The sequence below is a fragment of the Hordeum vulgare genome, chromosome 7H (genome assembly GCF_904849725.1).
Source record: "Hordeum vulgare subsp. vulgare chromosome 7H, MorexV3_pseudomolecules_assembly, whole genome shotgun sequence".
In the NCBI taxonomy this organism is placed as follows: domain Eukaryota; kingdom Viridiplantae; phylum Streptophyta; class Magnoliopsida; order Poales; family Poaceae; genus Hordeum; species Hordeum vulgare.
Window position 1 is genome coordinate 473,132,211 of NC_058524.1, and position 72,089 is coordinate 473,204,299.

General features: G+C 46.1%; 4 protein-coding genes and 3 non-coding genes across 7 annotated transcripts; 6 read left to right on the top strand and 1 right to left on the bottom strand.

Moving 5' to 3' along the window:
- Positions 1-26,495: 26,495 nt before the first annotated feature.
- Positions 26,496-27,579, top strand: LOC123413396 (non-specific lipid transfer protein GPI-anchored 11-like). Its single transcript, XM_045106323.1, has 2 exons — positions 26,496-27,099; positions 27,212-27,579. The coding sequence occupies exons 1-2, from the start codon at positions 26,697-26,699 to the stop codon at positions 27,499-27,501; spliced, it is 693 nt and encodes a 230-aa protein (XP_044962258.1). The 5' UTR covers positions 26,496-26,696; the 3' UTR covers positions 27,502-27,579.
- A 604-nt stretch (positions 27,580-28,183) lies between these two features.
- LOC123413397 (exocyst complex component EXO70E2-like) lies at positions 28,184-30,104 on the top strand. The gene has a single exon (XM_045106325.1). It carries the CDS (start codon positions 28,451-28,453, stop codon positions 29,795-29,797), a length of 1,347 nt encoding a protein of 448 aa, XP_044962260.1. The 5' UTR covers positions 28,184-28,450; the 3' UTR covers positions 29,798-30,104.
- Positions 30,105-30,849: 745 nt separating this feature from the next.
- LOC123414330 lies at positions 30,850-31,046 on the top strand. The gene has a single exon (XR_006614327.1). It is a non-coding gene; the product is annotated as a U2 spliceosomal RNA (small nuclear RNA).
- A 940-nt stretch (positions 31,047-31,986) lies between these two features.
- On the top strand, positions 31,987-33,540 carry LOC123413398 (exocyst complex component EXO70E2-like). Its single transcript, XM_045106326.1, has one exon. The coding sequence runs from the start codon at positions 31,987-31,989 to the stop codon at positions 33,538-33,540; it is 1,554 nt and encodes a 517-aa protein (XP_044962261.1).
- Positions 33,541-34,602: 1,062 nt separating this feature from the next.
- Positions 34,603-34,799, top strand: LOC123414313. Its single transcript, XR_006614312.1, has one exon. It is a non-coding gene; the product is annotated as a U2 spliceosomal RNA (small nuclear RNA).
- Positions 34,800-36,860: 2,061 nt separating this feature from the next.
- Positions 36,861-37,055, top strand: LOC123414323. Its single transcript, XR_006614321.1, has one exon. It is a non-coding gene; the product is annotated as a U2 spliceosomal RNA (small nuclear RNA).
- Positions 37,056-38,674: 1,619 nt separating this feature from the next.
- Positions 38,675-48,265, bottom strand: LOC123409109. Its single transcript, XM_045102092.1, has 3 exons — positions 45,590-48,265; positions 39,209-39,426; positions 38,675-39,098 (listed from the first exon to the last, which is right to left on the bottom strand). Exons 1-3 carry the CDS (start codon positions 48,263-48,265, stop codon positions 39,023-39,025), a joined length of 2,970 nt encoding a protein of 989 aa, XP_044958027.1. The 3' UTR covers positions 38,675-39,022.
- Positions 48,266-72,089: the final 23,824 nt, after the last annotated feature.

Sequence of the window (72,089 nt, forward strand, 5' to 3'; positions counted from 1 at the left end):
AAAAAAAAGAGGCCAAAGTTACCCACAAATATATATATATATATATATATATATATATATGGAAAGAGGCCAAAGAGCCCAAACAAAAAAAAGAAGAGAGAAAAAGAGAGAAGGGACAATGCTACTATATTTTTCCACAGTTGTGCTTCATAATAGCACCATGTTCTTCATGATTGAGAGTCTCTCGATTTGTCACCACCATATGCTAGTGGGAGTTTTCGTTATAAAACTTGGCTTGTATATTCCAATGATGGGCTTCCTCAAAATTGCCCTAGGTCTTCGTGAGCAAGCAAGTTGGATGCACACCCACTAGTTCTTCTTTTGATCTTTCACGTACTTATAGCTCTAGGTGCATCCATTGCATGGTAATCCCTACTCTTTCACATTGATATCTATTAATGGGCATCTCCATAGCCCTTTGATACGCCGAGTCGATGTGACCATCTCCTCCTTTTTGTCTCACAACCTCCACCACACTCTATTTCACCTATAGTGCTATATCCATGGCTCACACTCATGTATTGCGTGAAAGTTGAAAAAAGTTTGAGAAAGTAAGAGTGTGAATACAATTACTTGGCCAATACCGGGGTTGTGCATGATTTAAATTAGTTGTGTGGCGATGATGGAGCATAGCCAGACTATATGATTTTGTAGGGATAACTTTCTTTGGCCTTGTTATTTCGAAAGTTCATGATTACCTTGCTAGTTTGCTTGAAGTATTATTGTTTTCATGTCAATAGAAAACTATTGTTTTGAATCTTATGGATCTGAAAATTCATGTCACATGAAAGAAGTTACAAAGGACAAACATGCTAGGTAGCATTCCACATCAAAAATTCAGTCTTTATCACTTCCCTACTCGAGGACGAGCAGGAGTTAAGCTTGGGGATGCTTGATACGTCTCCAACGTATCTATAATTTTTGATGGTTCCATGCTATTATTTTGTCAAACTTTGGATGTTTTGTATGTCTTTTATATCTTTTTTGGGACTAACTTATTAACTCAGTACCAAGTGCAAGTTCCTGTTTTTTCTGTGTTTTTGAACCTTTTCAGAGGAGAATATTAAACGGAGTCCAAACAGAATAAAACTTCCGAAAAGATTTTTTCCGGAACAGAAGAAGATCGGGAAGCTTGAGAACCAAGGCAGGGGGTCACGAGGGACCCCACAAGCCCCCTAGTCGCGGCCAGGGGCCCGTGCCTCCCAGGCTTGTGGGCTCCCTGGGCCACCTCTGCCCTAGGTCTTCTGCCTATATATTCCCTAAAATACCAAAAAAAATCAGGAGACCGTCGAAAGTACTTTTCCGTCGCGGCAAGCTTGTGTCTCCGCAAGATCCCATTTGGGGCACGTTCTGGTGCCTTGCCGGAGGGGGGATTCGGATACGGAGGGCTTCTTCATCAACACCATGACCTCTCCGATGATGCGTGAGTAGTTCACCATAGACCTACGGGTCCATAGCTAGTAGCTAGATGGCTTCTTCTCTCTCTTGGATCTTCAATACAAAGTTCTCCATGATCTTCATTGAGATCTATCCGATGTAATCTTGTTTTGCAGTGTGTTTGTCGAGATCCGATGAATTGTGGATTTATGATCAGATTATCTATGAATCTTATTTGAGTTTCTTCTGATCTCTCTTATGCATGATTTCATATCCTTGTAAATCTATTCGAGTTGTGGGTTTTGTTTGGCCAACTAGATCTATGATTCTTGCAATGGGAGAAGTGCTTGGTTTTGGGTTCAAACCGTTCGGTGACCTCACCCAGTGACAGAAGGGGTAGCGAGGAACGCATCATGTTGTTGCCATCAAGGGTAAAAAGATGGGGTTTTCATCATTGGTTTGAGTTTATCCCTCTACATCATGTCATCTTGCTTAAGGCGTTACTCTGTTCTTCATGAACTCAATACACTAGATGCATGCTGGATAGCGGTCGATGTGTGGAGTAATAGTAGTAGATGCAGAAAGTATCGGTCTACTTGTCTCGGACGTGATGCCTATATGTATGATCATTTCCTTAGATATCGTCATGACTTTGCGCGGTTCTATCAATTGCTCGACAGTAATTTGTTCACCCACCGTAATATTTGCTATTTTGAGAGAAGCCTCTAGTGAACACTATGTTGGAATTATGCCCTAGAGGCAATAATAAATATAGTTATTATTATAATTCCTGTATCAAGATAATCATTTATTATCCATGCTATAATTGTATTGAATGAAGACTTATATACATGTGTGGATACATAGACAAAATACTGTCCCTAGCAAGCCTCTAGTTGGCTAGCCAGTTGATCAAAGATAGTCAGTGTCTTCTGATTTTGAACAAGGTGTTGTTGCTTGATAACTGGATCACGTCATTAGGAGAATCACGTGATGGACTAGACCCAAACTAATAGACGTAGCATGTTGATCGTGTCATTTTGTTGCTACTGTTTTCTGCGTGTCAAGTATTTGTTCCTATGACCATGAGATCATATAACTCACTGGCACCGGAGGAATACTTTGTGTGTATCAAACATCGCAACGTAACTGGGTGACTATAAAGATGCTCTACAGGTATCTCCAAAGGTGTTCGTTGAGTTAGTATGGATCAAGACTGGGATTTGTCACTCCGTGTGACAAAGAGGTATCTCGGGGCCCACTCGGTAATACAACATCACACACAAGCCTTGAAAGCAATGTGACTTAGTGTAAGTTGCGGGATCTTGTATTACGGAATGAGTAAAGAGACTTGCCGGTAAACGAGATTGAAATAGGTATACGGATACTGACGATCGAATCTCGGGCAAGTAACATACCGAAGGACAAAGGGAATGACATACGGGATTATATGAATTCTTGGCACTAAGGTTCAGATGATAAGATCTTCGTAGAATATGTAGGATCCAATATGGGCATCGAGGTCCCGCTATTGGATATTGACCGAGGAGTCTCTCGGGTCATGTCTATATAGTTCTCGAACCCGCAGGGTGTGCACACTTAAGGTTCGACGTTGTTTTATGCGTATTTGAGTTATATGGTTGGTTACCGAATGTTGTTCGGAGTCCCGGATGAGATCACGGACGTCATGAGGGTTTCCGGAATGGTCTGGAAACGAAGATTGATATATAGGATGACCTCATTCGATTACCGGAAGGTTTTCGGAGTTACCGGGAATGTACCGGGAATGACGAATGGGTTCTGGGAGTTCACCGGGGGGGCAACCCACCCCGGGGAATCCCATAGGCATTGGGGGTGGAGCACCAGCCCTTAGTGGGCTGGTGGGACAGCCCAAGAAATCCCTATGCACCATAGGAAGAAAAATCAAAGAGAAAAGAAAAAAAAAGAGGAGGTGGGAAAAGGGGGAAGGACTCCTCCTTCCAAACCTAGTTGGACTCGGTTTGGAAGGGGAGGGTTGCCCCCCTAGGCTCGGCCGACCCCCTTGGGAGTCCTTGGACCCCAAGGCAAGGCTCCCCCTCCTCCCCCTATATATACGGAGGTTTTAGGGCTGATTTGAGACAACTTTGCCACGGCAGCCCGACCACATATCTCCACGGTTTTACCTCTAGATCGCGTTTCTGCGGAGCTCGGGCGGAGCCCTGCCGAGACAAGATCATCACCAACCTCCGGAGCACCATCACGCTGCCGGAGAACTCTTCTACCTCTCTGTCTCTCTTGCTGGATCAAGAAGGCCGAGATCATCGTCGAGCTGTACGTGTGCTGAACGCAGAGGTGCCGTCTGTTCGGCACTAGATCGTGGGACTGATCGCGGGACGGTTCGCGGGGCGGATCGAGGGACGTGAGGACGTTCCACTACATCAACCGCATTCACTAACGCTTCTGCTGTACGGTCTACAAGGGTACGTAGATCAACCATCCCCTCTCGTAGATGGACATCACCATGATAGGTCTTCGTGCGCGTAGGAAAATTTTTGTTTCCCATGAGACGTTCCCCAACAGTGGCATCATGAGCTAGGTTCATGCGTAGATGTCTTCTCGAGTAGAACACAAAAGTTTTTGTGGGCGGTGATGTGAGTTTTGCTGCCCTCCTTAGTCTTTTCTTGATTCCGCGGTATTGTTGGATCGAAGCGGCTCGGACCGACATTACTCGTACGCTTACGAGAGACTGGTTTCATCGCTACGAGTAACTCCGTTGCTCAAAGATGACTGGCGGGTGTCAGTTTCTCCAACTTTAGTTGAATCGGATTTGACCGAGGAGGTCCTTGGATGAGGTTAAATAGAAACTCATATATCTCCGTTGTGGTGTTTGCGTAAGTAAGATGCGATCCTACTAGATACCCATGGTCACCACGTAAAACATGCAACAACAAAATTAGAGGACGTCTAACTTGTTTTTGCAGGGTATGCTTGTGATGTGATATGGCCAACGATGTGATGTGATATATTGGATGTATGAGATGATCATGTTGTAATAGATTATATCGACTTGCACGTCGATGGTATGGCAACCGACAGGAGCCATAGGGTTGTCTTTATACTAACGTTTGTGCTTGCAGATGCGTTTACTATTTTGCTAGGATGTAGCTTTTGTAGTAATAGCATGAGTAGCACGACAACCCCGATGGCGATGCATTGATGGAGATCATGGTGTGGCGCCGGTGACAAGAAGATCGTGCCGGTGCTTTGGTGATGGAGATCAAGGAGCACGTGATGATGGCCATATCATGTCACTTATGAATTGCATGTGATGTTAATCCTTTTATGCACCTTATTTTGCTTAGAACGACGGTAGCATTATGAGGTGATCTCTCACTAAAATTTCAAGACGAAATTGTGTTCTCCCCGACTGTGCACCGTTGCTACAGTTCGTCGTTTCGAGACAGCACATGATGATCGGGTGTGATAGACTCAACGTTCACATACAACGGGTGCAAAACAGTTGCGCACGCGGAACACTCGGGTTAAGCTTGACGAGCCTAGCATGTGCAGACATGGCCTCGGAACACATGAGACCGAAAGGTCGATCATGAATCATATAGATGATATGATTAGCATGGGGATGCTTACCACTGAAACTATACTCAACTCACGTGATAATCGGACTTGAGCTAGTGTAAGTGGATCATGAACCACTCAAATGACTAGAGAGATGTACTTTTTGAGTGGGAGTTTAGCGAATAATTTGATTAAGTTAAACTCTAATTATCTTGAACATAGTCTAAGTCCACTTTGAATATATTTGTGTTGTAGATCATGGCTCACGCGACAGTCACCCTGAATTTTAATACGTTCCTAGAGAAAGCTAAGTTGAAAGATGATGGAAACAACTTTGTAGATTGGGCTCGTAATCTTAAGCTAATCTTACAAGCTGGGAAGAAGGATTATGTCCTTAATGCTGCGCTAGGAGATGAACCACCCGCTACGGCTGATCAGGATGTTAAGATCGCTTGGTTAGCACATAAGGAGGACTACCCAGTAGTTCAATGTGCAGTCTTGTATAGCTTAGAACCGGGACTTCAACGTTGCTTTGAGCGTCATGGAGCATTTGACATGTTCCAGGAGTTGAAGTTTATCTTTCAGAAGAACGCCCAGCTCGAGAGGTATGAGACCTCTGATAAATTCTATGCTTGTAAGATGGAGGAGAACTCGTCTGTCAGTGAACATGTGCTCAAAATGTCTGGGTACTCAAACCGTCTAGCTGAGCTGGGGATTGAACTCCCGCAAGAAGCTATCACTGACAGAATCCTTTTCAATCACTGCCTCCAAGCTATAAAGGCTTTGTGTTGAACTACAACATGCAGGGGATGAACAAGTCTCCCGGCGAGTTGTTTGCGATGCTGAAAGTCGCAGAGTCTGAACTCCGTAAAGAGCATCAAGTGTTGATGGTGAATAAGACCACTAGTTTCAAGAGAAACGGCAAAGGCAAGAAGGGTAATTCAAAGAAGAGCGGAAAGCCTGTTGCCAATCCGACGAAGAAACCCAAAGCTGGACCTAAGCCTAAAACAGAGTGTTACTATTGCAAGGGTATGGGTCACTGGAAGCGCAATTGCCCCAAGTATCTGGCTGATAAGAAGGCGGCCAAAGAAAAATCAGGTATATTTGATATACATGTTATTGATGTGTACTTAACCGGCTCTCGTAGTAGTGCGTGGGTATTCGATACTGGTTCTGTTGCTCATATTTGCAACTCGAAACAGGAACTGTGGAATAGACGAAGGCTGGCGAAAGATGAAGTGACGATGCGCGTAGGAAATGGTTCCAAGGTTGATGCAATCGTCGTCGGCACAATTTCACTTCAATTACCATCAGGATTAGTTATGAACTTGAATCATTGTTATATAGTGCCTGCGTTGAGCATGAACATTATATCTGGATCTTGTTTATTGCGAGACGGTTACTCTTTTAAGTCAGAGAATAATGGTTGTTCTATTTCTATGAGTAACATCTTTTATGGTCATGCACCCAATGTGAGAGGATTGTTCATATTGAATCTTGATAGTGATACACATATACATAACATTGAGACCAAAAGAGTTAGAGTTAACAATGATAGCGCCATATTTTTGTGGCACTGCCGCTTAGGTCATATTGGTGTAAAGCGCATGAAGAAACTCCATGTCGATGGACTTTTGGAGTCACTTGACTTTGATTCACTTGACACGTGCGAACAATGCCTCATGGGCAAGATGACTAAAACTCCGTTCTCCGGAACAATGGAGCGTGCAAGTGACTTGTTGGAAATCATACATACCGATGTGTGTGGTCCGATGAGCGTAGAGGCACGCGGCGGATATCGTTATTTTCTCACCTTCACTGACGATTTGAGTAGATATGGTTATGTCTACTTAATGAAGCACAAGTCTGAAACATTTGAAAAGTTCAAGCAATTTCAGAGTGAAGTTGAAAATCATCGTAACAAAAAGATCAAGTTCCTATGGTCTGATCGTGGGGGTGAATATCTGAGTTTCGAGTTTGGTGCTCACTTAAGACAATGTGGAATTGTTTCACAGTTAACACCGCCTGGAACACCACAGCGTAATGGTGTGTCCGAACGTCGTAATCATACTTTATTAGAGATGGTGCGATCTATGATGTCTCTTACCGATTTGCCGTTATCATTTTGGGGTTATGCATTAGAAACAGCTGCATTCACTTTAAATAGGGCACCATCAAAATCCGTTGAGACGACACCATACGAACTGTGGTATGGCAAAAGGCCAAAGTTGTCGTTTCTTAAAGTTTGGGGATGTGATGCTTATGTCAAAAAGCTTCAGCCTGAAAAGCTGGAACCCAAAGCGAGAAAGTGCATCTTCATAGGTTACCCAAAAGAGACAGTTGGGTACACCTTCTATCTCAAATCCGAGGGCAAAGTGTTTGTTGCTAAAAATGGACCTTTTCTCGAGAAGGAGTTTCTCTCGAGAGAATTGAGTGGGAGGAAGATAGAACTTGATGAGGTTGTCGAACCTCTCATCCCTCTATATGGTGGCGCAGGGCAAGGGGAAACCTTTGTCGTTGCGATGCCGGTTGAGGAGGAAGTTAATGATGATGATCATGAAACTCCGGTTCAAGTTTTCGTCGAACCACGTAGGTCGACGAGATCACGTGCTGCTCCAGAGTGGTACGGTAATCCCGTCTTGTCAATCATGTTGTTAGACAACAATGAACCTGCAAATTATGAAGAAGCGATGGTGGGCCCAGATTCCAACAAATGGCTAGAAGCCATGAAGTCCGAGATAGGATCCATGTATGAGAACAAAGTGTGGACTTTGGAAGTACTACCTAAGGGCCGCAAGGCTATTCAGAACAAATGGATCTTTAAGAGGAAGACGGACGCTGACGGCAATGTGACCGTTTATAGAGCTTGACTTGTGGCAAAGGGTTTTTCACAAGTTCAAGGAGTTGACTACGATGAGACATTCTCACCCGTAACGATGCTTAAGTCCGTCAGAATCATGTTAGCAATAGCTGCATTTTTCGATTATGAAATCTGGCAGATGGATGTCAAAACGGCGTTCCTTAACGGTTTCCTTAAGGAAGAGTTGTGTACGATGCAACCCGAAGGTTTTGTCGATCCTAAGAATGCTAACAAGGTGTGCAAGCTCCAGCGATCCGTTTATGGACTGGTGCAAGCATCTCGGAGTTGGAACAAACGCTTTGATGAGGTGATCAAAGCATTTGGGTTTATACAAGTGGTTGGAGAATCTTGTATTTACAAGAAAGTGAGTGGGAGCTCTATGGCGTTTCTAATATTATATGTGGATGACATATTGCTGATTGGAAACAACGTAGAGTTTTTGGAGAGCATAAAGGATTACTTGAATAAAAGTTTCTCTATGAAGGACCTAGGAGAAGCTGCTTACATTCTAGGCATTAAGATCTACAGGGATAGATCAAAACGCATGATAGGACTTTCACAAAGCACATACCTTGATAAATTTTTGAAGAGGTTCAAAATGGAACAGTCCAAGAAAGGGTTCTTGCCAGTTTTACAAGGTACGAGATTGATTAAGACTCAGTGCCCAGCAACTGATGAGGATAGAGAGCATATGAGCACCATCCCCTATGCTTCAGCCATAGGTTCTATCATGTATGCAATATTGTGCACTAGACCGGACGTTAGCCTGGCCATAAGTATGGCAGGTAGGTTCCAGAGTAATCTAGGAGTGGATCACTCGACGGCGGTCAAGAATATCCCGAAGTACCTGAAAAGGACTAAGGAGATGTTTCTCGTGTATGGAGGTGACGAAGAGCTCGCCGTAAAAGGTTACGTCGATGCAAGCTTTGACACAGATCCGGACGACTCTAAGTCGCAAACCGGATACGTATTTATTCTTAATGGGGGTGCGGTAAGCTGGTGCAGTTCCAAGCAGAGCGTCGTAGCAGATTCTACATGTGAAGCGGAGTACATGGCTGCCTCGGAGGCGGCTAAGGAGGGTGTCTGGATGAAGCAGTTCATGACGGATCTTGGAGTGGTGCCAAGCGCACTGAATCCAATAACCTTGTTCTGTGACAACACGGGTGCCATTGCCCTAGCAAAGGAACCACGGTTTCACAAGAAGTCCAGACACATCAAATGACGCTTCAACCTCATCCGCGACTACGAATCAAACGAATATATGCAAAGTGCACACGGATCTGAATGTAGCAGACCCGCTGACTAAACCTCTTCCATGGGCAAAGCATGATCAACACCAGAACTGTATGGGTGTTAGATTTATTACAATGTAATTTGCATGACGATGTGAGGGCTAGATTATTGACTCTAGTGCAAGTGGGAGACTGTTGGAATTATGCCCTAGAGGCAATAATAAATATAGTTATTATTATAATTCCTGTATCAAGATAATCGTTTATTATCCATGTTATAATTGTATTGAATGAAGGCTTATATACATGTGTGGATACATAGACAAAACACTGTCCCTAGCAAGCCTCTAGTTGGCTAGCCAGTTGATCAAAGATAGTCAGTGTCTTCTGATTATGAACAAGGTGTTGTTGCTTGATAACTGGATCACGTCATTAGGAGAATCACGTGATGGACTAGACCCAAACTAATAGACGTAGCCTGTTGATCGTGTCATTTTGTTGCTACTGTTTTCTGCGTGTCAAGTATTTGTTCCTATGACCATGAGGTCATATAACTCACTGGCACCGGAGGAATACTTTGTGTGTATCAAATGTCGTAACGTAACTGGGTGACTATAAAGATGCTCTACAGGTATCTCCGAAGGTGTTCGTTGAGTTAGTATGGATCAAGACTGGGATTTGTCACTCCGTGTGATGGAGAGGTATCTCGGGGCCCACTCGGTAATACAACATCACACACAAGCCTTGCAAGCAACGTGACTTAGTGTAAGTTGCGGGATCTTGTATTATGGAACGAGTAAAGAGACTTGCCGGTAAATGAGATTGAAATAGGTATACGGATACTGACGATCGAATCTCGGGCAAGTAACATACCGAAGGACAAAGGGAATGACATACGGGATTATATGAATCCTTGGCACTTAGGTCCAAACGATAAGATCTTCGTAGAATATGTAGGATCCAATATGGGCATCCAGGTCCCGCTATTGGATATTGACCGAGGAGTCTCTGAGGTCATGTCTACATAGTTCTCGAACCCGCAGGGTCTGCACACTTAAGGTTCGACGTTGTTTTATGCGTATTTGAGTTATATGGTTGGTTACCGAATGTTGTTCGGATTCCCGGATGAGATCACGGACGTCACGAGGGTTTCCGGAATGGTCCAGAAACGAAGATTGATATATAGGATGACCTCATTTGATTACCGGAAGGTTTTCGGAGTTACCGGGAATGACGAATGGGCTCCGGGAGTTCACCGGGGGGGGCAACCCACCCCGGGGAAGCCCATAGGCATTTGGGGTGGCGCACCAGCCCTTAGTGGGCTGGTGGGACAGCCCAAGAAATCCCTATGCGCCATAGGAAGAAAAATCAAATAGAAAAAAAAAGAGGAGGTGGGAAAAGGGGGAAGGACTCCTCCTTCCAAACCTAGTTGGACTTGGTTTGGAAGGGGAGGGTTGCCCCCATAGGCTCAGCCGACCCCCTTGGGAGTCCTTGGACCCCAAGGCAAGGCTCCCCCTCCTCCCCCTATATATATGGAGGTTTTAGGGCTGATTTGAGACAACTTTGCCACGGCAGCCCGACCACATATCTCCATGGTTTTACCTCTAGATCGCGTTTCTGCGGAGCTCGGGCGGAGCCGTGCCGAGACAAGATCATCACCAACCTCCGGAGCGCCGTCACGCTGCCGGAGAACTCTTCTACCTCTCCGTCTCTCTTGCTCGATCAAGAAGGCCGAGATCATCGTCGAGCTGTACGTGTGCTGAACGCGGAGGTGCCGTCCGTTCGGCACTAGATCGTGGGACTGATCGCGGGACGGTTCGCAGGGCGGATCGAGGGACGTGAGGACGTTCCACTACATCAACCGCGTTCACTAACGCTTCTGCTGTACGGTCTACAAGGGTACGTAGATCAACCAACCCCCCTCGTAAATGGACATCACCATGATAGGCTTCGTGCGCGTAGGAAATTTTTTGTTTCCCATGCGACGTTCCCCAACACACTATGGCCCTGGGTCTACTTCACACCATATTTTCAGCCTTACACTTTTTCTTCATTGCACTTTCTACCTTGAGATCTCACTTTGCAATCAATCTTGAAGGGATTGACAACCCCTTTATAGCGTTGGGTGCAAGATCTTTTGTGTTTGTGAAGGTACTTTGGACTTGACGAGATTCTCCTACTGGATTGATACCTTGGTTCTCAAACTGAGGGAAATACTTACTGCTCCTGTGCTGCATCGCCCTTTCCTCTTCAAGGGAAAAACCAACGCAAGCTCAAGAGACGACAGAAGATTTCTGTCGCCATAGCATTGGGTAAACAAATTATAGTTGAGCAATTGACAGAATTATAAATGGACCGCAATGCTAATCATGCCACTAGAAAGTTAGAGGCTCAAAACTAATGGACAGTACGCCAAGAGAAGTAGATACTTTATTCATCAGCATCTACTTACTAATCATCCACCTTGAGATATCTATCCGAAACATCTCGCTGGTATTAAGTTGCGAGCCCCACCCTATCGGATTTCAGGCTCCGCAAAACCCTAAGGATTCGAACACAGGGGTGTGTGCGTAGGATCCTCCCTGCTTCGCGTTGCCTAGTCACTACTCGATGGGAACGGCAAAAACTCACTCGAAGGTGAGGAGAACTCAGAACACATCAGTTTACCCAGGTTCGGGCCACTGCGAAGCATAAAACCCTACTCCTGCTTTGGTGGATTGCCTCTCACGGAGGTTGATGGCGAGATAGTACAGTGCTTTCGTGCCTACGGAGGCCAAGTGGCTAAGTGTGTTGTTCTAGGGTTCCGATATCCCTCCCCTCTCTAAGGTATCCTCCCCTCTCTATTTATAGTGGAGGCCCGGGTCCTCTTCCCTTATCGTCGGTCGGAAGGGATCCCACAATGGCCAATTTTGAAGGGGAACGTGGGAACATGCTCCCCTGCCCAAAGGTGGTCTTTACCTGCAAAGTAACTGCCCGCGCCACAGAGACGGGCTCGTGGATGACGTTTGCTCTACTGGTGGTAGACTATGGCTTTGTTGCACCGGAAGGGAAACCTTTGGCAGATGCCTTTGGGAAACCTATACGCCCCCGTCTCCTTTGCCCCAAAGGGGAAACTGTCCAGTCCTGCCATCTTTTGCTCACCTGTCCTTTCCTGGCGTCACCCTTGACTCCTGAGGCCTATCCCTCCCTCGAAATATCCTCCACTACGGATTGTATTATGGAACGAGTAAAGAGACTTTCGAGTAACGAGATTGAACTAGGTATAGAGATACCGACGATCAAATCTCGGGCAAGTAACATACCGAAGGACAAAGGGAATAGTATACGGGATTATATGAATCCTTGACATAGAGGTTCAACCGATAAAGATCTTTGTAGAATATGTAGGATCCAATATGGACATCCAGGTCCCGCTATTGGATATTGACCTGGGAGTGTCTCAGGTCATGTCTACATAGTTCTCGAACCCACAGGGTCTGCATACTTAAGGTTCGGTGATGTTTTAGTATAGTTGAGTTATATGTGTTGGTGACCGAAGAATGTTCGGAGTCCCGGATGAGATCACGGACGTCACGAGGAGTTCCGGAATGGTCCAGAAACGAAGGTTGATATATAGGAAGTTGGTATTTGGATTCCGGAAGGTTTTTGGACATTGTCGGCAGTGTACCGGGAGTGAAGAATGGGTTCCGGGGGCCCACTGGGTGGGCCCACCACGCCTCAAGGGGTCCATGTGGGTTTATTGAATGTGCAATAAGGTATAATGGGCTGAAAAATTCATCCAAGGAAAGCCCATGAGGAAAAAGTGGAAAACCCAAAAGAGGTGGGAAAATAAGGATGGAGTTCTAATCCAAGTGGGATTGGAGGAGGACTCCTCCCTTCCCCAGTTCGGCCGGCCCAAGGAGGTCTTCCTTGTTCGCCAAGGCTGCCCCTCCCCTCCTCCTATATATAGTAGAGATTTAGGGCTTTTGAGACACAACTTTGCCACGTGCTGTCCTCTCCTCTAGATCGTAGTTCTTCCTCTAGATTGGTTTTCTGCGGTGCTCGGGCGGAGCCCTGCAGGAATAGATCATCACCATCACCGACGCGTCGTCACACTTCTGGAGAACTCATCTACTTCCCCGTATCTCTTTCTGGATCAAGAAGGCAGAGATCATCATCAAGTTGTACGTGTGCGGAATGCGGAGGTGTCGTCCGTTCGGCACTTGATCGGGACGGATCGTGAAACGGTTCGTGGGACGGATCGTGGGACGGTTCGTGGGACGGATCGTGAAGACGTACCACTACATCAACCGTGTTTATTAACGCTTCCTCTTAGCGTTCTACAAGGGTATGTGGATCCGATCTCCCTCTCGTAGATGATCATCACCATGATAGGTCTTCGTGTGCGTAGGAAATTTTTTGTTTCCCATGCAACGTTCCCCAATAGTGGCATCATGAGCTAGGTTCATGCGTTGATGTAATCTCGAGTAGTACACAAAATGTTTTGTGGGTGTTGATGTTCGATTTGCTTCCCTCCTTAGTCTTTTCTCGATTCGGTGGTATTGTTGGATTGAAGTGGCCCGGACGGACATTACTCGAACGCTTACGAGAGACTGATTTCATCGACCAACATGCAACTCGTTGCATAAAGATGACTGGCGGGTGTCGGTTTCTTCAACTTTAGTTGAATTGGATTTGACCGAGGCGGTCCTTGGAGAGAGGATAAATAGCAATTTGCACATCTCCGTTGTGGTTTTTGCATAAGTAAGATGCGATCATACTAGATGCCCATATCAGCCACGTAAAACATGCAACAACAAATTAGAGAACGTCTAACTTGTTTTTGGAGGGTATGCTTGTGATGTGATATGGCCAAAGACATGATGTGATATATTGGATGTATGAGATGATCATGTTGTAATAGTTTAATATCGACTTGCACGTCGATGCTACGACAACCGACAGGAGCCATAGGGTTGTCTTTCAACTAACGTATGTGCTTGCAGATGCGTTTACTATGTAGCTAGGTTGTAGCTTTAGTAGTAATAGCATAGATAGCACGACAACCTCGATGGCGGCACGATGATGGGGATCATGATGATGGACATCATGGTGTGGCGCCGGTGACGATGTAGATCATGACGGTGCTTTGGTGATGGAGATCAAGAAGCACAAGATCATGGCCATATCATGTCACTTATGAATTGCATGTGATGTTAATCCTTTTTATGCACCTTATTTTTCTTAGAACGACGGTAGCATTATAAGGTGATCCCTCACTAAAATTTCAAGAGAAAATTGTGTTCTCCCCGACTGTGCACCGTTGCGACAGTTCGTCGTTTCGAGACACCACGTGATGATCGGGTGTGATAGACTCAACATTCACATACAATGGGTGCAAAAAAGTTGCACACACGGAACACTCGGGTTAAACTTGACGAGCCTAGCATGTGCAAACATGGCCTCGGAACACGAGACCGAAAGGTCGAGCATGAATTGTATACTTGATATGATTAGCATAGAGATGTTTACCATTGAAACTACTCTCAACTCACGTGATGATCGGATTTGAGTTAGTGGATTTGGATCATGCGCCACTCGAATGACTAGAGGGATGTCTATTTGAATGGGAATTCTTAAGTAATATGATTAATTGAACTAATTATCATGAACATAGTCAAAAGGTCTTCACGAATTACGTTGTAGCTTGCGATGTAGCTCTACTGTGTTTATATGTTCCTAGAGAAAATTTAGTTGAAAGATGATAGTAGCAATTTTGCGGACTAAGTCCATAAACTGTGGATTGTCCTCATTGCTGCGCAGAAGGCTTATGTCCTTAATGCACCACTCGGTGTGCTGCACCTCGAGCATCGCTTGTGGATGTTGCGAACATCTCACATACACATTTTTGATGACTACGAGATAGTTCAGTACGTGATACTTAACGACTTAGAAGCAAGGCGTCAAAGACATTTTGAACGTCACGGAACATACGAGATGTTCCTAGAGATGAAATTGGGATTTCATGCTCATGCCCTTGTTAAGAGGTATGAGACCTCCGGCAAGATTCTTTGTCTACAAAGTAAAGGAGAAAAGCTCAATCGTTGAGCATGTGCTCAGATTATCTGAGTGCAACATTCGCTCGAATCAAGTGGGAGTTAATCTTCCAGATGAGATAGTGATGGTTATCCAAAGTCACTGCCACAAAGCTACTGGAGCTTCGTGATGAACTATACATATCAAGGATAGATATGATAATCCTTGAACGATTCGCAATGTTTGACACCGCGAAAGTAGAAATCAATAAGGAGCATCAATTGTTGATGGTTAGTAAAACCACTAGTTTCAAGAAGGGCAAGGGCTAGAAGGGATACTTCGTGAAACGGCAAACCAGTTGTTGATCTAATGAAGAAACCCAAGGTTGAACCCAAACCCGAGACTAAGTGCTTCTGTTATGAGGGGAACGGTCACTGAGGCGAAACTACCCCAGATACTTGATAGATAAGAAGGCTGGCGAAGTCGATAGAAGTATATTTGATATACATGATATTGATGTGTACTTTACTAGTACTCCTAGTAGCACGAAGGTATTAGATACCGGTTCGGTTGCTAAGTGATTAGGAACTCGAAATATAAGGTACGGAATAAACGGAGACTGGCTAAAGGCGAGGTGACGATATGTGTTGGAAGTGTTTCCAAGATTGATGTGATCAAACATCGCACACTCCCTCTACCATCGGGATTAGTGTTAAATCGAAATAATTGTTATTTGGTGTTTGCGTTGAGCATAAACATGATTAGAACGTGTATATTGCAATACGATTATTCATTTAAAGAGAATAATGGTTATTCTATTTGCTTGAATAAATACCTTCAATGGTTTATTGAATCTCGATTGTAGTGATACACATATTCATAATATTGATGCCAAAAGGATACAAAGTAGTAATGATAGTACCACTTACTTGTGGCACTGTCACTTGAGTCATGTTGGTGTAAAATGCATGAAGAAGCTCCATGCTGATGGATCTTTTGTACTCACTCATTTTTGAAACGTTTGAGGCATGCAAACCATACCTATTGGTATAAACGCATGAAGAAACTCCATGCAGATGGATCGTTTGGACTCACTTGATTTTGAATCACTTGAGACATGCAAATCATACCACATGGGTAAGATGACTGAAGGCCTCGTTTTCCAGTGAGATGGAACAAGAAAGTAACTTGTTGGAAATAAAAAAACAAATTATGTGTGCAGTCCAATGAGTGTTGAGGCACGCAGTGGATATCGTTATGTTCTAACTTCACTGACGATTTGAGTAGATACAAGCGTATTTACTTGATGAATCACAAGTCTCAAATGTTGAAAAGTTCAAAGCTATTTTAGAGTGAAGATCGTCGTGACAAGAGGATAAACTTTCTACGATATGATCATAGAGATGAATATCTGAGTTGCGAGTTTTGGTACACAGTTAAGAAAATGTGGAAATTGTTTCGCAATTCATGCCACCTAGGACACCATATTGTGATGGTGTTTCCGAACGTCATAGCCGCGCCCTATTTGATATGGTGCATACTATGATGTCTCTTATCGAATTTTCACTATCGTTTATGGGTTATGCATTAGAGACAAAAGCATTCACTTTAAATAGGGAACCGCGTATTTCCGTTGAGATGACACAGTGTGAACTATGGTTTGGAGAAACCTGAGCTGTCGTTTCTTGAAAGTTTGGGGCTACGACGCTTATGTGAAAAAGTTTCAGTCTGATAAGCTCGAACCGAAAGTGGATAAATGCATCTTCATAGGATATCCAAAACAGTTGGGTACATCTCCTATCTCAGATCCGGAAGCAAAGTGTTTGTTTCTATAAACGGGTCATTTCTCGAGGAAAGGTTTCTCTCGAAAGAATTGAGTGGGAGGGTGGTGGAACTTGATGAGGTTATTGAACCGTCACTTCAACCAGTGTGTAGCAGGGCGTAGGAAGTTGTTCCTGTGGCGCCTATGCCAATGGAAGTGGAAACTGATGATGGTGATCATTAAGCTTCGGATCAAGTTACTACAAACCTCGTTGGTCGACAAGTTCGCGCACTACTACAGAGTGGTACGGTAACCCTGTCTTGGAGGTCATGTTATTGAACAACAATGAACCTACGAGCTATGGAGAAGCGATGGTGGGCCCGGGTTCTGACAAATGGCTGAAGGCCATAAAATCCGAGAGAGGATCCATGTATGAAAACAAAGTGTGGACTTTGGAAGAACTACTTGATGGTCGTAAGACTATTAAGTACAGATGGATATTTAAAAGGAAGACAGACGATGATGGTGAAAAGTCACCACTAAGAAAAGCTCGACTTATCGCGAAGATGTTTTTCGACAAATTCAAGGAGTTGACTATGATGAGACTTTCTCACTCGTAGCGATGCTAAAAGTTTGTTGGAATTATGTTAGCAGTTGCTGCATTATTTATGAAATATTGCACATAGGATGTCAAAACATTGTTTCCTCGACGGTTTCCTTGAGGAACGGTTGTATGTGATATAACCAGAAGGTTTTGTCAATCCTAAGGATGCTAACAAGTATGCAAGCTCCAGCAATCCTTCAATGGACTGGTGCAAGCATCTCGGAGTTGGAATATACGCTTTGATGAGATGATCAAAGCTTTTGGGTTTATACAAGGTTTATGAGAAACTTGTATTTCCAAAGAAGTGAGTGGGAGCACTATAGAATTTCTGATAAGTATATGTGGTTGACATATTGTTGATCGGAAATAATACAGAATTTATGGAAAGCATAAAGGGTTGTTTGAAAGGAGTTTTTCAAAGGAAGACCTCGATGCAGCTACTTGAACATTGAGCATCAAGATCTATAGAGATAGATCAAAACGCTAAATGGAACTCTTGGATGTGTTGTAAGGTGTGAATTTGAGTAAGACTCAAAGCCCGACCACGGCAGAAGAAAGAGAAAGGACGAAGTTCGTCCCCTATGCCTTCGCTGTAGACTCTAAAGTATGCCATGCTGTGTACGGCACCTGATGTGTGCCTTGCTATGAGTCTGTCAAGGGGTACAAAGAGTGATCCAGGATTGAATCACTGAACATCGGTCAAAGTTATCCTTAGTAACTAATGGACTAAGGAGTTTTTCTCGATTATGGAGGTGATTAAAGAGTTCGTCGTAAAGGGTTACGTTGATGCAAGCTTTGACACTAATCGGAATAACTCTGAGTAGTAAACCGGATTCGTATAGTAGAGCAGTCATTTGGAATATTTCTGAATGGCACGTAGTAGCAGCATCTACAAAATAACATAGAGATTTGGAAAACACACACATATCTGAAAGGTTCATACTCGTTGACTAAAACCTCTCTCACAATCAAGACGTGATCAAACCCCAGAACTGTATGAGTGTTGGATTCGATAAAATCACATAGTGATGTGAACTAGATTATTGACTCTAGTGCAAGTGGGAGACTATTGGAAATATGCCCTAGAGGCAATAATAAATTAGTTATTATTATATTTCTTTGTTCATGATAATCATTTATTATCCATGCTATAATTGTATTGATTGGAAACACAAATACATGTGTGGATACATAGACAAAACACTATCCCTAGTAAGCCTCTTGTTGACTAGCTCGTTGATCAAAGATGGTTAAGGTTTCCTAACCTTAGACAAGTGTTGTCACTTGATAACGGGATCACATCATTAGGAGAATGATGTGATGGACAAGACCCAAAATATAAACGTAGCATATGATCTTGTCAGTTTATTGTTACTGTTTTCTGCTTGTCAATGTATCTCTTCCTATGACCATGAGATCATGCAACTCCCGGACACCGGAAAAATACCTTATGGGTTATCAAACGTCGCAACGTAATTGGGTGACTATAAAGATGCTCTACATGGATCTCCAAAGGTGTCTGTTGGATCAAGACTGGGAGTTGTCACTCCGTGTGACGGAGAGGTATCTCGGGGCCCACTCGGTAATACAACATCACAACAAGCCTTGCAAGCAATGTGACTAAAGAGTTAGTTACGGTATCTTGTATTACGGAACGAGTAAAGAGACTTGCCAGTAACGAGATTGAACTAGCTATAGAGATACCGACGATCAAATCTCGGGCAAGTAACGTACCAAAGGACAAAGGGAATAGTATACGGGATTATATGAATCCTTCACATAGAGGTTCAACCGATAAAGATCTTCGTAGAAATATGTAGGATACAATATGGACTTCCAGGTCCCGCTATTGGATATTGACCGGGGAGTGTCTGAGGTCATGTCTACATAGTTCTCAAACCCGCAAGGTCTGCACACTTAAGGTTCGGTGACGTTTTAGTATAGTTGAGTTATATGTGTTGGTGACCGAAGGTTGTTCAGAGTCCCGGATGAGATCACGGACCTCATGAGGAGTTCCGGAATGGTCCGTAAACGAAGATTGATATATAGGAAGTTGGTGTTTGGATTTCGGAAGGTTTTCGGGCATTGCCGGCAGTGTACCGGGAGTGGCGAATGGGTTCCGGGGGCCCACTTGGTGGGTCCACCATGCCCCAAGGGGTCCACGTGGGTTTATTGGATGCGCAATAAGGTATAATGGGCTGAAAAAGTCATCCAAGGAAAGCCCATGAGCAAAAAGTGGAAAATCCAAAAGAGGTGGGAAAATAAGGAAGGAGTACTAATCCAAGTGGGATTGGAGGAGGACTCCTCCCTTCCCCACTTTGGCCAACCCAAGGAGGTATTCCTTGGTGCGCCAAGGCTGCCCCTCCCCTCCTCCTATATATAGTAGAGGTTTAGGGCTTTTGAGACACAACTTTGCCACGTGCTGCCCTCTCCTCTAGATCGGAGTTCTTCCTCTAGATCGGTTTTCGACGGAGCTTGGGCGGAGCCCTGCAGGAATAGATCATCACCATCACTGGCGCACCGTCACGCTGTCGGAGAACTCATCTACTTCCCCGTCTCTCTTTCTGGATCAAGAAGGCGGAGATCGTCATGGAGTTGTACGTGTGCGGAACGCGGAGGTGCCGTCTGTTCGGCACTTGATCGGGACGGATCGTGAGATGGTTTGTGGGACGGATCGTGGGATGGTTCGTGGGACGGATCGTGAAGATGTACCACTACATCAACCACGTTTATTAACGCTTTCGCGTAGCGATCTACAAGGGTATGTGGATCCGATCTCCCTCTCATAGATGATCATCACCATGATAGGTCTTCGTGTTCGTAGGAAATGTTTTGTTTCCCATGCAACGTTCCCCAACAGCACCCTAGGGGGCGCGCCACTGGCTTGTGGCCCCACGGAAGCCCTCCTAATCCTATTCTTCGGCCTATAAATTCCCAAATATTCCCTGGATACCAAAAGGAGCCAGGAAAATACTTTTCCGTCGCCGGAAGCCTCTGTTCCCGTGAGATCCAATCTTCGAGCCTTTTGTAGTAATCTGCCGGAGGGGGAATCGATCACGGAGGGCATCAACATCAACTCCATTGCCCCTCTTTTGCGGTGTGTTTATCGATATTCGATGAATTATGGGTTTATGTTCAGATTATCTATGAATATTATTTGAGTCTTTTCTGAATTCTTTTATGCATGATTTCATATCTTTGCAAGTCTCTTCGAGTTATTGGTTTGGTTTGGCCAACTAGATTGGTAATTCTTGCAACGGGAGAAGTGCTTAGTTTTGGGTTCAATCTTGTGGTGTCCTCACCCAATGAGAAAGTAGGGGTAGTGAGGCACGTATTTGTATTGTTTCCATCGAGGATAAAAAGATGGGGTTTTCATCATATTGCTTGCGTTTATCCCTCTACATCATGTCATCTTACCTAATGCGTTACTTTGTTCTTCATGAACTTAATACTCTAAATGCAGGCAGGAGTCGGTCGATGTGTGGAGTAATAGTAGTAGATGTAGAATCTTTTTGGTCTACTTATCACGGACGTGATGCCTATATGCATAATCATTGTCTTGGATATCTTCAAAATTATTCTCTTTTCTATAAATTGCTCAACAGTAATTTGTTCACCCAAAGTATTATTTTCCTTCATGAGAGAAGCCTCTAGTGAAACCTATGGCCCCGGGTCTGTTTTCCATATTATAATTTCATATCTATAAACAAAAAATACCAACAATATATTGCCGCTCAGCCTTCGACATCGCTCCCTTCACCATGGTGGGCGACGGAGAGGTCGGGGCCGGGAATCGACGGAGGCAGCCTGCGGTTTTTGTTTTTGGTGGCAAGAGGAGGAAGCGGAGACAGAAAGAACCCGATTCTGAGGCGCGTTCTTCTCCCTCTGACGCCTCACGCCTTAAATACCCAACAACAAGATTCACCATCGAGCGCATCGCCATCCCGAGGAAGATCTACAGTATCCCGAGGATGGCACGCACTCTAGCATTACAGCGACATCACACGTGTGGAAATCGGAGCGTCACCCCATTACTTCCACTACCCGTGTCTCCGCCAAAACCGCCGCTCGCGCATGCCCCCTCAATTCAAAAGGTTGCAAAAAAAACGTCCCGCCTCATATCCCTAATGGATTCCGTATCCACGGCGTGTGACGTGGTGAGCTGAATGTTCTTTTCGCTCGTCCCCCCGTGGGACCCCGATCATTCGGGAAATCAGTGAGGACGACCTGATCGTCCTTGCCTCAATGCGAGTGGGATCCGTCCCTACTCGCCGATTGAGCACTCATAGTTCAGAGCTCTCGTTCACCCAACTTATGGAATCTATCTGCCCGAAATATAGTCGATCACTACCGACTGCGGACATACCCGTATGACCGGACAATCGGGATTCTCACTCCTGAATCCGTGGAGGTTTGCCGAGAGTCCGAATGATGCGGCCCGACCTACAGTCCAAGAATCTCCAGAACACCGGAGACATCGAAGGAAGTCATTCACTCGGTCTACAAAACCTCAACCGATTCGAGGGCTACTAACGGGGTTGTACATTAGGGATAGGCCTACGGACCTTCTTCCCTAGGCCTATCTAGAACCCCTTAGGTACATTAGTGTCCTTACAGTAACCGGTGTAGCCTCGACCTCACTTGGTTCAGCAACCGTCACTCGGCCTTCCTGGAGTCACTCAGATCACCTTGCATCAGTCAGATGCATCTTGGCACTCGGACTACAGCAAGGAGAAGGCACCAAAGAGGCTGCAACGGCCAAGGACTTAATCCATCACATGAAGTGAAGTGAAGGCTCGCGTTACTAGTAACGTCGAGAGCTATAGCTGCCATTTCTAGTAAGTTTCGTGTTTATTAGCATTAATTACCTTGTAATGAAGCTCGTCTGGTCATGGCAGCAACTATATAAGCCACTCCTAGGCTCCAACTCAAGGGTTCAGCACTTTGTAGTATTTCATACCCCATAAGAAAACATCATCCTCATGGCTCGAGTCGTAGGGTTGTTACCACTTCCGAGTGGGGCCTGAACTCGTACATCCGAGTGCATCTGTTGCACCTAGTTAGACTTTGCCCCTTCATTCGTACCCCTAGGTACTATTGTCAGGGTCATTCATGTTGGAAATATGCCCTAGAGGCAATAATAAATTGGTTATTGTTATATTTCCTTGTTCATGATAATCTTTTATTATCTATGCTAGAACTGTATTGATTGGAAACTCAAATACATGTGTCGATACATGGACAACACACTGTCCCTAGTGAGCCTCTAGTTGACTAGCTTGTTGATCAAAGATGGTCAAGGTTTCCTGGCCATAGACAATTGTTGTCACTTGATAATGGGATCACATCATTAGGAGTCTGATGTGATGGACAAGACCCAAACTATGAACATAGCATATGATCGTGTCAGTTTATTGCTACTGTTTTGTGCATGTCAATGTATCTGTTCCTATGACCATGAGATCATGCAACTCCCGGACACCACAGGAATACCTTGTCTGTATCAAATGTCACAATGTAACTGGGTGACTATAAAGGTGGTCTACAGGTATCTCCGAAGGTGTCTGTTTGGTGACCATGGGATTTGTCACTCCGCACTTGGCCCCCATGTATTATGTTGAATTACTCCTCGGGTAGCGCTAACTTCCTATGCGTCACATTAATATCAGTATTATTATGTTGGGCAAATATAGTACCAATGTTGGGCCTTGCCAGACGAGCTTTATCCCAAAATAAGAATCTAGGGGGTCCCCATAACAACCCCAAGCATGTTAGGAGCGCTCATTTATGGAACATAACACCGATAGCGGAAACTAAGGCGACAAAGGTGGAACAAAACACCAGGCTAGAAAGGCCGAGCCTTTCACCTTTTACCAAGTATATAGGTGCATTAAGTTAATTAGCAATAATATGGTGATATAACAAGGAACCCATGTTATCACATAGCAGCAATTGCACGTGCAACTAGCAACGCTATCCAATGGTTAAGAAAACGGTAACATAGCCAAATAGCGGTTTGCTAGGTTGTAGACAGGTTGAGGGTTTTCATGGCAATGTTGGGAGGCTGATATTTAACAGGTGGTAGGCAGCGAGACATAACGATATAAACGATACAACTAGCATGGCAATGATAGTAATGGTATCTAGGGAAATGATCATATTGCCCGAGATCCCGCTTGGAAGAAGAACGACTCCATGAAGGAGACGAACCGACATAGTCGAACGGATCCTCACATTCCGACACGCTTGCGGAACTCTATCGAGACGAAGCAAACCGGAAACAAGAATCAACACACGACAACACCACCACAAAAGCACGATATGATGCACCTCCTAATATGATGCATGATCAGTTTCAACTATGCAAGGCGGGGCATGGTAATTCACACAATCAAACGCTACACATTAAGTGAAGCTCAATATGCAACGAGTTGCATATTGACGAGACTACACATTTAATTATTTAGTCCACTCATGTTTAATAACACGACAATATTAAAATGTTGTTAACATGGCAAGGGGTAAACCACAATTTAAACTACCTATCTAGGCATTTTAAATGAGGCCGGAAATGACATATAACATCTCCGAAATGATCCCACGTGTTACTTTGTAATCTGTCCAGATTTGTCCCAATCACATTTTATGTTTGTTAAATGGCAAAACAAAGTGGTTCATGTGATTCTACTCGTTGTTCTAATCCTATTAGATATATGGCTCATCTCCAACGGAGCTATGGATAATTAACTACGACCTAAAGCGTTTCTAACACGTCGACACACAAACCAATGCAAACATCACGTCTAACAGTTCCAAATATGCATGAGAGTTGAAAAATATTAATCTACACAAAATTCTAGCCAAGTTACGGACGATTGAAAATATGCATCTTTTCTGAAAAAAATAAAAATAAAATCGCAGGTTAAAAGAAAAAACTACTACGAGCCGAATTCACTACTACTGGGCCAAAACAAGGGAGGGCACGGGATAGCTAACTAGTGCACGGGCGCAATTTAAAGGCACGGGGGGTCGGCTCACCTTGGGCCTTGGCCCGGTCGGAGAGGAGGCCGAGCTGGGCTGATGCGCTGAGGAAGCTGGTTGGCCCAACAACGGAGCTAGGCCTCTTGCGGGGGAACGAGTGGCCCACGCGGTGGGGCGGCCTGGTCGAAGCGTCGTTCGTTCTCCTCGGTCGCTCGCTGGGGACGAGCCCTTGTCTAGTGCTCGCGACAAGGAGGCCGGCCAGGGGTGATGTGGAGGCGCGGGGAGGCTCGGGACGGAGCCTAGGAGCGGATCCATGGCGGGGAAGCACGGATCCGGCACAGATCTCGGCGGATCTTGAGTCGGAGGTGGATCACGAGCGATTGTGGGATGCCGCATGTTGCGACGGCTGCTGGTGGCTGTGCGGGCTCCGTCCGGTGGCTGCTGGTGGCGGGGACGATCCGTGGTGACGGCGGCCACCCGGATCCGGTGGCTCCGCTGACCGGTGAGCGGGGGCATAGTGGGGAAGGCGACGGCACAGGCGGAGACTGGGCGGCGCAAGGCTGTTGCTGTTCGGGAGGAGCGGGCTAGCGTGGCTTCCTTCAGGCCCGAAAGGGCCTGCCTCGGGCCTAGCAGGCCTTGAGCACGAGGTGGGAGGCTGTGGCGGCTGCGCGGGCTGGGGAGTACGGGAAACGAGGTGGAGAAGACTTGGGTTTGCCTAATTAGGCAGGGGAGGTGTTTATATAGGGAAAGGGGCTAGGGTTAGCAGTTTTGGGCATTTTCGGACCCTTCGATCTCGATCGGACGGTTGCGGTTGCGCCGTAGGATTGGATAGGCTAGTGGGCTGTGTAGAATAGGCTAAGTGGAGAAGAGAGGTAGGTTTGCGACCCCGCAATGCGATTTCTAAAACACCAAAAACCGTCCGACGATAACAGAAGACGATGCCGCTACGGTCGACCGTTCGGGTATCAAAAGGACTTCGATTGCGACGAAAATTGGCAGGTGGCCTACCTACAACATATAAAGAGCGCACGCCAAGTTTCAACCCAATCCGAGAATATTTTTAAAGCACTTTTGAAAACAATATTTTTAACGATGTCACGTGCGTGTGTGTGTGTGGTTGGGCTCAAAACGGTCAACGGCAATAACGGAGAGAACCGACAACTAATAACGAATGCACGTTTTGAAAACTGGCGGCAACGGAGTGTCGATGGAATGCAGATGATACGCATGATGCGATGATGAGTGCGACAAACAAATATTAACCCCGTGACAACGGAATAAAAGGGAATCTTATCGAGTGTCGGTCTCGGGCTGTCACACGACACCACTCCTTCATGCTGCCGGAACTCATCTACTACTTCGCCCCTCTTGCTGGATCAAGAAGGCGAGGACGTCATCGAACCGTACGTGTGCTGAATGCGGAGGTGCCGTCCGTTCGGCACTAGATCGGGATATGTCGTGATGGGATCGCTGGACGGATCATGATGGGACCGCAGGACGGACTGCGATTTGGATCACGAAGATGTTCAACTACATCAACCGCGTTATATACGCTTCCGCTTGGTGATTTATAAGGGTATGTGGATCTAAACTCTTCCACAATTCCCACGACGGACGGCGTTTTTGAAACATCGCCGACATTGAAAAGGCGCAAGTCTGCGAGCTCACGGGATTGCATCATCACCGATGTTTCTGAAACATGACCTATGATGCGACACTTTGCAATATCAAGTATGTTTCAACAACGATCTTGTTGTAATAGCGACGTTCGCGAGCAAGAGATAGAAGAGGGATCGTAGTGTGAGCAACATAAATCGGATGATTCGCAATCCGACTGATCATTTAAAAGATTAGCTGGATGACGCATAGCACGACACTGAAAATATACATTAGATTAGTGGACATTTCAGAAAAAGAAGAAGAACAAGAACAAGAAGAAGAAGAATGATGCTGAAACAGATGGCACGGAAACCATACTACACCGTGAGTCCATGAAAAAGGTACCAGGCAAAGTTGTACTCGTTCATGCATGAGACAAGGAGCACGGGTAGGTACAGAGTCAAACGCATGCACCGTTTGTGCATGAGGGGGGCCACATGGTATGCATGAGTCAACCGCAGATCATTGTTAGTTACTTGTTCTATTTCGGAATTTCCTACTCGTACAAATAGACAGAAAAGCAATAATCTCGCCGAGTCTTCGTTTGACTGAACATTTGTGCTGCACTCTGTCCTATTTATAAATGCTCTAGCTACGAACTAAACAGATGGGTAGAGACAGGGAGCAGCCAGCACCTATCGCGCTACCAGTATGATCTTAGTGCCACTGCCACCAACCAAGCCGCAACAACACTTCCGGTGCCGATCATCACACGCGGCCGCGGCCCTCCATCTGCTACTTCTCGGTGTAGCAATGGCGAGCGGCGCCGCAAGGGCGCACGCCGTCAACGCGCCGTGCTGCAACCTGCTCCAGGGGGTGAACCTGGTGCCGTGCCTGGCGATGGCGGCGCCCAGCGGCGGCGCCGTGAACATAAGCGCCGCCTGCTGCGCGTCGCTGAACGAGGCGCTCGACGCCGGCCGCCGCTGCCTGTGCTCGCTGCTGCTGGCCAACGGCGTGCTCGCCGGCCTCGTCGCCACGCTGATCCCCACGCTGCCCATGGTGCTGCCGCTGCCCGGGTGCTACCTCTGCGCCCCTCCTCTCGCGGCCTGTCAAGGTGACTGAGTAGTTGCCTGCACAAATCTTTCCATGCATCGGGCCGGGCACGGACTCGTGATCGACCAGCACTGACGCAGAGTAGTTGCTGCAATTTATGGTTCTTGTTTCAGCAACGTTGCTGCCGACGGATTATGGTGCGTCGCCGGCGTCGGTGGCTGCGAGCGTGGGGGGTGCTGCTGCTGGTGTCGCGGTGAATCCGCCGCCTCCTCAGGCCGCCGTTGCGCCACCGCCTAAGAATGGTAGTGTGGCTGGGAGGAAGGATGGTGGGAGGACGGACGGGGGCGCCGGTAATGGCTCAACGGAGGAGCAGAGCGTTAGAAGGAGCGACGCGTTTGTCAGTGAGGGTAGGATGTACATGCTGATCTTCGCGGTGGTCATAGCTGTATTTTTCTTCGATTAAGTTGCCTGCCCATGGTTCCATAGGATTAATGATAGATTAATCTGATTGACTTGAGTAATGCAGTATCTTTACCATGGATGATCTCTCTATCTTCTCTCTCGTCTTCCCCTACTATATGCAGTATCTTGCGAATTTCAGGAACATCCATGGAGCACCACTTGTAAAATTTGGTGGAAACATATGACCCTACGTGCCCTGCACACAAAAGCAAACTGGAGTAATTTGCACGATTCGCTACCAATGTTTTATTTTATGCTAAACAAGGGGGGGGGGGGGGGGGGAGGCATGTAGGACGCTTGTGCTGTCACTTACTTTGCCAATAACCACCTTTTTTTATGAATCATACGATCGGGAAACAACGGCCCGGATTAGACCACTTCCATCACTAAACCTTCCCATATGCAGTTCCAGAAGAATGTCCGCACACTGCCACCATGGCAACATCGAACCATTACATGCCAAGCTGCAAAACCATGCCAGTAACAGTCGTGGAGGTGGAGACGCGCACCAGTTAGAATTTCCATCCAGTCTATTCATCTTATGCGTCGCCATCCAGGCATCCACCATGTCCCGGTCTATCGCTCACCTCCTGACATGAATTAAAGTTCACAGGAAAAAATCTCAGCCTGTCACATCCAGGGGTCAGTGTGGCACCTCGTCCTTGTGGTTTACAGTAACCCACCAACATCACATAATACAACTGTTTTGCGCTACCACACACGCACACGCACAAGCACACGCAGACGCGGACGCGGACGCGGACGCGCATACGCAGGCTGTGTACCAAACGAGCCGACGACCTTTGCTACCCAAGCGACCAAAGTCTGACACAACGCACCAAAGAGAGGGAAGCAGTTTCTGCAAGAACGCGATCGAGAAGAAGCTTACAGAACTCAGTAGCTATTTGCTGTTGCAAAACATCAGCCCTTGCAGAATCACCGAGTTGGAAATGGCGTTTCCAACGAGCCCTGGTTCCAGTATAAGCAGCTATGGTTCTACTCTGACGCTGAGCAGCTGCCCCAGCTCCTACATCTCCGTGGGCAGCAGCAACCCAAGCTCACTTACGGCCGGGACCGGGCTCGTAGCTCCAGCCGGACGAGCCGGTGATCACAGCCCAGCACTAGCAGCCACAGCAGCTCCTGAATTCACACAGGGAAAGAAGCTTCAGCAGCATCAGGATCCTCCGGAATCAGAAGCAAGGTTCCCTAAGCAAGAAATCAATGGCTGGGAGCATCCATACCTCTGTTCGCCATCGAAGCAACTCAAGAATGTAAGTACTTCCATCAAGGAGATCAGTCGCTGGGCAAGATCTTCATCAGGAGTAAAGGTGAACTCGAATATCCGGCTCTTGGAGTCTGTGTTATCTTTAATACAAGTGGTAACTTCGGCAGCACCGCACCCAGATCACATCGTCGACATGATACGGGTCCATGATGCGCTTGCTAACCTGTTGCTTGTCCTGCCCAAGAATATCGTTCCTTTCCTGGTGCAAAATTTCTCTCCGATTGTAGATGAATTAGACCCGAAAAGAGGTGCACCTTTATCAGTAAGGTTTGAGAAGACACTGCACGATTTGCGAAGAAGCATAAGGAGTGGTCTTCAGGTACTCAATGTCAAGATCTTTGATTATACATCTGAAGTAGTCCCACAAGGTGGTGGTGTCCATGAGATCACCAAATACTTGTTGAAATACATCATGTCACTTCTGGACAATGGCAGATCTCTCAAAATCATACTTGTCAGCGATGAACAGGATGCCGTGGTTGCAATGGAGACGCTGCAAGATGTTGTTGCTACCTTGATCTGTCACTTGGAAATTATGCTTGAGAAAGAATCTCATCGCTATAAAGATGCAGGGCTGAAACAAATGTTCATGGTGAATAATGTGAACTTTTTGTTACATCAAGTAGAATGCTCGGAGATAAGGTATCTTCTAGGAGATGATTGGGTTCTGAAGCACCGAGACCAACTGAAGGACCACATCTCACGGTTCATCAACATTTCTTGGGAATCCGTCATGTGTTGCTTCCATGTAAAGACCAACAAAATCTCAATCTTTTCTAGCCTACCAACACTGCAAATATTTAACCTGGAATTTGAGAAAACTTACTCGACTCAGAAGACATGGAAAGTTGAAAATCCTCTGCTCCGGTCCAATATGCGCAAATCAGTATCAGAGAAGCTTGTTCAGGCTTACACTACATACCTTGAGAATCACAAAAACAAAGCTCCAAAGCTTATGAAGTACACCCCTGAAGATCTTGAAGAGCTGCTGTCAGATCTGTTCGAAGGATAATACTTGTCAACAAATCTGAAGGATAAATGATCCCTTGAGCTAGGAGGAATATGCGATTCAGATGCATGTTTCCAAAGCTTGCGCAGTGAATATAGAACTGTAACTAATATATCCCTGATATGTTAAGATTGAACTGTACCTGAGGTTCTAGAAGTTGTGTGCTCTGCAGTTGTGTGGTTGCTGCAGTGTGAACTATGTATAAATTTTGCAAGTAAACAACTAATGCATACTACTTTTTTCCACGACAAGAAAAACAACTCTTGAACCAACCAACAGAGTGTGGCGTGCCTATCCGCTGGTAGTTAATTATAAAGAGTTGCATTTCTGCGGGGTATAGTTCTGTTGTAATATTCAGCAGATGTTGTGTTAACAGGACCTGCACTTTAATTTCTTCCTAGTTGATGGCATCATAGTCATTCATCCGCGCAGAGTGGTTCGGTTTGGATCAAGGAAGAGAAAGAAAGTATCGCTGAATATGTGGCTACTAATACTGTTCTGATTAAGAATAAATTCAGGAAGTGGCTCACTGAACTGACAGGAACAATACAGACTTTTCTGCGATCAATGCTAATTGGGGTAGTTTAGATTTTATTTCAACAGCTTTCATAGGTTCATCAAGTTCTTGGAGTTAAATCCCTTAACACCCAAATGACAAAAAAATGCTTTTATTATATTATTATTTAAATTTAAGTAAACTAATTTAGGATACGTTGTTAACCAGATATGAATTCTTGGACGAGTTGCAGTAGCCAGCAATAGTTAATTAATTATTAGCTTGTTTACTAGTAGACTACTACTTGGCAACTAATTATGTACTACCATGATTAGGCAATGACTATTAGTTAAGCCACATAATTGCTGGCCTGTTGAGGCATCTGGGCTACTATTCTTTGGTTGAGCCAAGAAGTCGAAAACGGAAGCAACGGTAGGGAAACGCACAGGCAGGTTTCTAATGACTCCCTGTTAACTTTGTTTAGTCCCACCTCGCCCGCGCAAGCAGCCCAGTCGGCCAATAGAGCTATAAGAGGAGGCAGAGGGCAGGGTTTTAAAGCATACCTTTCTCGGCCTTTTGGCTAAGATCAAGTGGTATCTGTTCTTATTAGTGGCCATGTGCCCACAACGATATTCATGTGCCCACAACGATATTAAATTTATTTTTTGTGGGGAGGGTCCGCCACACTAGCTTGCTAGTGGGGCCCTTGTGTGTCGCTTGGGCGTTGCACTATTGCCTACGCCAGGCGCACCCCAACCAATACAAACTTAACAGAGTTTTTATTTCTAGGGGTTATGAACATATGTATTGCGAACATCCATAATTTTTTTAGAATTTTTAAAACTTCTAGATGTGACTTTTCAAAATTTGGAGCATGAAGCATGTGAAGGGTGGTATCACCTGATCATCTACCCATCAACAGGGTTCTTGCAAAATATGCATATTTAACCCAATCCAATATAACATCCACAAAAAACGCAAACATTGTTAGGTTGATCTCTCACCGCATGGGTCCATCGGGCCTTGACCGCGCTATATAAAAGACGGTGGGGTGTCGGGACACGAATTACGAGATTCGTCGTCGTCACACCCCTACCGACATACCTATCCGATCTATGTTAAGCGCGGTGCTCACGGAAAGCTCCGCCCACGCCTAACCCATCTTCTCCATCACCGCCGTCGCCACCACACCGATGGAGAACGGTGCGGGCTCATCCAACTCAGGACAAGGTAATTACACGGGTTTGTACCGGATCAATCTATGCCTAGTAGATCCACGTTCTATCAATGGTATCATGAGCCACTAGGCATATTTAACCCAGTTCAATATAACATCCACAAAAAACGCAAACATATCCATCAAAGCTCCCCCTTCATATCTCTACGATACATCGTTTTTCTCTTTACAAAATGATTACCTGGTACTCAACTTCCACTGCTGGCCGCCCAACATCAAGCCAAGATGTCACATCGACTGGTCATTGTCTACAAACCTCATCCTTCTGGTTTATAGTCAGCCACTTAAAATTAGTTATATGGCTGTTTTGCGGTGCCCACTAAAGCCATCGATGCGCTTATCTTTTTTTTTTTTTTTTGCGAGAACGTGGCTGAGAGGAAGCTTACAAGAGTAAAGAGTTCAGCAGCTGGTTGCTGGCGCAAGACCTCATCCAGCCCCTGCAGAACCGCCGAGTTGGAAATGGCGTTCCCAAAGAGCCCTGCTACCACCGTGAGCAGCTATGCTTCTACTCCGCTGAGTAGCTGCCCCAGCTCCTCCATCTCCACAGGCTGCAGCACCCCTGCCACCCCAAACCCCTTTGCAGTCGCCGCAATAAGCCCCGCCGAGATCCGGTACATAGTTCCAGCCGGACGTGCCAGTAACCACAAGCCGGTGCTAGCAGCCACAGGCACTCCTGAATTCACACAGGGCAAGAAGCTTCAGCAGCATCAGGATCAGGATCACAAGCCGGCGCTAGCAGCCACAGGAACTCCTGAATTCGCACAGGGACAGAAGCTTCAGCAGCATCAGGATCTTCCGGAATCAGCAGCGAAGTTCCCTAAGCAAGAAAACCCAGCACCAGCAACCACAGGAAGTATGGAATTCATACAGGGAAAGAAGCCTCAGCAGCATCAGGATCTTCTTGAATCAGCAGCGAACTTCCCTAACCAAGAAATCAATGGCTGGGAGCATCCAGACCTCTGTTCACCATCAAAGCTGCTCAAGAACGCAAGTACTTCTATCAAGGAGATCAGTCGCTGGGCAAGATCTTCAACGGGGTCAAAGGTGAACTCAAATATCCGGCTCTTGCAGTTTCTATTTTCTTTGATACAAGTGATAACTTCGACAACACCACACCCAGATCACGTCGTCGCCATGATACGAGTCCACGAAGCGCTTGCTAACCTGTTGCTGGTCCTGCCCAAGAATATATTCCCTTTCCTGTTGCAACACTTCGCTCAGTTTGTAGATGAACTATGCCCGAAAAGAGGTGCATCGCTATCAGAAAGGTTTGGAAACACACTGCATGATTTGCGAAGAAGCATAAAAAGTGGACTTCAGGTACTCAAAGACATGATCTTGGACTATACATCTGACATAGTCCCCCAAGGTGGTGGTGTCCATGAGATCACCAAATACTTGTTAAAATACATCATGTCACTTCTGGACAATGGCACCTCTCTCAAGATCATACTTGTCGGTGATGAACAGGATGGCAAGGTTGCAATGGAGACGCTGCAAGATATTGTTGCTACCTTGATCTCTCACTTGGAAATTATGCTTGAGAAAGAATCTCATCGATATAAAGATGCAGGGTTGAAACAAATGTTCATGGTGAATAATGTGAAGTTTTTGTTATATCAAGTAGAAGGCTCAGAGATAGGGTATCTTCTAGGAGATGATTGGGTTCTGAAGCACCGAGACCAACTAAAGGAACACGTCTCATCGTTTATCAACATTTCTTGGGAATCTGTCATGCGTTGCTTCCATGTAAAGACCAGCAAAATCCCAATCTTTTCTAGCCTACCAACACTGCGAATATTTAACCTGGAATTTGAGAAAACCTACTGGACTCAGAAGACATGGAAAGTTGAAAATCCTCTGCTCCGGTCCAATATGCGTACATCAGTATCAGAGAAGCTTGTTCAGGCTTACAGTACATACCTTGAGAATCACAAAAACAAAGCTCCAAAGCTTATGAAGTACACCCCTGAAGATCTTGAAGAGCTGCTGTCAGATCTGTTTGAAGGATAATGGGCATAGCTAAAAAGAGGACAAAGCACAGGTGCATGTGACAATACTTGTCAACAAATCTTTAGGATAAATGATACCTTGAAGATCTGGTTCAGATGCATGCTTCGAAAGCTTGCATAGTTAATATGGAACTGTAACTGAAATTCCTTGATATGTTAAGATTGAACTGTACCTGAGGTTCTAGAAATTGTGAGGTAGCTGAAGTGTGAACTATGTATAAACTTTGCAAGTAAAAAACTAACGCATACTACTGTTTTCCACACCAAGAAAAACAATTCTCGAACCAACCAACGGAGCAGCCGCGCACTATCTGCTAGTAGTTGGTTATAAAGAGTTGCATTTCTGCAGGGTATAGTTCTGTTGTGATATTCAGCAGATGTTGTGTTGATGGGGGCTGCATTTTAATTTCTTCCCAGTTGATGGCAACATAGGCATTCATCCGCGCAGAGTGGTTTGGTTTGGATCAAGGAAGAGAAAGAAAGTATCGCTGAACATGTGGCTACTAATACTGTTCTGACTAAGAATAAATTCAGGAAGTGGCTGGCACACTGAACTGGCAGGAACAATGCAGGTAACTTCTCTGCCAACAATGGTAACTGGGGTAGTTTAGATTTCGTTTCAATAGCTTTCACAGGTTCATCGAATTCTTCAAGTTAAATCCCTGAACGCCCAAATGACAAAAACTTGCTTTTATTTTATCATTATTTAAATAAACTAATTTAGGAAACATTGTTAACCAGATATGAATTCTTGGATGAGTTGCAGGAGCCAGCAATAGTTAATTAACTATTAACTCGTTTACTATTACTTGGCAACTAATTATGTACTGCCATGATTAGGCAATGACTATTAGTTAAGCCACATGATTGCTGGCCTGTTGACGCATCTGGGCTACTATTCTTTGGTTGGGCCAAGAAGTCCAAAACGGAAGCAATGGTAGGGAAACACACAGGCAGGTTTCTAATGACACCCTGTTAACTTGTTTAGTCCCACCTCGCCCGCGCAAGCAGCGCAGCCGCCCAGCAGAGCTATAAGAGGAGGCGGAGGGCAGGGTTCTAAAGCATACCTTTCTCGGCCTTTTGGCTAAGATCAAGTGTAGTATCTGTTCTTATCAGTTTAATATCTGATATGTGGGCCATGTGCCCACAACGATATTAAATTTATTTTTTGTGGGGGAGGGTCCACCACACTAGCTTGCTAGTGGGGCCCTCGTGTGTCGCCTGGGCGTTGCACTATTGCCCAGGCCAGGCGCACCCCAACCAATACAAACTAAACGTTTTAGATTGTTTGGACTTCAGATGAAAGCAATTTCGAGTTGCTAGCTGCATCATCAAGCAGGTTATCCATAAAAAAATGTAAAATCAAGCAGAAGATTTTATTTTATTTTCACTTGGAAGCCTATGAATGTGTGAGATTACTTTCCTTCTAAACAGAAGCTACCTATCAAGTTTTATGTGCTGGTAGAATTTATCTTCTGAATATTTGAATGTGTTGGCTTTTTGTACTATATTCAGGTCAGTAGAATGGCAGTTCACCCCCTTGCCTTAGCAGCCTGCATGCTGCTCAAGGGTGGGGTATGACTTAGGTACAAATCCATACGATTCGCTCAACCTGGTGCAGGCCCTCACGTCAAATGAGTTTGATCTCTCTGCTGTTGGGAACCTGATCAAGGAAATTAGGTTCTTTGCTAGCTTGAATTTCACCCAAGTTGGGTTCATATTCTGCCCCAGGGCTTGTAATAAAGTTGCGGACGCGTTAGCAGCGTATGGTGCAGATGCAGGTCTTGTGTCCCCAGCCTTTTGGCCAGACGAAGACCCTGTCTTCGTGCACGGTCTGGTTGCCAGCGATGGTACTGAGCTATTTGGTTAAAAATGCATATGAATCAAAGAGATTTATTTGTATTTAGTCACCTGAAATCAGTTTATTGTTGCTAGGTGCGTCATCAAGCAGAAGACAAGGATAGTTCAACTTGTTATCACATGGGAAGCATTATCTAGATTAGATTTGCCTACGAACGTGTCAGATTTTTTTTTTTTTGAGAAAACGCAAGAGATTTTGTGTTTAGTTGCATTGAACAGATAGTGTGGTTACAACCCTCCTAGAAGAGCAAGTACAGGAGGGGGCATGAATGTGAAACTAATGTACATCCCAGGTGGTAGGCAAGATGACTCTGAGGCCACGTGCACCAGCGCGTGCCCATTGTTCAGCTTTGTCCTTGATCTTAGAGACCAGGACATGTACGAGAGGCTGGGCAGCGTCGAATATGCACTCGTTGCGTATCTTTCAGATCATCCACGGCGTTAGTAGGGCGATGGAGGCAAGGCCTTTCCGCATCGTTGTAGGTGTGCTTTGCTTGGCACGCAGCCACCAATCCAAGAGCGTGCCTTCGTCGGTAGGTCTTGCGGTGGTCATCCTGAGCCATGCAAGGATCTTATGCCAAGTCTGCTTGGCGAAGGGGCACTCCAGGAGTAGGTAGCGCATCGTCTCGGGAGCTTGGTCTCATTGCGAACGTGTCAGATTGTCTTCTGAGTAGAATCCGTCTCTCGTTTTCTAACAGAGGGAACATATCTCTCAGTATTTGTGTGCTGCTATAATTGATCTTCCGAATATTTGCAAGTGATGACTGTCGGTACTATTCATTTCAACAGAATAGCACTGTATCCCTATGTAGAAAATGTGTTTTCCAAGTTGTACGAGTATCTGTACTTAACATTTAGCACCACATGGTGGCTGGCACTTTGTAAGCTTGTGAATACTGCATGGACATTGCAGAGAATTATCTGCCAGCTTATTTCTCAACGTTTTTGTTCCATGCTTGCAATGGGAGCTATCTTCCCAAGCTGTTACCTGGAGCAGATTAGTTGTCGTTTCTATAACTTTCACAGATTCATCAAGTTTTCCAAGTCAAATTAAATACCTGACAAAAGCTTGGTTTTATCATATCTTTAAACTAAACTAATTGAGGAAACCTTGCTAATCCAGGCGAAGATATGAATTCTTGGATGAGCTGCCAGATGCCAGCAATAGTTAATTAATTATGTCCTTTTGGGCTCCCGCAAGGCCATGAGTTCTTTATTTAAGCCGGCATGAGGCCATGAGTATGCAAAACTGACTAAGAAGCCTCATTAGGGCTCTTGAGGCCGTTGGGCCTGCATCATTAAGTTGTTCTAACAGGCCCAGAACGAGAGAGAATATTAGGGAGGCACAGAGACAGGTTTCTTTCTAGCTGACTTCTGCTTGTTTAGTACCACCTCGCCCAGGCAACAGAGCGAAGGAGTCGAGAGAGCTATATAATGAGACACAAGACATCATTTCAAAGCATACCTTTCTCGGCCTTTTGGCTAAGATCAAGTGTAGTATCTGTTCTTATCAGTTTAATATTTGATATGTGGGTCATGTGCCCACAATGATATTAAATTTATTTTTTATGGGGAGTGTCCATCACACTAGCTTGCTAGTGGGGCTCTCACGTGTCGCCTTGGCGTTGCACTATTGCCTAGGCTGGCGCACTCCAACCAATACAAAGTAAATAACTTTTAGTCATATAAATTGCTTTGAGTAACCCTATAATTAACCATTATTTACCCAAAGCAAGGTAAACGATTTTTAGGCCTAATCGCTTTGGCTAACACTGTAATTAGCTATTGTATTTGTGCATAGCACAAGCTGCTAGCACCCGTACCTGTCTATTAGTTATCTCTCTATCATTTGGTAAGATTACTCTCCCATTAGACAAGGTTTGTTAACTTAAGTTGGAGATTGTTTTCTTGAGCCTAAGTTGATCATCTCTATAGAAGGGAATCATGAATTCAGTACATTCAAGCAATGAGAAACCAACCTCACCTACGACCTAAACCCATTCCCAACCAAGCCTCCGCCACCAGGCCATCTTCCAGTGGTGCTCCCTCTGGTGTGCCTTGGTACACAACAATGAGACTTGTTGAAGAATAACTCAATGATGGCATGGAACCGTGGAAGGAGCGCTATTATAACATGCAACAGATTACGCGGTCTAAGAGAAACAGCAATGAGTTATCATCTCCATAGGAAACATACTCCCTCCGTCCCAAAATAAGTGTCTTTAACTCTAATGCAACTTTGCAAGTTAGTATAAACTTGAGACAATTATTTTGGGACAGAGGGAGTACAACATACACTTCATTCCAATCCTACAGTAGCTACTTTAAACTTCTAATGACAATTTGATTCTAAAACGAAGGGTGACTGAATAGGTTGCCTCTCCACATAGCACATTCCTATATATTTTATGCAACTAATGGGTGTAGTAGATAAAATTAAGAAACGTTCCGTTGCTTGGAGAACAAATATGTATGTTCAGAAACTTGATACTTTAAACTTCTAATGACAATTTGATTCCAAAACGAAGGGTGACTGAATAGGTTGCCTCTCCACATAGCACATTCCTATATATTTTATGCAACTAATGGGTGTAGTAGATAAAATTAAGAAATATTCAGTTGCTTGGAAAACAAATATGTATGTTCAGGAACTTGATACCAAAACTGAAAAGGTTAAAGAACTAAAGATGCAAATCATTCATAATGTTTCCTGTATTGACCCACCTACTCATGTATTCATGTGTAATGGTCCACTGTAATGCGCTCAAAGGTTATTCCAAGTACAAGTTGTCACAGTGCACAAGAGAAAAGTCTACCAGTTACATTAGATTGAGCCAGCCAAAAAAATCATGTTCATCTGTCCCATGTAATATATGATGTCAAGCTTGTGAGTTTGGTTCACTAACAGGACTAATTTTAGGCCCCATCTTGGCAATACGCTGATGCATTAACAGTATCTGCAACCACACAAGGATTGTACAAAAAGATAATCGCCGGAACTTAATTCTTTTGTAATTGCTGCATCTTATAAATATCTCTCGATCAGATAAAATGGGTAAGGTTGCAATTCTGATGTAACATATGGAGCTGTTAGTGTTAGTTTTTAACAATGTTATAAGTATCCACTCTTGCTACTTAATTATGAATATTTTCTTCATTTATTTATAGATTTTGCAGACCAAAAGGTACATTTTACTTTAGTGCTACTTGCGTTCAAAATAGATGCCACTTCGACAATGACATGGTTTGCAGTATACACCTATGAGACTTTGCTATTGTTGATTAAACTTTCATAATGATGATCCAACTCAAATGGAATAGGACCTATAGACCATCAAGTACTTGCAAAATACTGGAACACCATCCAGTTGGACTATACATTACCAAGCTCCCTAGTTAGCTCAACCCCCTTCCATCAACAACAGAAATGAACCCGTTGTTCAGATTAACGAGAGAAGTTATCCTCTGCAATTGATGTTTGTACTGCAAATATTGCCCACTATTCCTTGCCAAGAAATTTGCTACACATTAATTGGGCCAACTCTCCAGAAACTGCTTTAGTACCTACGCATGAAGGAAACGAAAAGACATTACTTGGAACACTTTATACATCTGCTGCCATATCAGTCACCAGTGGGTTCCTTTGAGTCTTTATTTGACACTGCATTACTTGGCTTGGTACGCTTCAATAATGATTTTCTGTAAAGTGCAATAGACGGTTTCAGACAAGTATGTGTACATACCCAATCACAGTCATTCTATATGGTCTTTGACTTAATAGAAAAGAGAGTTCTTAGGAAAACGTCTACCTCTTTGTAGACTTCTTGGCAGCAGCTACACCCATCTTCGTTTTTGACTTGTTAAAATCAGTTGATCCCTCATGCATGACATTATAGTCATGCATGTTGGTCTTAGTTTCTGTTGTGGCTGCCTCCACCCTTTCAGAAGTTTGACAGTTGAGTTTTAACTCTTCCTTCATCGTCGTACGGGCACTGAACCTACTTGGCTGAGATTCCCTAAGAACATCCTTCAACAGAAACATAGGAAAGCCAGGATTCAGAAAAAAAAAACAAGAGAAAATATGATAATGATATTATTTATGTTCTGAAGATGTACATCCATCTAAACTTTTCAAGCCATTGACCAATGCCAGACTAACAAGGTCAGAGACATTGAATAGGACACGGATCCACTCATTGCAAGCTGCAAGCATCATGCAGGTAAATGTAACCCAGTGATTTGTGCAGTATTTTGTGGGAGTTATTCCAAATGTTCCTTACTCACAAGTTATACTTTCACTCAATCCGTGGCTGTAGTGGTAAGGCAAATCAAAGGGGTCAAAAAAGAAGATATAGAATTGTAGCTAACGGGGTTCGCTCGCCCTCGCCTGTCACTATAGCGTGTCAAGTTTCTCCTTTTCCAATCGGGGTTTTTTAGGTGTATATCACAATTATGTGGTGAAAATTCGATAACTCGCTACTTACAACGTTTTTCGCCCATTCAAGAGTTCATTAGTTTACACCTGACACCTACCTTTTTCTTAATCCTTCTACACTACCTGTTGTTACCTGGTTCTTGTTAGAAAGATGACCTTAGGAAGAGTTCCAATGGTAGAGGCTAGGGTTCTACCAGGTCTCGGACGTAGGTTGTAGGGGTGGAAGTGCGGGTTGCGAGGTTGGGGACGCCGGCGCCGGCGGTTGGGCGCCGGCGCGGCGTGAGAGAGAGAGAGAGAGGCGCCTAGGGTTTGGGGCTTCCGTCTCCTGAGGGAGACGACAACAGAATATTGTTTATTGTCTGCTTAATATCGAAGGGGTACATGTGTTTATATAGGAGGACAGCCTCCACTAAACCCTAGATAACTTGGACTCTAACTTGGACTCTAAGATAGGTAAGATAACTTGGGCTAAGCCCGTAATTAACCCTGCCCATTGGGCCTCCTCCGTTGGTACGTTGTACCGGTCATAACATCTCTCCCCGCCTTCTCAAACAGCTCGTCCTCGAGCTGAACATCTGGAAACTGCTGGCGGAAATCGTCGAGCTTCTCCCAAGTCGCTTCCTCCTCTGGCAGGCCGGTCCACTGTACCAAGACATGCCAGACGCCGCGACGCTGCTGCGCCTGCAACACCTTCGCCACTTGTGCGGAAGCTGGAAGGAGGCAGCCATCCGAAGTAGGAGGAAGGGCCGGCGTCGCTGCAGGAGGGTCCCCGCGTTAGGCCATCAGTAAGTCGACATGGAAGACGTCGTGGAGGCGAGAACCAGCTGGCAGCTCCAAGCGGTATGCGAGTGTGCCGACACACTCCAGCACACGAAAGGGACCGGCGTAGCAAGGTCCCAATTTGCGCTTGGAGCGCGGGTCCAGAGACTGCGTGGTCCTGTGGAGGAGGTGCAGCCACACCCAATCGCCCACCGCGAACACCGCCTCGCGATGATGAGCATCGTAGTACTTCCGAGCCAGCTGTTGTGCTTGGAGAAGACGCTGGCGCGCCTCAGCCAGAATGTCGTCGCAGGTGCGGAGTAAGTCGCCTGTCGTCTCGGACCGAGCCGTCCCAGGCTCGTAAGGGAGCATCGCCGAAGGTGGGCGCCCGTAGACCACCTCGAAAGGCGTGGTGCGAAGGGCAGAGTGATAGGTGTTGTAGCAGTACTCCGCCCACGCCAACCAGTCCACCCAAGCTCGTGGACGATCACCAGTAACACAGCGCAGGTACATGGCGATCACCTTGTTGACCACCTCGGATTGGCCGTCTGTGTGAGGGTGGAACGCCGTGCTCATGCGAAGCTCCACGCCCGCCAGTCGAAAGAGATCCCGCCAGACATGTCCCGTGAACACGGGATCACAATCGCTGACGATGGACGACGGAAAACCGTGGAGGCGGACGATGCCGTCGAAGAAGGCCCGCGCCACGGAGGCGGTTGTATATGGATGACCCAGGGCGATGAAGTGCGCGTACTTGAAGAAGCGGTCAACCACCGTGAGGATGACGGACTTGCCGCCCACCTTGGGGAGGCCCTCGATGAAGTCCATGGAAATATCCGCCCACACCTGGGAGGGTACGTCCAGCGGCTGCAGTAGACCCGCGGGTCGTAGTGTCTCCGTCTTGTTCCGCTGGCACGTCACGCACGACCGCACCCAGTCGCGGACCATCGCGCCATCACCGGGGATGTAAAAATCAGCACAGAGACGATGGAGAGTCTTCTGCACGCCCTCGTGCCCTACAGAGTGCGCCAAGGTCAGGACCTGGTGGCGCAGGTCGCCATGGTCGGGCACGAAGATGCGACGACCATGTAGGAGCAGCCCCTCGTCCAAGCGCCAGGGCGCGTCCAGCTCGCCGGCGTCAAGGCGCTGGCGCAGGCCCCGCGCGTCCGCGGCCGTCGAAGTTGCCCGACGAATGTCGTCGATGAAGGCAAAAGATGGCTCGGAGCGGATGCACATGATAGTGCCAGCCATGGCGACGTCGTCCGCGACATCCTCAGTGTCGCGGCGGGACAAGGCGTCGGCGACCGTGTTGAGACGACCGGGGCGGTACTCGACGGTGAAGTCGAAGCCGAAGAGCTTGCTGATCCACTGGTGCTGCGGAACTGTGGAGAGGCGCTGGTCCAGCAAGAACTTGAGGCTATAGTGGTCCGTGCGCACACGGAATGACCAGCCCCAAAGATAAGGCCGCCAGTGGCGCACCGCCTGAACCAGCCCAATAAGCTCGCGCTCGTAGGCCGCGAGCTTGTGATGGCGAGCGGCGAAGGGGCGGCTGAAGAAGGCGAGCGGTCCCTCGCCCTGGTGGAGGACGGCGCCGAAGCCGATGCTAGAGGCGTCGCAATCCACCATGAACGGCATATCAAAGTCCGGTATCTGGAGGGCGGGTCCCGTCGTCAGCGCCCGCTGGAGAGCCTCGAATGCCGTAGTCGCCTCCTCGTCCCAGGAGAAGGCGTCGCGTCGAAGGAGACGCGTCAGTGGCGCGGCGATGAGGCCGAAGTCCCGGATGTACTTCCGGTAGTAGCCGGCGAGGCCCAAGAAGCCGCGGAGCGCCCGCGGTGACCGCGGGGTCGGCCACACGGCGACGGCGACGACCTTGTCCGCGTCCATCGCTGCCCCGTCCGCCGAGATGACGTGCCCCAGGTACGCGACGGAGGTCGTGCCGAACGAGCACTTCGAGCGCTTGAGGTGAAGACGATGCGCTTGAAGCTCGTTGAAGATGATGGCCACGTGTTGTAGGTGCTCCGCCCAAGATGCACTGTAGATAAGAATGTCATAAAAGAAAACAAGCACAAAGCGGCGCAAGTATGGGCTGAGCACGTAGTTCATCAGGGCCTGGAAGGTCGCCGGCGCGTTGGAGAGGCCGAACGACATCACCAGGAACTCGAAGTGGCCATGGTGAGTGCGGAACGCCGTCTTCTCGATGTCCTCAGGGTGCATGCACACCTGATGGTAGCCCGAGCGAAGGTCGAGCTTGGTGAAGAAGCGCGCTCCGTGTAGCTCGTCCAAGAGCTCATCCACGATGGGGATGGGGAACTTGTCCTTGGACGTCAGGGCGTTCAGGGCGCGGTAGTCGATGCAGAAGCGCCATGTGCCGTCGGGCTTGCGCACAAGGAGCAGCGGGGCGGAGAACGGCGATGTCGAAATCCGGATGATGCCCTGCGCGAGCATGACCGCCACCTGACGCTCGAGCTCGTCTTTCTGCAGCTGAGGGTACCAGTACGGACGCACGGCGACAGGTGCCGTGTCCGCCAGCAGGTGGATGCGGTGGTCACAGGGTCGCGCGGGAGGGAGGCCCTGTGGCTCGTCGAAGATGTCGTTGTGCTGCTGCAGGAGGTCGGCCAGGAGGGGATGTGCCTCGTCCAGTGCGGCCGCCATCAACTGGAGCTGCGGAGTCGCGGTGCCGGAGCCGCCGATTCCTGTCCACTGAACGCGACGGCCACCCTCGCGCCAGAAGATGAGGGACAGCACATCGAGGTCCCAAAGGATGGGGCCGAGAGTGGACAGGAAGTCGATGCCGAGGATGAAGTCGTAGCAGCCCAGGTCGATGCTGACGCAGTCGATGGAGAACGGCTCGTCGTCGATGAGGACGGGAACCTGCCGCGCCACCCCCTGGCAAGCAAGGCGGTCCCCGTTGGCGACGATGACGCTGAACTTCTCCGAGCCCGCCGGTTGGAGTGCGAGGCGACGCATGGCGTCCCCGGACAGGAAGTTGTGCGTCGAACCCGTGTCCACGAGCGCGGTGAGACGCTCCCCGTTGATCGTCACCGGAAGCAGCATCATCTTTGCCGTCTTGATGCCAGCCATGGCATGGAGACGACGAAGGCGGTCGCGTCGACCGGCCCGTAGGTCGTGACGTCGGCCTCGGAGAGTGTGGTGGCGTCGAGCTCCGCGGTGAGGGCCTCCACCTCCGCGTCGTCGACGGTCTCCAAGTAGAACAAGCGGGCGCACGTATGACCCGGCGCATACGGCTCGTCGCAGTTGAAGCACAGGCCCTTGCGGCGCCGCTCGAGCTGCTCGGCCGACGTCAAGCGCCGGAAGGTGCGTGTCGGCGCGGGGGCAGCCGCAGTAGCGGCCGATAGGCCGGGGCGTGTCGGGGTGGCGGCCGTCGGGGCGGGGCGGGTCGGGGGACGCGTGCCGCGGCCCGGGAACGCCTGCTGCAGGGCGTTGGCGCGCTGCTCGTACGCGCGTGCGTAATACATGGCCGTCTGCAGGTCCTGGGGGTCGCGCATCTCGACGTCGATGCGGATGTGGTCGGGAAGGCCGCCGACGAAGAGATCGGCGCGTTGGCGAGCCGTGACGTCAGGCGCATGGCAGGCCAACGTCTGGAAGCGGTCGGCGAAGTCCTGCACCGAGGTGGTGAAGGGAAGGCGACCGAGCTCGGCCAAGCGGCTCCCACGTATGGGGGGTCCGAACAGGAGGAGACACAGGTCGCGAAAGCGCTCCCACGGAGGCATCCCACCCTCGTCCTGCTCGAGGGCGTAGTACCACGTTTGGGCGGCGCCACAGAGGTGGTAGGAGGCGATCCACGTGCGGTCGGACGCCATGGTCCGCTGCCCCCTGAAAAACTGGTCGCACTGATTGAGTCAGTTCAGGGGGTCGACGGTGCCGTCGTAGGTGGCGAACTCCAGCTTGGTGAAGCGGGGCAGCTGCTGCACGTGTGGCGAGGCCGCGTAGGTGCCCTCGTGACGACCCAGCGCGGCGGAAGGAGTGTTGCGGCACCACGGAGCTCCTGGCGCATGGGTCAGTGTACCCGCCGAACCCCCCGAAGGTGGGGGCGGATGGCTGCAACACCGTCGGCTGTACCGGCGCCGTCGTGTAGGTCGGCGTGTCGATCCACGTCGGTAGCGGGGACGGCGACGGCGGCCACCGGACCTGGGTGATCGGCAGGCCCTGGGGCGCGACCGTGGCCGGGGGCGATGGCGCGAAGGGCGTCGCCGGCGAAGGCGGTGGTGGCGGGGTTGCATACGGAGCCTGGAGGAAAGTCCGGAGGTTCGAGACCGCCAGGTTGAGGTCACGGATCGCCGAGGACATCTCCGCCAGGGAGAGGATGGGGGCGGGTTCGGCCGCCAGGGCCGCGGTACCGAAGGCGGCCGGACCTGAGGTGGCCGGCGGCAGCGAGTGGTGCGGCGGCGACGGCTGCTGCGAGGTGGCGGGGAAGGCTGTGGTGGCGGCAGCGGTGGTGGTGGGAAGGTCCGACAAACTCATCGAACCCAAGCTACCTGATACCAAATTGGTAGAGGCTAGGGTTCTACCAGGTCTCGGACGTAGGTTGTAGGGGTGGAAGTGCGGGTTGCGAGGTTGGGGACGCCGGCACCGGCGGTTGGGCGTCGTCGCGGCGTGAGAGAGAGAGAGAGGCGGCTAGGGTTTGGGGCTCCCGTCTCCTGAGGGAGACGACAACAGAATATTGTTTATTGTCTGCTTAATATCGAAGGGGTACATGTGTTTATATAGGAGGACAGCCTCCACTAAACCCTAGATAACTTGGACTCTAACTTGGACTCTAATATAACTTGAACTCTAAGATAGGTAAGATAACTTGGGCTAAGCCCGTAATTAACCCTGCCCATTGGGCCTCCTCCGTTGGTACATTGTACCGGTCATAACATCCAAATTAAGGAACGATACTGCTAAAAGAGCACCATACTAAAATTCTCTTATAGAAACATATTAGTAGCAGCCCTACAAAGGATATTGCAAGTCAATAGTTTCTTATTGATACCTTTGAAGATAGTGCTCCAGCAGATGAACCTGCGTCACCAAGAGGATTCATGTTTTCAGATCTTGGTGCATCATCAGGTAAATTTGCCATGAGAGCTGTTTCTGGAATTTCTTCTCTTGTTTGAGATCCTTGGGTGCGAAATGCATTTGTCTGATTTCTTCTTCTTGCCCTTTTAACATTCTGGCTACTGTTTACCTGATCAACCATGCTGCTATTGTGAATGACATCTTGTTCTGCGACTATTTCTGCAACTCCCTGATTGATTTGCACTTTCTTCAGCCGTTTGCGTGCCACTCTTTTAGTTTTCTGTACACCATTTGATGGATCAACCACAATGCCAGTTCCAGGTACACCTTCTGCTGACAACTTTGTTCCAGATAGCTTATCGTTGCACATTTCTTTCTGTAGTTTGGCTTTATCTTTTTTAAGATACGCTCTGACTTCTTTGTTGGAGGAAGTGATTTTCACTTGCTCCTCCGAAATTTCAACTTCTGCACCTTTGTGTTGAACTGTTTCTTCTTGTAGTAGGCCATATAATGGAACTGTTTCTGAGCTAGTCCTTGTCTCATTGTGTACTATATCTATCTTATGGTTCGTCACATTTCCATAAATTATTTGTTTGCCATCATGGTTGGATGGTTCTGGTTCTTGCATAGATTGCATGTTATCTGTCGTCAAATCCACAGGCTCTTTGCTGATTCTCTGAGGTGATTTCATAGTGGATATATCGGTCATTAGTAGATCTTTACCTGCTTCTTTACCTATTATGCTAACACAATGAGCAAAGTCTTCACAGTTAGCTGTCTGAGCATCGTTTGCAAAGGTAATAGGTGCTTCAGTTTCTTGCAAGCAACTGATATCATTTTCACTATTGGCTAGGGATGCTCCGTTGTATTTCAACCCAGATGATGAGATGTTAACGCAATTAGGTGAAAAATCATCAGCTTTTTCTGGGACAACATTATTAATGATCTGATGAGAACCATCATCTTTACAAATCATCTGTCTGTCGCTGCTGAATGACACAGATGGTTTTAGTCCTTGAATACTTGCAGTTATCTCTGCAAACTGTTCTTTTCTTTCAAACTCAGCTGATGGGGTATTGATGGTATTAGGACTCACACTATGCTCATCTGCAGAACAAATATGTAGTTCTTTTTCTGCTGCATATATGACAGAAGTTCTATCCTTTGCATCAGCTGTGCTCTCATCAATATAACTGGACTCAGGTTGTTCAATTTTTTCAATAACATACTGATTTTTTATACTGGTGTCTATGATTGGTGCTCCGTTCTTAAAATCCACAGGTTGCTTGACACTTTGCTCAACAGTACCATTGGACGAACTAATATTAGGTAATTCACTACTGTCTAACTCTGATACAGCATCAAGATATACGGATTGTCTAACATAACTTGCTGAAATTTCTTCCTCGGTGGCAACTACTGGGTGAGGAAAGACAACGGAATCATTGTTTTCCGCTTTGCTTTTCCCAAGGTTTCCTTCTTCTAGAGTGTGAACATCAGTTACCATTCTTCTGATATAGGTTATACCTGCATTGTCATCATTTGCAACAGTACTGGTACTAAATACATTTCTGAAGGAGAACCGTTCTCGTGACATTTTGGCTTTTTTGAGGTTGTTCATCAATTCTCTCCTCTCTAACTGCGGTCTTACCAGTAAATCTCCTGGAAACATATATGTATTACTGATTACCTTGATGTTACCCTTGTCCAATTGACCAGCTCTCATCCCTGGTCTAGGTACATGAAACAACTTTCTAGAAAAAGGTGCCTTGATGTTCCTCCAAATCAACTGCGACGCCATCAATACAATGCACACACCACAAAATGCTGCAAAACCACCCCGTGCAACAGCCATCGAAAGAGTCATATTTGCCTGCACAACTGAAACATCGGCATCCGCAACATGCGATTCCTTCTTCTCGGTGGCTACGAACCGAAACAGTGAGCTATTCTTTGGAACCTCGTGTTCGCCACTTTCAAACCCCTTAGCCATTACTCTTGCACGAGACAACATGGACTGCAAATCGTCAGTCCCTTCTCCATCTGCACTCTCGCACCTGTTAACGATTTCATCCTCATTCACCTCAACGTGCACCGCATTGCCGTCTGGGTCTTGATATACACTGAATACGGGACCAGTCCCATTGCCGCCGAAATGGCTCTCTTCTGCATCCCAATCCAAATCCTTCTGACCATCCGACTTGGAATCAGCCACTGCATTCCGACTTGGACCGGCATCCAGACAATCAGAAATGCCCGATTTCTCCTCAGGATCCGGTAACGCGTGATCATCGGGCGAGGCAGACTGCGGCTCTCCAGTGACACCAACCAAAGGAGGGCGGTCCGTGTCCAACTGCCGACGAGAACCGAGGGCCTCGTGGTAGGGAGGGCGAACCACCAGCGGCGGCGGCGCCTTGTCGCGCAGCACGTTCCGGCGACGGGGCGGCGCGCGGAGGCGCCACGCCGGGACGAGGGCGGCCTCGCAGCGGGCAGCCGCGAAGCGCCTCGAGGAACGGATTGTGGGGGCGGGGGCTAGGCGGCCGGGGGGATTCGTGGGCGCGGGCGCGGGGGTGGAGCGGCCGGCGATCTGGCGGCGGCGGGGGAATTCGGGTGGCGCAAGGAAGAGAGAGGAGGCGGAGGCGCTCGCCATTCGGGGCAGACGCGGGCTTAGCGGAGGAGGAGTTGGAAGGAGATGGGTAGGATGACAGCCATGGCGGCGGTGGCTGCGGAGCTAAAACCCAGATGGACTAAAATCTTTTCTTTGGAAACGGCGGAGGGAGGGGCCTGTCGTTTGCGCCGGTTCGGGCCAAAGCTCACACGCTCCCGGTCCCGGCCGGCGTTTTTCGTTAGACACCACAGCACATTCTCCCTGTTATGAGCAGCCTCATAAACACAAATGCAAAAAAAGTTTGTGAACACACAAAACGTTGAATGTGCATGATCTACCGCAATTCGAATAGTTCAAGAAAAAATATGAGACATTTGTCATTTATGACAGGGACGCATTCGAATGTGATATTTTAATAGTCAGTTTTGTGAAAACATGTCCTTTAAATAAAAATACTACTCCCTTTGTAAACTAATATAAAAGCATTTAGAACACTACTTTAGTAATCTGAACATTCTTATATTAATTTATAAAGAGAGTACTACGTAGCAAGCAGTATGTTTTATGATGGATATAGTAAAATCCATCCAGTGCTCGATTTTGATGACAGTTTCTATCACAATGGTCCAACTTATAAATGTTTTACACGGGCTAGAGTATAACGTCTTTAAGGGTGTAGCAAGTGGTGGAGTTCAGAACATCTGTAGCATATCCTTTATAATCGCCGAAACTGTAAAATTTCGGCGTCTATACGGTTTGGGACCGTTTTTACTGTCAGAATAGACATCATAAACGACGTCTGGCCCGTAATTTTTTTGCGGTGATCCGTAAACGAGACCCCGCGACCACTATATCTACGGGTTCGGCTGCTAGATACGGGTCCAAACCCTATCCCTCCGCCGCGGCGAAAAAAAACCACCCCTCACCGTCAGCACCTCAAATCTGCCGCGTGCGCCTCCAATCCACCGTCCAAGATGCCCGTGTGAAAGGACCACGATGTCGCCTAGAGGGAGGTGAATAGGCATTTTAGAAACTTCTACGGATTTGGCTTAATCCTAATGCGGAAATAAACTAAGAGGATACTTTTCAAGCACAAATCATAAATATACTAGGCTCAACTACGTGCACCAACAACTTGTTCTACCAAGATGAATCACAACAAGATTACTCACAAGCACAAGTAAGTTACACAAACTTACTTGAGTAGTATCACAAGATGTGTAAGTGTATGACACAAGTTAGAAAATCACACTAAACACAAGATATATCAATAGTAGCAAGTATGAACTGCGGGATATAAAGTGTAGGCCTGACTGATTAATATTTATAGGGAAACAGCCAACACAATATAATGCAGACAACAATATGTAGTGAATGTACGCTCAAGTAACCAAGGTAAGCCACAAACAAGGAGTTAGGGTTAGGGATAACCGAATTCACGGAGACGAGGATGTATCCTGATGTTCACTTCCTTGGAGGGAAGCTAGTCACCGTTAGAGAGGTGGATGCTACCACGAAGGCACACCAACATCACGAAGGCTCACCCTATTCTCCCTTTGAGACAACACCACGAAGGCGTTTCTCAACCACTAGTGGTAAGCCTTTGAGGTGGCTTTCAAACCCTCACAAACTTTTCGGGGGTAATCACAACAGTTTGATTCCTCTCCGAAGAACTCATACCGCCTAGTAGTCTCCAACCTCCAAGAGTAACAAGATCACAAGGACTGCTCAAAACTTGCTCAAATCACAAATATCTTGGGTTGAGAGGAGGAGAGGGAGACGATATATATTTTGATTGGAGCAACCCTCAAAGGCACTCACAGTGCACTTGGGATCTAGCTTTTGGTGTAGACAAATGGGAGTGAGAAAGAAAGATGTTCTTGGAATCTTTTGGCTATGTTGGGCACCTGCCACTCGAGGTGGGAGAAGACTATATATAGTGGTGGCACAAAGGTGACCGTTGGAGCCACTTATGTAGTGCAGTTGCCGGACGTCTAACAGCTCACGGTCGTCCGGACAGCCACGAGGGGTCGAAGGTCCGACAGTGGTCGGTCGTCCGAAAGATGCAGAAGGTATCTGATTACCACAGTGTTTGGTGGAGAGGTAATCAGCATACGGTCGCCAGGAGGACGTCGGTCATCCAAAGACACAGAAGATATTAGGTCAACATCAGGTGAAAAAGTGAACATCGCACGGACGATCGAAAGGCATCGGCCGTCCGGGACATGGTCGCACGGAATGTTCGAAAGTCCGACATTTTGGATTTGTTTGGTGGCAACGTAATTCCTACTATACCCGGACGTCCGGTTCTCGTACTACCGGAGGGGACGGAATTCCAAAGGTTTGACTCTGTTGGCTGGCTCTGGATTTCCGAACGGCGTCGGCCATCCGGGGTCCAGATGTCTGAGAACTACCGGACGACCGAACATGAGCAGACCAACCAGGAAGATAGAGAGAGTGGAATTGCCTAGAGTTTTGAGCAAGTTTCTTGCGAGACCCATTGATCCCTCTTAATAGTGCGGGATACCTAAAACTCAAGAATCGTAAAAGAGCTACACTACATAGCTACCGATAATCCATACTTGAGTGTATATGTTTATTTGGCGATCATCACTCAGCACCACTAACGTCAAAGGAACTAATACCTTTGAGTCAGGCCTTAGACTTGAGCTTGATGTTATTGTTTCTTGTTGGCTCAAGCTGAAGGCAAGAGATTGATGAAGTCTTCAAGTAGATCTCCCATACACAATGTGGAAAGCCTTGCTTTGTATTCATCCTCATTTGTCTATCATGTGAACATCCACAAGCTTCAAGCATGTAATCCTTAGAAATGATCATCTTGAACTTGTCCTTGTCAAACATGATCATGAACCCTTGATGTCACCATCTCATGGACACTTGGAATCTCTCTCTTGATGCGATCCCATGAGAATTACCTAACCTTTATTGTGACATCCTCAGCTTTTGCTATAGTGATATCTGTAATTAAGCTACAATAATCTTATGCTAATGATGCCACGTCACTGGGATTACTATTGTTAATCTCGTGTAGTTTCAAACTGATTCAAATTCAAATTCTAAAATAAAGTAAAAGTTTCAAATTATCAAAACTAAGATGTTCCAGTTATAACAAATAAATAATGATTACTATTTTCTAAAATAAAATGCAGTAAGGAGTAAAAGAAATAAATAAACAAAAGGGTTAAAATAAAATTAAAACTGTAAATAAATAAAATTAAAAAAAACTGGCCAAACTGGGCCAAATGGCCTAGCCGACCAGCCCACTCCACACGGGGGGTATTTAAACCCCCCCTCCTAACCCTAGCCAACCAGCCCCACTCCCACTCCCTCCCACCTGCGCCGCCAATCTCCCCATCCCCACGAGGGGATCCCTCCCCCTCGTTCCCTCACTCCTCCCACGAATCCCACGAGGCCAGGCCTCGTTCACCCACCCCCAGGATCTCCCATCGAGCCCCTCGCCCCCCATCCCTTCGCTCCACCAGCGCCGCCCCGCCGCGCCAGGGCCAGCCCCGCGCTGGCCCCACGCCGCCGGCTCCTCCGCCACTAACCGACTGCCTCCCTCAGCCTCTCTCCGGCCGAACCCTGCCACCCACGCCTCGATCGAACCCCCAGCGCCACCAGCCAGCGCCGCCGCCCCTCGTCCCCATCCCCTCGCGTGCCTCCCTGCCTCACCCCACCGCGTCGGCCCTCCCCATCTCTCTCGTCACCGCCCCCGCCACCAGTGCCACCGGCTGCACCACCCTCGACCACCCCACGCGCCGGCCCTACCTCGCTCCTCCCTGCCTCCCAGACGCAGCCCCGTGCCGGAGCCGCACCGGGGCCGCGCCACCGACGCCACCTCGCCCCGCCCCAGGCTTCACCTCGCCGGATCCGCCACCACCACCTCGACGTCGAGACTCCCTCCCCAATGGACTTCTCCAAGCCGTTGCACGACTACGACGTGGGTGAGAACACCCCTTCCTTCGTTCCCCCGCTCCGGTCCCGTTCCGACGCCCCGCACCATGGCCTCTGGTGAACTCCACCTCGCCTCGGTGACTTTCCTCTCCTGTAAGTTGAGAGGGGGAGGTGGAGTAGGAGTAGTTGCTTCCTGTGAGTTGAGGAAAGAGATAAAGTAAAAAAGAAAAGAAAAGAAAAGAATATGTATTATGTGTATAGGCATGTATATGTATATATGTAGATGCGCATGCATGTATGTATATGTGTGGATGTGTGTAAAAAAGGAGTGTATGTGTGTATGAGTGATTTTGTGTACATGGTGTGTGAGACGTGTGTGTGGTCGATGGGCCATTTCCATGTGGGATGATGTCTACTACGCAACCTTCTCATTGTAGACGTTGTTGGGCCTCTAAGTGCAGAGGTTTGTAGGACAGTAGCAATTTTCCCTCAAATGGGTGGCCTAAGGTTTATCAATCTGCAGGAGGCGTATGATGAAGATGGTCTCTCTCAAGCAACCCTACAACCAAATAACAAAGAGTCTCTTGTGTCCCCAACACACCCAATACAATGGTAAGTTGTATAGGTGCACTAGTTTGGCGAAGAGATGGTGATACAAGTGCAATAGGGATAGTAGATATAGGTTTTTGTAATATGAAAATATAAAAACAGCAAGGTAATTAATAATAAAAGTGAGCATGAACGGTATTGCAATGCGTGGAAACAAGGCCTAGGGTTCATACTTTCACTAGTGAAGTTCTCTCAACAATGATAACATAATTGGATCATATAACTAGCCCTCAACATGCAACAAAGAGTCACTCCAAAGTCACTAATAGCGGAGAACAAACGAAGAGATTATTGTCGGGTATGAAACCACCACAAAGTTATTCTTTCTGATCGATCTATTCAAGAGTCCGTAGTAAAATAATAGGAAGCTATTCTTTTCGTTCAATCTATCCTAGAGTTCGTACTAGAATAACACCTTAAGACACACATCAACCAAGACCCTAATGTCACCTAGATACTCCATTGTCACCTCAGGTATCTGTGGGCATGATTATACGATATGCATAACACAATCTCAGAACCATCTATTCAACCAACACATAGAACTTCAAAGAGTGCCCCAAAGTTTCTACCGGAGAGTCAAAACGCGTGACAACCCATATGCATAGGTTCCCGATGTCACGAAACCCGCAAGTTGATTACCAAAACATACATCAAGTACTCACATGAATATCCCGTTGTCACCACAGATAGACACGTGCAAGACATACATCAAGTGTTCTTAAAGACTTAATCCGATAAGATAACTTTAAAGGGGAAACTCAATTCATTACAAGAAGGGAGAGGGGGAAGAACATCATAGGATCCAACTATAGTAGCAAAGCCCGTGGTACATCGAGATCATGACATCTCAAGAACATGAGAGAGAGAGATCAAACACATAGCTACTGGTACATACCCTCAGCCCCGAGGGAGAACTACTCCCTCCTCGTCATGGAGATCGCCGGGATGATGAAGATGGCCACCGGAGATGGATTCCCCCTCCGGCAGGGTGCCGGAACGGGCTCCCGATTGTTTTTTGGTGGCTACAGAGGCTTGCGGCGGCGGAACTCCCGATCTAGGTTTATTTCTGGAGGTTTCTGTATTTATAAGACCAGATGGCATCGAGAACAAGTCAGGGGGCCCACGAGGGAGTCACGAGCCCCCCAGGCATGCCCAGGGGGGCGCGCCTCCCTGGCTTGTGGCTTCCTCGGGACTCCTCTCCGATATCTTTTTCTTGTGGTATTTTTGATATTTTCCATAAAAATCACGGCGGAAGTTTTATTCCGTTTGGACTCCGTTTGATATTTCTATCTGAAAAAGGTCAAAAACAAGGAAAAAATAGAAACTGACACTCGGCACTAGGTCAATAGGTTAGTCCCAAAAATAATATAAAATAGCATATTCATGCATATAAAACATCCAAAGTTGATAATATAATAGCATGGAACGATAAAAATTATAGATACGTTGGAGACGTATCATAGGACCACCCCCACTCTCAAGGCCCCACACCCCCTTTAGAAATTAGACGTTTAATAATAAAAATAAATAAATAAATAGTTAAGTTAATTAATTAATTAATTAGATAATGAGGTATTATTAATATGAGTAAGAGTAATTAGATTAATTAAGTAATTTGTTAATTAAGATAATTAAATTATCCTAAACTGAGTATGACAAGTGGGTCCCATCTCCTTATTTAATCGGATTAATATTTAGTTAACCCTAATAATAAATGTACCTAAGACAACGGGCCCACTGGTCATATTTGACCAGTCAAACCCTATTGACTAATGATGTCGTGCTGACATCACCACGATGTCATATTTAATTATCTAATATACTTAAATCTGTTAATTCCTAAATATTAATAAAACTTTAAAAAATTAATATAAAATAAATCGTAAGTCAGATGAAAATATTTTGAACATGAAAGTTGATGAGCAAAACGAGACGAACCCGGATACGATATCCGCTCGTTTGTCACACGTCCCTAGCATAGCAAACATGGAACTTTTCCATCGTTTTCCATCTCACCGGTAGTAGCCACAGACCTGGGAAATATCATCTGATATTTTTCCCGATCCATCTATGACAGATGTTACCGCGTTAGCTCATGGCTATCCTGCATTTTGCCATGTCATGCTTAGTGTTGCATATGTGCTTTGTATTTATTGTTTCTTCCCCCTCTTCTTACCGGTAGACCCCGAGACTATCGCTGCTGCCCAGTACGACTACGCCCTGACGACCAGCCCTTTGCCACAGAGCAACAAGGCAAGCAAACCCCCCTTGATCATCCCTATATCGTCTATTTCTTTCTCCCTCATGCTTGCATTAGAATTTTGCTACTGTTGTAGTTAGCTCCTATATCTGATGCATAGCCTAATTTTGATGAACTGCTACTTTCTAGTACCACACTTTAAACTGTTTAGTATAGGTGGCTCAGCCATCCTCCTTTGCCCCCTTAGTCCAGTTGCCTCGCTTTATCGTCAAGTCTCGATCCCTGATCGACGAGCAAGACCCGACACAACACTTACACCCCTTAGTTGTACGACGCTGCAGAGCTACTATCGGGTACCAAGGGTGACACCTAGCGAAGTACTCATGATGATATCTCTGTAGTGCAGCTAGTCGGTCGTGGTTATCGAGGGTGATTCCTCCTTCACCACTCCCGACGATGACTCTGTCGTGCAACCCCTCAAGTGTGAGACCCTCGAGGGTGATTCCTCTAAGTCCACCTTGACGGTTACATCGTTCGGGATCCAACGAGGGTGATACCTCGGACCCCCCTGATGTTACAACCACATAGTTCCTCGGCCGTATTACTAGGATCATTGATGAATAATGTTAGAGGGGTGGATTCCCACGTGGATGTGTCGATGAGTTAATTAAAATGTTAATGGATTTGGGTATTTGATCTGGGTTGGTCGGAAGGCCTTATTACGCACTAACCGTCTAAGTGGGAAGAATTATGGGTACTCGATGTCGTGGTATCAGCCGAACCTCTTCATACGTCAGCAATGGAGCGGCGCGCGCCTGAGTGGTCCGGATATGCATCACGCTTGTAATAAGGGGTGCTAGGACTGACCTTGGCCGCTCGTGCATCATGCGGGAGTGCAAAGGGTGATGGGCCCATGACCCCTACGCGCTTAGGATTTAGACCGACGGGCTGGCCTCTCTGTTGAGTCTAGGTGGGGTTGTGACATGTCGATAATCTGAGGCCGGGCATGTCCCAGAAAAGTGTGTCCGGCCAGAGTGTTATCGAGCATGACGGGGAATATATTGTGCACCCCTGCAGGGAATAACTTATCTATTCGAATAACCGTGTCCATGGTTACAGGACGACTTGGAGTTGTGCCCTGATCTTATACAACTACAACTCTTACTTAACTGGAATGTTTGCTCCAGGATTGCTTCCTCGCAGGGAGTCGAGGAAGAATCTATGGGCGTGCCTCATATTAATATTGCTGCAATAATATGGCTATTATTTCTGTTACCTGTTCTACTCTCGTCTATTGCTGCAAGACCCCTGAAGATGCTAGTCTTCGATAGGACTAGGCCTTCCCTCTCCTTCTCTAATTGATGCAGTCAGTCCACATTTAAACCCCTTCCTTTGATACTGATGCATACTTAGCATAGTTCTGATCTCAGTCTTGCGAGTACTTTGGGTAAGTACTCATCGTTGCTTTGCTCCCCCTTTTTCCCCGTGATCCGTTGCTGCGACCAGATGATGGAGCCTAGGAGATGGAGTATCCCGCCGATGACAACTGCTACCCCGATGGTGCCTACTACTAAGTGGAGGCCGCTGAAGACCAGGAGTAGTTAGGAGGCGCCCAGGCAGGAGGCCTCGCCTCGTTCGATCGTTGTATATTTTGTGCTAGCCTTCTCTAAGGCACCTCATGTTTAATATCTGTACTCAGATATTTGTTGCTTCCGCTGACTCGTGTGTTTATCGAGCTTCTGTATTCTAGCACTCGAGGCCCCTGGCTTGTAATATGAAGCTTGTATGTTTTATTTGTGTCTAGAGTTGTGTTGTGATATCTTCCCGTGAGTCCTTGAGCTTGGTCATACTCATTTGCGTGTATGATTAGCGTACGATCAAATCGAGGGCGTCACAAGTTGGCATCAGAGCCGACTGCATGTAGGTAGCCCCCTTTGCAACTCCTTGGTCGAAGTTAAGTCTAGTACTTGAAAAACTTACTAACTTTGATGCTGGGGCTTACGGGCCCACATCTCAATCGGGTGGTATTAGTATCTTTTACTCCTTTTCTATACTCTGGGTTCTACTCTCTCTTCTCTTTCGAGTTAAATATTTTACTAACTCTAACTCTAGGTTCTCGTAACTAATTCCTCCCAGAGATCCCCTTATTCCAGATGATGGCTTAATTCATCAGAAGATTCCGAAGATACTCTCCGATGTTCTCTCGAGAACTTGTGCTCATCGCTTTTGCGATTTCCCTTCCTCCGTCAGCCACTATGGATGACTACATACAAATGTCATTCATATTTTCCTTCTAGTTGCTCTTGTTATGCAAGGTACGACGAATTACCTTATCGGGGATTCGTTTGTCCTTAGTTATTCATGTCTTTCACAAAGTCCTTCGAATTACTCTTTGATCTTTCGAAATCCTCAGTAGCCTATTGTGCACGACCTTTCTCACCTGCTTGTGTTATGATTAAATCCACATGCCTAGCCACATTCATTAAAATCCTTTGTGATTGTCCTTTGAGCTTATTGATTCTACCTATGTGTGATTGCACACAATCATCAGTTGATCCTTGTAAATTATCTTCCGGCTCAAATATTTTTCCCAATATGAGCTCGTTCTCGGCAAATAAACTTTAGTTGATTGTCCATCTAAGTCCTTTCAACTTACTTGTATTTGATCGGAACATCTGATTATGATACACCAATGTGGAAATCATATTTCCTTTGGTATTTAAGTATCGATATTTTTCAGATGTTCTAAAATCCGATGCCTTACATTCTATCTTCCTATGGTTGAGTACCGGTACTCACATCAAGTCCCTTGTGGACCGCCAGACCCATTGCTGGGTTATCATCCGACGACATCCATTGCATTCAACAATTTTTGTGATATTGTTCCCTTGGTACACAATGCCATCGGTAAATTTTGTCTTCTTCCTTTGATAAGTTGTATCCTATGCTTTTGTCGGCCATGCCCTGTTGTCAAGCATGTGTTAATTACTCTTGAAGATTGTGGTATATGTTCCTAAGATTCCCCGATGGTTGAACCTATGCCTTACTAAATCAAGGTGATCCCAAGAGTTTTCATGAGACTTACTCTTCTGGTGTGTTGCCAGATAATCTTTCCAAGCTACAACTTCAAAAAAGGCGAGGAGTAAATGGTAGGTGAAGCATTGATGAAGTGGGAGTCGACCTTGAACTTTGTGTGCATGCCCATAGAAATGACGTTGATCCTACCATAGAAACTTCTCGTATCAATAATCATTAATTTTATGATTTAATATTGTATCTGTGATTTGGTACTTTGCGATCGTGGTTCCGACCATGATTGTTCTTCTTTGATCCCATACGTACATAAGTTAAAGTGCTTGTCTTCCACAGATCAATACATTAGTCTAACCTCTATTTTGATCTACCTCTGAGTATTGTCCTTGGTATCTCAAAAATATCATGGAGCTATATAACTTCTTCTGAGATCCTCATCAACTATGACATTTCACTGATTCCAGTTTCCTCGTGTTTTGAGTCGCTGGACACGCAAGGACACCAATAAGTGAATCGAGTATGCATTATGATTCAACAACTCTTAGTAATCTTCTTTGCTTACGAGTTTGTACTCGATCATGTCATTCCAAGTTGTTCAACTACATCATCATCGTCATGTTGGAGCTTGACCATGCTATCTATGTCCTCCATCTCTGGAACACATTTCTAACTGTGCGGTAAGATCACATCAAGCTTTCCACATCGTATTGGTTGTTTTGAAAGGCAATTTTGATTCCGAGCTAGCAGTCTTAACTGTGTTTCCGACAACCTTTAGCTTCACCATTCCTTTGCTTGATGTTGTCGCTGATCAATTACATCTTCGTGAAGCTTCTCGACAAATGTGTCGTGATCACCATCAACATTCTGAGCTCTTGCAGGGTATCAATCGGATGCATGTTGAGAAATACCATCCCTTCGCCTCGATGAATTGTATTATCATCGACATCCTTGTTGCCTTCCGTCCAACACAAACGTGTTCATGTTTTGTGTTGTCCTTGAGTTCCTTGCTAGTTCAGCTTATGTTATCTTCTACCTTGGAGTATTACTATCTTTTATCTCAAGAAAGCCGTGAGAATTGCACACGTCTTTAGAATTCTTGATATAGTAATACTTCTCGCCATCACCATTCATTTCTTGGTCCCGTGTTGTTTCAAACCAGAATACCAACAAGTGAACTTTGATGTGTGATCCCAATACTTGTGGCAACCCTATTGCCTTGAGGATAACAACTAATTGTTTCATTCTTGGTGTGTTGGTTGTTGACTCACTATTTTTAGCATTGGTCGTGCTACTCAATATGTATTTCCGAGTGCACCCTTCGACCAATGTTTAATTTTTGTTGTTCCCTTGAGAATACGACATTATACCATTCGACTTGAAAAATGCTATCTCCTTGATCTTGTAATTTTTGGAAATTCATCCCCATCGAAATCTTGAGGGATTGTTACTGATCCCATCGAGCACACCCTCAACTTCTCCATGGTTCATAATGAAGCTTTTGAAAGCACTGTCTTTGTGCCTAGCTCATGAAGAATATAATTGATAAGAAGAAGTGTTTTCCCAAGGTCCACGTGCATTCTTGCCGCCATGAATATGTGAAAGTTTTGTTTTGCTTCCTCTAGGATCATCTCAAGTCATTCACGCATGTGCGAAGTGTTATATGTTTTGAAGATTTTCTATCTTAACTCCATATAATTTCTCTTAGCACCCCAAGCCACTAACTGATTTGATCAAGGAAATTAAATTCCGTCATAAGAGCTAATCGAGGCTTGCACAAGGGCCTTGATATCCTCGATGATGGTTCTCAAATCAGAACTCGGTTGCATTGTATTAAAAAACATATTTCCATGTGGGCACGAATGTCTTGGCATTGTGTTCACGTGTCTTACAATCCAACTCATGATTCAATACCTGCTTCCGTATTCATATCCCAAGGATCTTGCATCACCATCTTGTCGATTTTGTCGCCCCCTTTTCTTCTCAGGCATCCCGAGCCTGAGGTATCCTGACACCAATTATCTCGAGCAGATATGATGGTTGGGACATTTCCCAGTAATTATAACTTTGGTCTTTATGTAACCTGGTACGTGATGTGTTGTGTGGCACACCGGGCCGAAGGACCTATTGTTATAAATTCTTCCATATATAAGATTCGCCATTCTTCATGCAGAAACTATATGACTTATTTCATAAGTTGTTCCTCATGGATCCTCTTTGTATACCCATAGGTCCGGCCTTTACCTGATGACCATGTCGATGCTACCCCGAAGCACGGATGTGATACTTCAAAGGTCAATAGGAACATTGGAAGCGCAATGCTAAATTGTTCCTGATCAATTATCCAAACCATATGGTATGGTTAAACATCATGCTTCTCCTTGCCCTTTTATCTAAATGGTTAGGTACTTAATGACCTATCATGTATACCATACTCACTTTTTCCTCAAGAATGGTATTGTGATAGCCTGGCTTATTAGGGATGATAGACTACTCATATCAATAAGGAATTCCTTCTTTTCCGGGAGCCCATTCGAAGAGAACTCCCAGGTTAAGCGTGCTTGGCTTGGAGTAGTTCTAGGATGGGTGACTGGCCGGGAAGTTGATCCCGGGTGCGCATGAGTGAGGACAAAGTGCGCAGAAAAGACTAGTATTGATATGTGGGGCCAGTCTAGATCCCGCCAGGAGTAACAACCGCCGGCAGGTGTGTGCGCATGAGTGAGGACAAAGTGCACAGAAAAGACTAGTATTGATATGTGGGGCCAGTCTAGATCCCGCCAGGAGTAACAACCGCTGACGGGTGTGTCCGGGCGTTACAGGTATACTCTAATACTTGTGTGTGTGAACACATTTTCCTTTCCATTGGTCTGTTTGACGTGACGATCACCTTTTCCTTCCCATTGGTCAGTTTGACCTTTCTTGAATCTGAACTCATCTAAGCAGTGTCGATTCCCTGCTTAGGTAAAAATCTCGGTATACAACAATGTCAGCAAAACCCTGTTGCTATTGTGGATAACATTACGATAGCCGCCGGTGGACGAGAGCCTTGCCTATTGGTCCTCCTCGTTTTAATGAGCCGGAAAATGGTTCTATTCATCCCCCGCCCTTGGTAGCGACGTTGTTGGCAACATAACAGACATGCTATCCTCTGACATGTCTTGCTACCAAGACCGTGCAAGATGTCACCCCTCTGCCTACTCTCAGCCCACATGGTGGACCCATAACCCAAAGTTCCACAGGATTGAAACCTAACTAACATGTACATATTTGACTCCAAAGTATCCTTTGCACTTGCCTTCGTATGAAATTCCCGAGCCAGTGCTCAATGGGACCATGTTGAAATGGGCTTTGTCACTGGTTTTCCCAAATCTCAAAAAGGTAATGATGCTATTCTTGTCGTCATTGACCGACTGTCCAAAGATGCACATTTTCTGGCCGTCAAAGAAAAAATTATGTCAAGGATTGTTTCACTTCATGGTATTCCGTTGGTAATCAGCTCGGACCGTGGTAGCTTGTTCACTTAAAAATTCTGGGAAAGTTTTCAGAAAGCTATGGGGACTCATATGTCCTTCAACACCGCATTTCATCCTCAATCCCATGGACAAGTTGAACGAGTCAACCAAATTCTCGAGGACATGCTTCGAGCTTGTGTCATTTCTTTCAGTAAGAAATGCCGAGTTCTCCTACAACAATAGCTATCAAGCTAGTCTCAAAATGGCCCCTTTCGAAGTATTGTATGGACGAAGGTGTCGAACTCCTCTGAATTGGTCAGAAACTGGGGAACGGTCACTCTTCGGTCCGGATATTATCCAACATACTGAAGATCAAGTCTGCATTATTCATGAGAATCTGAAGGCTGCTGCTACTGCGACAACAGACCTTCCCTGACAACGGCGCCAGGAATCCTGCTGCTACGGGCTACGCCTATAGGGACTTCCTTGGCAAACATGCAAAGGATTTCCCCGCGGCCTTGGAGCCTTGCGTTGGTGTTCCCTTGAAGAGGAAATGGTGATGTAGCACAACGACGGTAAGTATTTCCCTCAGTTTGAGAACCAAGATATCTATCCAGTGGGAGGCGCGCGTCGAGTCACAAGTACCTGCACAAACACAAAGAGCTTGCACCCAACGCTATGAAGGGGTTGCCAATCCCTTATAGATTGTTTGCAAAGTGAGAACTGAAACCAAAAAGTAAACAAAGCAAAGTAAAAGTGGAGACGATAGTTGTGAATAGACCCGGGGGCCGTAGTGTTCACTAGTGGCTTCTCTCATGAAAGCAAGTAGACGGTGGGTGAACGAATTACTGTCGAGCAATTGATAGAACCACGCAAAGTCGTGACGTTATCCAAGGCAATGATTATATCTATAGGCATCACGTCCAAAACAAGTAGACCGATACTTTCTGCATCTACTACTATTACTCCACACGTCGACCGCTATCCAACATGCATCTAGTGTATTAAGTTCATAAGAACAGAGTAACGCCTTAAGCAAGATGACATGATGTAGATGGACAATCTCATATCTATGATAAAAGCCCATCTTGTTACCCTTGATGGCAACAACACGATGCGTGCCTTGCTGCCCCTTCTGTCACTCGGAAAGGTCACCACACGGTATGAACCCAAAACCAAGCACTTCTCCCATTGCAAGAATCATAGATCTAGTTGGCCAAACAAAACCCAAGACTCAGAGAGACTTACAAGGATATCAAATCATGCATATAAGAAATCAGCAAAGACTCAAATATAATTCATAGATAATCTGATCACAAATCCACAATTCGTCGGATCTCGACAAACACACCGCCAAAGAGGATTACATCGGATAGATCTCCATGAAGATCATGGAGAACTTTGTATTGAAGATCCAAGAGAGATAAGAAGCCATCTAGCTACTAACTACGGACCCGTAGGTCTGAAGTAGACTACTCACGAGTCATTGGAGAGGTGATGATGTTAATGTAGAAGCCCTCCAACTCCAAAGTCCCCTCCGGCAGGGCACCGGGAAGGGTCTCCAGATGAGATCTCGCGGAAACGGAAGCTTGCGGTGGCGGAAAAGTGTTTTCGTGGATGCCCTGATTTTTTCTGGATTTTTAGGGAATTTATAGACCAAAGAGCTAGGGCAGGGGAGCGCCAGGGAGGCCACAAGCCTGGTTTCCACGGGCCCCCTGGCCACGGCAACAAGGCTTGTGGGCTCCCTGTGGGCCCCCTGCCTTGGCCCTCACGTCCTCCGATCTTCTTCCATTCTCGAAAAATTTATTTCGGGGATTTTATTCCGTTTGGACTCTGTTCCAAAATCAGATCTAAAAAGAGTAAAAAACACAGAAAGAACAAGAACTGGCACTTGGCACTGAATTAATAAGTTACTCCCGAAAAAGATATAAAAGGTAAACAAAACATCCAAAGTTGAGAAGATAACAACGTGAAACCATCAAAAATTATAGATACATTTGAGACGTATCAAGCATCCCCAAGCTTAACTCCTGCTCGTCCTCGAGTAGGGAAGTGATAAAGAATGAATTTTTGATGCTTTCATGCTACCTAGCATAGATGTCCTTTGTAACTCCTCTTATGTGACGTGAATGTTCAGATCCATTAGATTCAAAACAATAGTTTGCTATTGACGTGGAGACAATAATACTCAAGCAAACTAGCAAGATAATCATGAACTTTCAAAATAACAAGGCCAAAAGAAAGTTATGCCTACAAAATCATATAGTCTGGCTATGCTCTATCATCCTTGCACAACGAATTTAAATCATGCACAACCTCGGTATTGGCCAAGTAATTGTTTTCACACCTTTACTTTCTCAAACTTTTTCGACTTTCACGCAATACATGAGCGTGAGCCATGGTTTTAGCACTATAAGTGGTGTGGAGTGTGGTGGAGGTTGCAAGACAAACAAGGAGAAGATGGTCACATTGACTAGGCATATCAATGAGCTATGGAGATGCTCATCAATAGATATCAACGTGAACGAGTAGGGATTTCCATACAAATGATGCACTAGAGCTAAGAGTATGTGAAACCTCTTAAAGAAAACTAGTGGGTGTGCATCCAACTTGCTTGCTCACGAAGACCTAAGGCAATTTTGAGGAAGCCTATCATTGGAATACACAAGCCAAGTTATATAATGAAAATTTCCCACTAGCTATTTGGTGGTGACAAAACGAGAGACTCTCAATCATGGAGATCATGGTGCTTAATATGCACAAGTGTGGAAAGGTGGTAGCATTATCCCTTCTCTCTTTTTCTCTCATTTTTTGGTGGGCTCTTTGGCCTCTTTTTTTATTGGTGGGCATCTTTGGCCTCTTTTATTTCCTCACATGGGACAATGCTCCATCAATGATGATCATCACACTTACAACTCAAAACTTAGAGCAATGATGACTCTATATGGAATGCCTTCGGTAGTGTACCGTGACAATGATCTAGCATGGCATAGACATCAATGGAAACATCATGCTAGCTATCTTATGATCATGCAATGGCAATGTAGAAGTGGCAGCACATGTCATGGTGGTAGTTGCATGGCAATGTATCTCGGAATGGCTTTGAAAAAGCCTTAGTAGGTAGGTATGGTGGCTGTTTTGAGGGACGCTATATGGTGGGTTTTGTGCATCGGCGAAAGTTGCACGACACTAAAGAAGATAGTGATGGTGGAAGGTGAAAGTGCATCTAAACCATGGACTCATCATTAGTCATGAATAACTCATATGCTTGTTGCAAAAGTTTTAGTAGTAATCAAAACAAAGCATTCAACGCATACTCCTAGGGGAAGGGTTGGTAGGTATATACCATCGCGCGATCCCGACCGCCACACAAAGGATGACAATCAATATACTAATCATGCTCAGACTTCATCACATAACGGTTCACCATACGTGCATGCTACGGGAATCACTAACTTCAACACAAGTATTTCTAGATCCACAACACCTTACTAATATAACTTCAATATTACCACAACCACAACTCAAAACTAATTGAGATGAATCAAACTTCTCTAACTGTTCAATGCACATGAAGGTGGAAGTTTTCATATACCTTTGGATAACTACCCCTTTTGAGACTACTATCATAGCATAGATCAACTACCAAGCCACGCGCTTCCGTGCTCTAAAATATATAAGTGAAGCACACAGAGCAAAAGCTACTAGCTCAAAAGATATAAGTGAAGCACATGTGAGCTGAATTGTCTAACCAAAGGATATAAGTGAAGCTCGACAAAATCACGGTGAGTGTATGTCTCTCTCTCTAGGTGTGCAGCAAGGAAGATTATGACACAAAAAAAATAAAAGAATCCTATGATACAAGACGCTCCAAGCAAAACACATAACATGTGGTGAATAAAAATATAGCCCCAAGTAACGTTACCAATGGACTGAAGACGAAAGAGGGGACGCCTTCCCGGGGCATCCCCAAGCTTAGGCTTTTACGGCATCCTTGAATCAACTTGGGGTGCCTTGGGCATCCCCAATCTTGATCTCTTTCCACTCTTTATCTCTTTGTCCATAAGAACTTCACCCAAAACTTGAAAACTTCACAACACGAAACTCAAACAGAAACTTGTGATATCATTAGTATAAGAAAGCAAACCACCACTTCCTTAGGTACTGTAGCAAACTTAAATTCTACTTATGTTGATGTTGGGTTACTGTATTTTCAATCTTCCATGGCTAATACCCCCCGATACTATCCATAGTTTCATCAAAATAAGCAACCAACTCAACAAAAACAGAATCTGTTAACAGCAGACCAGTCTATAGCAATCTGTATACTTCGTATACTTCCGGTACTTCACAAATTCTGAAAAATTACGACAGTTTGTAGAATTTGCGTAGCAATCAACAGCAAAAATAATCAACTCAAAAGCTCTTACAGAAAAAAATGAAAATTCGTTTCGTGAGCAGAAAGTTTCTGTCTTTTCCAGCATGACCAAACGATCATCCCCAAGACTAATCATAACGGTTTCACTTGGCACAAATGCAAAAGAAACACAAAAAGCACAATCATAACAGAATTATGAAAGTGTGGAAAACACAAAACAGAAAGAAAAAGGATAGATTCATTGGGTTGCCTCCCAACAAGCGCCATTGTTTAACGCCCTTAGCTAGACATTGATAATTCAATGATGCTCACACAAAAGACAAGAATTGAAGCACAACGAGAGCATCATGGAGCATATGGCTAGCACATTTAAGTCTAACTCACTTCCTATGCATAGGCATTTTATAGCAAAACAGATTGTCAAGACAACCAATAGTTACCATATGCAAGGAAGAAGAAAGAGACAATAGCAATCTCAACATAACGAGGTGATTTAGTGATATGCAAGTTTCTACCACCATATTTTCCTCTCTCATAATAATTACATGTGGGATCATATTCGAATTCAACAATGTAACTATCACATAGGATATTGTTTTTGTTGGGGAACGTCGCATGGGAAACAAAAAATTTCCTACGCGCACGAAGACCTATCATGGTGATGTCCATCTACGAGAGGGGATGAGTGATCTACGTACCCTTGTAGATCGTACAGCAGAAGCGTTAGTGAACGCGGTTGATGTAGTGGAACGTCCTCACGTCCCTCGATCCGCCCCGCGAACAATCCCGCGATCAGTCCCACGATCTAGTACCGAACGGACGGCACCTCCGCGTTCAGCACACGTACATCTCGACGATGATCTCGGCCTTCTTGATCCAGCAAGAGAGACGGAGAGGTAGAAGAGTTCTCCGGCAGCGTGACGGCGCTCCGGAGGTTGGTGATGACCTTGTCTCAGCAGGGCTCCGCCCGAGCTCCGCAGAAACGCGATCTAGCGGAAAAACCGTGGAGGTATGTGGTCGGGCTGCTGTGGAAAAGTCGTCTCAAATCAGCCCCAATACCTCCGTATATATAGGTGGGAGGGAGGGGACCTTGCCTTGGGGCTCAAGGAGCCCCAAGGGGGTCGGCCGAGTCCAAGGGGGGAAGGCTCCCCCCCAAACCGAGTTGGACTTGGTTTGGTGGGTGGGAGTCCTTCCCTTCCTTCCCACCTCCCTTTTTTTTCTTTCTCTTTGATTTTTCTTTGTATGGCGCATAGGGCCCTTTTGGGCTGTCCCACCAGCCCACTAAGGGCTGGTGCGCCACCCTTATGGCCTATGGGCTTCCCCGGGGTGGGTTGCCCCCCCGGTGAACTCCCGGAACCCATTCGTCATTCCCGGTACATTCCCGGTAACTCCGAAAACCTTCCGGTAATCAAATGAGGTCATCATATATATCAATCTTCGTTTCCGGACTATTCCGGAAACCCTCGTGACGTCCGTGATATCATCCGGGACTCCGAACAACATTCGGTAACCAACCATATAACTCAAATACGCATAAAACAACGTCGAACCTTAAGTGTGCAGACCCTGCGGGTTCGAGAACTATGTAGACATGACCCGAGAGACTCCTCGGTCAATATCCAATAGCGGGACCTGGATGCCCATATTGGATCCTACATATTCTACGAAGATCTTATCGTTTGAACCTCAGTGCCAAGGATTCATATAATCCCGTATGTCATTCCCTTTATCCTTCGGTATGTTACTTGCCCGAGATTCGATCGTCAGTATCTGCATACCTATTTCAATCTCGTTCACTGGCAAGTCTCTTTACTCGTTCCGTAATACAAGATCCCGCAACTTACACTAAGTTACATTGCCTGCAAGGCTTGTGTGTGATGTTGTATTACCGAGTGGGCCCCGAGATACCTCTCCGTCACACGGAGTGACAAATCCCAGTCTTGATCCATACTAACTCAACTAACACCTTCGGAGATACTTGTAGAGCATCTTTATAGTCACCCAGTTACGTTGCGACGTTTGATACACACAAAGCATTCCTCCGGTGTCAGTGAGTTATATGATCTCATGGTCATAGGAATAAATACTTGACACGCAAAAAACAGTAGCAACAAAATGACACGATCAACATGCTACGTCTATTAGTTTGGGTCTAGTCCATCACGTGATTCTCCTAATGACGTGATCCAGTTATCAAGCAACAACACCTTGTTCATAATCAGAAGACACTGACTATCTTTGATCAACTGGCTAGCCAACTAGAGGCTTGCTAGGGACGGTGTTTTGTCTATGTATCCACACATGTAAATGAGTCTTCATTCAATACAATTATAACATGGATAATAAACGATTATCTTGATACAGGAATTATAATAATAACTATATTTATTATTGCCTCTAGGGCATAATTCCAACAGTCTCCCACTTGCACTAGAGTCAATAATCTAGCCCTCACATCATCATGTGAATTACATTGTAATAAATCTAACACCCATACAGTTCTGGTGTTGATCATGCTTTGGCCGTGGAAGAGGTTTAGTCAGCGGGTCTGCTACATTCAGATCTGTGTGCACTTTGCATATATTTACGTCCTCTCCCTCGACGTAGTCGCGGATGAGGTTGAAGCGTCGTTTGATGTGTCTGGCCTTCTTGTGAAACCGTGGTTCCTTTGCTAAGGCAATGGCACCCGTGTTATCACAGAACAAGGTTATTGGATTCAGTGCGCTTGGCACCACTCCAAGATCCGTCATGAACTGCTTCATCCAGACACCCTCCTTAGCCGCCTCCGAGGCAGCCATGTACTCCGCTTCACATGTAGATTCTGCTACGACGCTTTGCTTGGAACTGCACCAGCTTACCGCACCCCCATTAAGAATAAATACGTATCCGGTTTGTGACTTAGAGTCGTCCGGATCTGTGTCAAAGCTTGCATCGACGTAACCTTTTACGGCGAGCTCTTCGTCACCTCCATACACGAGAAACATCTCCTTAGTCCTTTTCACGTACTTCAGGATATTCTTGACCGCTGTCCAGTGATCCACTCCTGGATTACTCTGGAACCTACCTGCCATACTTATGGCCAGGCTAACATCCGGTCTAGTGCACAACATCGCATACATGATAGAACCTATGGCTGAAGCATAGGGGACGGAGCGCATATGCTCTCTATCTTCATCAGTTGCTGGGCACTGAGTCTTACTCAATCTCGTACCTTGTAGAACTGGCAAGAACCCTTTCTTGGACTGTTCCATTTTGAACCTCTTCAAAACATTATCAAGGTATGTGCTTTGTGAAAGTCCTATCAGGCGTTTTGATCTATCCCTATAGATCTTAATGCCTAGAATGTAAGCAGCTTCTCCTAGGTCCTTCATAGAGAAACTTTTATTCAAGTAACCTTTTATGCTCTCCAAAAACTCTACGTTGTTTCCAATCAGCAATATGTCATCCACTTATAATATTAGAAACGCCACAGAGCTCCCACTCACTTTCTTGTAAATACAAGATTCTCCAACCACTTGTATAAACCCAAATGCTTTGATCACCTCATCAAAGCGTTTGTTCCAACTCCGAGATGCTTGCACCAGTCCATAAATGGATCACTGGAGCTTGCACACCTTGTTAGCATTCTCAGGATCGAAAAAACCTTCGGGTTGTATCATATACAACTCTTCCTTAAGGAAACCGTTAAGGAACGCCGTTTTGACATCCATTTGCCAGATTTCATAATCGAAAAATGCAGCTATTGCTAACATGATTCTGACGGACTTAAGCATCGCTACGGGTGAGAAAGTCTCATCGTAGTCAACTCCTTGAACTTGTGAAAAACCCTTTGCCACAAGTCGAGCTTTATAAACGGTCACATTGCCGTCAGCGTCCGTCTTCCTCTTAAATATCCATTTGTTCTGAATGGCCTTGCGGCCCTCAGGTAGTACCTCCAAAGTCCACACTTTGTTCTCATACATGGATCCTATCTCGGATTTCATGGCCTCTAGCCATTTGTTGGAATCTGGGCCCACCATTGCTTCTTCATAATTTGCAGGTTCATTGTTGTCTAACAACATGATTGATAAGATGGGATTACCGTACCACTCCGGAGCAGCACGTGGTCTCGTCGACCTGCGTGGTTCGACAGAAACTTGAACTGGAGTTTCATGATCATCATCATTAACTTCCTCCTCAACCGGCGTCGCAATGACTGAGGTTTCCCCTTGCCCTGCGCCACCATCCAGAGGGATGAAAGGTTCGACAACCTCGTCAAGTTCTATCTTCCTCCCACTCAATTCTCTCGAGAGAAACTCCTTCTCGAGAAAAGCTCCGTTTTTAGCAACAAACACTTTGCCTCGGATTTGAGATAGAAGGTGTACCCAACTGTCTCTTTTGGGTAACCTACGAAGACGCACTTTTCCGCTTTTGGTTCCAGCTTTTCAGGCTGTAGCTTTTTGACATAAGCATCACATCCCCAAACTTTAAGAAACGACAACTTTGGCCTTTTGCCATACCACAGTTCGTATGGTGTCGTCTCAACGGATTTTGATGGTGCCCTATTTAAAGTGAATGCAGCTGTTTCTAATGCATAACCCCAAAACGATAACGGCAAATCAGTAAGAGACATCATAGATCGCACCATCTCTAATAGAGTACGATTACGACGTTCGGACACACCATTACGCTGTGGTGTTCCAGGCGGTGTTAACTGTGAAACAATTCCACATTGTCTTAAGTGAGTACCAAACTCGAAACTCAGATATTCACCCCCACGATCAGACCGTAGGAACTTGATCTTCTTGTTACGATGATTTTCCACTTCACTCTGAAATTGCTTGAACTTTTCAAATGTTTCAGACTTGTGCTTCATCAAGTAGACATAACCATATCTACTTAAATCGTCAGTGAAGGTGAGAAAATAACGATATCCGCCGCGTGCCTCCACTCTCATCGGACCACACACATCGGTATGTATGATTTCCAACAAGTCACTTGCACGCTCCATTGTTCCAGAGAACGGAGTCTTAGTCATCTTGCCCATGAGGCATGGTTCGCACGTGTCAAGTGAATCATAGTCAAGTGACTCCAAAAGTCCATCAACATGGAGTTTCTTCATGCGCTTTAGACCAATATGACCTAAACGGCAGTGCCACAAAAATATGGCGCTATCATTGTTAACTCTAACTCTTTTGGTCTCAATGTTATGTATATGCGTACCGCTATCAAGATTCAATATGAACAATCCTCTCACATTCGGTGCATGACCATAAAAGATGTTACTCATAGAAATAGAACAACCATTATTCTCTGACTTAAAAGAGTAACCGTCTCGCAATAAACAAGATCCAGATATAATGTTCATGCTCAACGCAGGCACTAAATAACAATGATTTAAGTTCATCACTAATCCTGACGGTAACTGAAGTGACACTGTGCCGATGGCGATTGCATCAACCTTGGAACCATTTCCTACGCGCATCGTCACTTCATCTTTCGCCAGCCTTCGTCTATTCCGTAGTTCCTGTTTCGAGTTGCAAATATGAGCAACAGAACCGGTATCGAATACCCAGGCACTACTACGAGAGCCGGTTAAGTACACATCAATAACATGTATATCAAATATACCTGATTTTTCTTTGGTCGCCTTCTTATCTGCCAGATACTTGGGGCAATTGCGCTTCCAGTGACCCATACCCTTGCAATAGTAACACTCCGTTTCAGGCTTAGGTCCAGCTTTGGGTTTCTTCGTCGGATTGGCAACAGGCTTGCCGCTCTTCTTCGAATTGCCCTTCTTGCCTTTGCCGTTTCTCTTGAAACTAGTGGTCTTATTCACCATCAACACTTGATGCTCTTTACGGAGTTCAGACTCTGCGACTTTCAGCATCGCAAACAACTCGCTGGGAGACTTGTTCATCCCTTGCATGTTGTAGTTCAACACAAAGCCTTTATAGCTTGGCGGCAGTGATTGAAGGATTCTGTCAGTGATAGCTTCTTGCGGGAGTTCAATCCCCAGCTCAGCTAGACGGTTTGAGTACCCAGACATTTTGAGCACATGTTCACTGACAGATGAGTTTTCCTCCATCTTGCAAGCATAGAATTTATCGGAGGTCTCATACCTCTTGATCCGGGCGTTCTTCTGAAAGATAAACTTCAACTCCTGGAACATCTCAAATGCTCCATGACGCTCAAAGCGACGTTGAAGTCCCGGTTCTAAGCCATACAAGACTGCACATTGAACTATTGAGTAGTCCTCCTTACGTGCTAACCAAGCGTTCTTAACATCCTGATCAGCCG

What these genes read in the sequence shown, in the direction of transcription:
- LOC123413396 (XM_045106323.1), top strand. Translation starts at nt 26,697, where the DNA reads ATGATCTTAGTGCCACTGCCACCAACCAAGCCGCAACAACACTTCCGG. An exon ending in TCCTCTCGCGGCCTGTCAAG is followed by an intron (nt 27,100 to 27,211) that starts GTGACTGAGTAG and finishes TTCTTGTTTCAG; the next exon opens with CAACGTTGCTGCCGACGGAT.
- LOC123413397 (XM_045106325.1), top strand. Translation starts at nt 28,451, where the DNA reads ATGGCGTTTCCAACGAGCCCTGGTTCCAGTATAAGCAGCTATGGTTCT.
- LOC123413398 (XM_045106326.1), top strand. Translation starts at nt 31,987, where the DNA reads ATGGCGTTCCCAAAGAGCCCTGCTACCACCGTGAGCAGCTATGCTTCT.
- LOC123409109 (XM_045102092.1), bottom strand. Translation starts at nt 48,265, where the DNA reads ATGGCGAGCGCCTCCGCCTCCTCTCTCTTCCTTGCGCCACCCGAATTC. An exon ending in CTGGAGCACTATCTTCAAAG is followed by an intron (nt 39,427 to 45,589) that starts GTATCAATAAGA and finishes TTTCTGTTGAAG; the next exon opens with GATGTTCTTAGGGAATCTCA. An exon ending in GCCAAGAAGTCTACAAAGAG is followed by an intron (nt 39,099 to 39,208) that starts GTAGACGTTTTC and finishes TGCACTTTACAG; the next exon opens with AAAATCATTATTGAAGCGTA.